This window comes from Fundulus heteroclitus, chromosome 10 (genome assembly GCF_011125445.2).
Source record: "Fundulus heteroclitus isolate FHET01 chromosome 10, MU-UCD_Fhet_4.1, whole genome shotgun sequence".
Taxonomy (NCBI): Eukaryota; Metazoa; Chordata; class Actinopteri; order Cyprinodontiformes; family Fundulidae; genus Fundulus; species Fundulus heteroclitus.
This window is the reverse complement of record NC_046370.1, coordinates 4776149-4848237: the sequence shown is the minus strand read 5'-3', so window position 1 is coordinate 4848237 and position 72089 is coordinate 4776149.

Sequence of the window (72089 nt, the reverse complement as noted above, 5' to 3'; positions counted from 1 at the left end):
GAGTCAGATGAGCGTTCACGCTGAGCCTGGTTCTGGTTCTGCTGGAGGTTTTTCCTTCCTGTTAAAGGGGAGTTTTCCTCTCCACTGTTGCTTAATGCATGCTCAGTATGAGGGATTGCTGCAAAGCCATCAACAATGCAGACAACTGTCCACTGTGGCTCTACACTCTTTTAATTAAATTTCTACTATTCAATTTTATTCATATAGCACCAATTCATGAAACATGTCATCTCAAGGCACAGGAGGAGTGAATACTGTTTTTCAAGACTTGATGCAACCTGCTGGGTTTCCTTAGATGGGAAACTTTTTGACTTATCTGTCTGGATGATTTGACTGGAATTGACTTTGTAAAGTACCTTCAGATGACGTGTTGTGAATTGGCACTATATACATAAAATTTAATTGAATTGAATTGAAGAAGTCAGATTTCTGTGGATCTGCCACCCTCTGTTTCACCAAATATCAAGAGAGAAGAAATCCCACAGAGTTTTGGAAGATTTTACTTTCAAGATGAACAGAGCATCAAACTAAAACGTCAATTTAAAGGTATTGGCAGTGTGTGAAGGGGATTGTAGTGTTATGATCAGCAGCAGGTGTATCCATATAAGTAATGGGGACAAGCTGAATAACCATATTAACGCACAGGTTTTCTTGTTTAAACCCAAAAATCTGAAAGCAATTCTTATTCTGCATTGATATTGATTTATTTAGCATGGACTATAGAATCAAAAAGGGGACATTTTAATTAAGATTTACAGTTCATATAAAAATATTTGTAACTTATTGCAACATTTTTAATGGGTTTGTGAATATTGAATATAAAAAAATTCAATTTCATGATATCCTTGATCATGTCACATATAATCTTTATCCCTTGATTTGTATTTCATGTGTTTTATAAACTTGATCCACAAAGGAAGAGAACCTGATTAAAATCCAGTAGCTAAAGTTTGACATATGTTGTAATTTGATATGGAAAGGGTGTAAAATGTACTCATCCCAAGTGTTCTGGAAAAGAAGTCCTCACCAGGTCTGTGCTCTTTGATAACACCAGCTAAGTCACCCTGAAATTGCTCTGAAATTAGTCATCATTTGGCCTGAAGTGACAAGAAGTGACTCCAGAGATTGTATTTTAACACATGAAGTCAACCAGGTACACACACTGCAGTCATAACCGCTGTGTGATTAGTGTAGGAGCATGTTGGTGAAGATTCTTGATGACCCAGGAAAGGGTGCTCAGTTCTTTTGTATGAATATGACAGATCACTTGAGAGATGAGTGAAGAAGCCTTTTAAACTACACTGCCAAAGCGGAGTCTAAATACAGGAGGCAACTTTGAGTATCACTTGTGTACCACTTAAAATGCAGTGTTCATTTTTCTCTGCAACCCATTTCACAAACACTCAAACCTTGAAACATGACAACAAAATAGGTCACAAATTGGTCAGGTAGGCAGGTGAACAACAACCCAAATGACCCACAGAATGGGCTAATAAATAAATGAAACACATACACCTACTAGCCACTTTCAGTGCCTTACAAAAGTACTCAGCCCTCTGGCTTTTTGCCCATTTTGTTACATTCCAACCTGTAATTTAAATGTTTTTGAATCTTATTTTATGCGGTATGTGTATATGTATCCACCCCCTTTTCTATGAAGCCCCTAAAAAGTGCAACCTATTACCTTCAAAAGTCACACAATTTGTGAATTTTTTTATCAAAATAAAAAGTAATAGATTTTCAAAGAAGTACGCATATCCTGTAATTGATATGGTGCAAACTCTCAAACAACCCATTTCAATTCCAGGTTGTGTGGTAACAACACACGAAAAATACCAAGGGAGGTGAATACATTTGCAAAGGCACTGTACTTGCTCGCACAAGAGATTTTCCTGTCAAAACTATATACATTCTACATTTCGCAGATTCAAAAAGCTGTCAGACACAGGCCTCTAATATTTTTGTCTATATTGACATCGAAGGACACAATAACTGCAGTTTGTTGACTGAACATTCATAAAGCAAATTATTGTGGAGGCCAGTGGAGCACAGTGAACTCATTGCCATGTTTAAGTAACCAATTTGGAATGGTTTTAACATTGTGTCATGTTTGTTTACCGGTGAACTCAGGACGCGCACACGGGACTGAAGGTCTTTAAAGAGTTTATTAACAAGAGGTGCTGGATGGTGGATGGTGGATGATGAAGTCCGGAGGGTCAGGGTTGCAGAGGATCAGAGGTGTAGGTGACGATAGGAGCTGACGGCCCGGAGCTAGAGTCCATAACGACCAAAGTGGCCAGGAAGCACAGTAGGGAAAGCACAGTAGCAGTTCTCAGGAGACACTGTGGTTCAGAGCAGCGCATCTCCTGGGCGGCTAGTCAGGTTAGCAGTTCTGAAGAGACACCAAGACACAGAGCAGAAACTTCTCCAGGGAAACACAGAGGGTAACAGTCCTTAGAGTGACTGGCTGGACTAACCTTAACGAGAGGAACAAATCTTCAAAGGCAAAACGAAGACTGGCATGGAGAGGTGGTGACTGAAGTCGGACCGGCACAAGAGTGAGACAGAGGGAGGCTTAAATAGGGAGACTAGGAGGTGAAATGCATCTGACTGATTACCAACAGGTGTGACTAATGGCTGTGGGAGGGAGAGCTGGGTGAACTACAAAACAAGAAAGAGGCCAGACAACTTAAACCATGACACATTGTGACATGTTGCATTATCAAGCACCAAGTAGCTTTCAGTAGATGGGCACACCGTGGCCTCTGACATCAATTTATAGGTGGTGAATACTCACATTACAAATATTTTTCCTTTTTTGTACATTTCTTTGTATACCCAAAAAATGGGTATACAGGTTGTTCGACACTCAAACCAGCCTGGCTGGCATTAACAACTGTGCCATATTCAAAGCCACTTAAATCCCATCTCTTGCCCATTCTGGTGCTCGGTATGAACTTTAGCATGTTTTCTTCACCATGTTTAGATTGAGTAATGCATAGAATTTCTTTCATGTAATTAGCTAATATGCTTGAACTGTGAGTTGGGAGAACAGTTTAGTTTGAACTGTAAGCCCCACCCCTAACTTTCTTCCCCCAATGGGAAACCCTCGTCATGCACGAGACAAAACATGTGCCTTAAGCTTGCCTACAATCCTCCGGAGGAAATACAGTTTCATCAAGGGACTTTTCCTCGTTTTCTTTGACATAAATGGCTATGTCTCAGGGCAAATTATATTTTCTTATGTGAATGGTCAACATTTACATGGATGCCGTGCTGTTCTGTTCAGACACGCTGTCCTGCACATGCTGGAGGATCTGCTGCTTGGCAACAGCTCCGCACCTTGTTGTGCCATTAGCAGAGAAAATCGTCCTGAGTTTTCCCCACTTCACTGCTTATTTCTTCTAAAATAAGCCTGGACCCGCTTGATTGCTGAATTAATTAGTCAATTGTTATGATCAAATTACGTCTTTTAGCTCATAATATATTGTATAAAAAGCATTTTTCTTAACCAGACAAAATAAATTAATATATAGTTCCTATTACAATGCTCTGCAGGTACAAATTGATTAGTAATGAACACCCTTATGATTAATTATGCAAGAACAAAAATGAGAAATAAAAGGACCTCTCCCCCAAATAAATGCATTCTAATTTATTGTAAGAGAAATACAAAAAAAAAAAAATAGATCACATAAAGCCTAGTTGAAAGGATGTCAAGTTTTTAACCACCTCTTATTACTTAGAAAACTTTTAAGATTTGAGGATTTTTTCAAACTAGGAACTTGAAAATTCTGACTTCTAAGAACGAATTGAACATAATTAGTTGCCATCACTGCTATATAGGAATGAAGTAATTGGCAGTTTCAATTATTATTCTGCTAAGGTCATTATATTGTTTTATAATTAAATAAACAATGAAACTGTACATGGTAATAAAGTATAGAATCAAAAATAGAATATGGATAGAGGAGTGAATTCATGTTCTGGTGTTCTCACACAGAAAGCCCTGCTGACATATACAGAATAAATACAAACAACTTATTTCCAAAATACAATAATTTACAAACAAATTACTTTACTTTAGTCATCAACTCTTTAATTAAGCCAGTAACATTCAACTAAACTGCAAAGTGAAAAGGAAAAGAATAAGAAAAACAAATAAACGGCATAAATTAATGCAGGAATTTCACACTTCAGTGTCATTACCTATGTTTAAGAACCATGGGTTGTTTTAAGGAATTTAGCATGAGGTCAAATTAGCTTTACATTAATTCAGGATAACAGTTGGTATGTATTCAAACAACCAGTCCACAGTGCCAAGCAGAAGGGAAAATAAGATATCATAAATACATTAGGTTGCTGAATTTGAAATCAATAATCTTTTGGGGGCTTGACTCTTAATGTTGTTTCAATACTCATCACTGGAACTGAAGAACTACCTAAATGGTGGCTTAAACTAGACAAAACTCACAATTTGGCTGACGGTGCTAGGCTTGTAGATGTCACGTTCAGGTTAGTGTTGCAGGTTAAAACAAATAAAATATTAGCAGTCTGGTTCTGGCAACCTCTTTGAGTCCCAATTTTACCTTTAAAGGTACACACATAGATTAATACCTGTATTTTGATTTACATTACCCATCGGAACACAAACTCTCTGTCATCAGAACTATGAGTTATTACGTGGACAACATTCCCCTTGCTACAGAGGTGCAACAAAAAGAACCCAAGCACGTCAGGAAATCACTGCAGGCTTGTGGTTATCTGAACTGGGCATTTGTCAACAACACTGCATCTAACACAGCGGAGAGAATAGAAAGAGACGCACAAACATTGACATTCCATGTGTTGGGAGTTTCTGAGAAACTCAGGAGAATTTTGTCAAAAATATAGCATAAAGGTTAAATTTAAATGTAATAACACTTTCAAAAAATTAGACAGAGCACCCAAAGCACAGGTGAGTGGCGTTGTGTATGCAGTCTGATGTGAAAAATAGCAGCTCAGATTCTTGTATTGGAGAAACAATCCACTTTTTTATCACTTTTTTGCTTTGTTTTTGAAAAAAGGATAATGCTAATTACTTTATAAGTGTTTCTGAATGCAGTTACAGATCATATTTGTTTCTGGCGCTAACATGTTTTGGCTTCCCCACCTTCTCCTGGATAGGTATCGAAAACGTTTTCAGAAAGAACTGAACGAATGTCCGCTCGCCTCTGATTTAAGCCTGTTTGCTGTTGCAATGACCTGGATAATTGAGAATTTGCACAGGCATGCTGCATTACAGTTTGTGTAAGATAGCCTCATGTTGGTGCGAAAGTATTCCCCACTTTCAAAAGTAGAGAGCATGGTTGTCTTGTTCTATTGTTCAGGTTGCTATCACTACTACAACTGATTATAATAATGATTTTGATCATGACAGTTATTCTGTCATGAACATAAGCTACATATAACCTACATAAGTAGCTGCCAAGTGTTATGGTCTCCACGTTGACAGTTTTAGTGGAATTAGGAATAAGCTGAATGCTAGACACTAGAAACAAAACGTTTCATGGTCGGCTCTTCTTTTTCATTCTCTATGTAAGATACACATGCTTTTCCTCAGCAGAAGAGGAAACCTTGAATAAAAGAACATACACTGCTGCTGAAATTTTGAAAGGTAAAGCGGATGATTCAAGGTCTTGTGGAAAAATAATAGACCGTGATAACTTGGCACGGAGCAATACAAGGAATACAAATGAGTGACCTCAAAGATATTTGTCATTGGTGAGAGCAAGCCCATCTGTTAGCTAAGCAGGTGTAAAGACTCCAGTGGCAGATTCGCTTGTGTTCATTGTTCCAGACATCCGCCTTGTCATACAGACTCATTTCCTTACAGAATTTCTTGAGGCCTCTTTGTCTGCGCTTTTGTTGTAATACGATTTGAATGATTTCACAAGGACCATGCTAGCAGTGATGTGTGCAAGAGAATGTGCGATGTGGCAGCAGAATAATCATTTAGATATCATTACCTTTTTGCAGAGAAATAAGGGCTTTAACGCCTCATGATACTCTTCCAATGCTGCTTTAATGGCATAACAACAGATCTTTTTTTCTCTCCCTCTATTCCCCTCTGTACACGATAGTTCTTCTGCCTCTTGAGCATTTTTGACTCATAAAAATGCTCACAATTCTAGGACAGAAGGAGAGAGAGTTGACTTTTTGCCTCTGAAAGGTCTTTGGGGATTTTGGACCTGGCTGTTGACTGCAGAAGTTAGAAAACTCAGGTCATACAAGCACATGTGAGATGTCTTCATTATACCTGCAGAGAAAGGTTTCTCTTTGATGTTTCTTCCACTGGGCTGTCACTCAACACAAAGCTAACATGCCTTCAATGTGCATTCTGCTCCCTTCAGTTTTGTATGTGTCCACCCACACAATCTCTCATCTCTACAAAGGAAGTATAGCTCAAATGAAGAGCAAGTGGGACATATAGAGAAATATGCAAAGCATGGGATTCAACTACTGATGAAAAAAAGCATTTTGAATAGTCAGTTATAAAACAAGTGGCACTAGTGGCAGTCCAGAGAAGGCTCAATCATGTTTAATCATAGCCATCCAATTTGAATTACAGAGGATGTCAGAATTTTAAGAGTACATCATTAAATCTAATCTGAACTGGCATATTATATGAGGTCTACATTTCAAAAGTTGTATAGAGATTTGCATATCCCCTTTTGTCTGCTAGCCACATTATGCATAGTGATCAATACAGTGAACAGTGAATCAAAAACAGAGTTTTTATATAATGCTATGGATAAATCCTGACAGATTTGTTTAGTTTTTTTTATATTGTTTTATTTCACCTAAAGTTTCATTTTAAATAAATTCAGCCATGAATAATATTAAGATTAATATTTATGGGAAAAAACAACAACTATCCAAACCAACCTGGGTCCATGTGCAAAAAGAAATTGCTGCCCTTTAATAAATCATGAATTAACTGGAATTTACCATATTCATAGGGTTGAATTTCACAAGCCACCCCAATGGTTGATTACCATTTGTGTGTGGGAGGGCTTCAAAGCCATTTCCAAAGTTCTGGGTCTCCAACAAACCACAGGGAGAGCCATTATCCAGAATTGGAAAGCCTGGAAATGTGTTGAACCTTCTAAGGTGGGATCAGTCCAGTAGAAGAAATTAAGGTAAAAAGAGGAAGATTTTTGGAAGCTGTGTGGTGTTTTTGAGTGACCTGAAAAGTGCTTTTAAATAAAATATATTATTATTGTTATTATCATTATAGGGAAACGCACATCTGCCCCGCTAATCCTTAACACCGGCACGCTGCAGGGTTGTGTTCTCAGCCCTGCTCTCTTGACCCTTTTCACCCAGGACTGTTCTGCTGTCCACCCCACAAACACAGTGGTTAAGTTTGCGGTCGACACCACTGTGATAGGTCTCATCTCCAACAATGATGAGACCCACTACAGAGATGAGGTCCGTAATATGACACAGTGGTGCACCAGGAACAATTTGATCCTGAACACAAGCAAGACCAAGGTGGTAATAATAGATTACAGGAGGTCCAGGAAGACTGAACACGCTCTACTCTACATACAGGGGAGGAGGTGGAGCATGACTCCTCTGACCTCTCCTGGACTGTGAGCACACCCCACCTGGTGAAGAAGGACCAACATTGTCCTTCCTCAGGAAATTGAAATTGTCTGAACTTTCCACTAAACTGTTAAAAACCTGGCATAGCAAGAGCATTCCTTACATCATCCCATGTCAACAAAAAGTTTTCTATCTTCTGTTTTGATTGAATAAAAGCTTTGTCTCCACTGAGCTCCTTCACCGTATGTCACAAGTCCCAGTCCCTGATTGGTTGACGTGACGTGAACTGACAGAAAAGTTCAGATTTTTTAACTCAGGCGAAAACCATTGTGGGTTCAGCTTTGCACTCGCTCCACCCGTTCTGTATGGATTGTATCGTGGGCCACTTCATCGCTCCTGACCGCACCCTTTGCATAGGGACAATATGCAAATCACCTGCTCAGGTTGCCTCATTCACGTTCGGTGTGAACGCACCATGCGAGTTGAGCAACCAGTTACTGAATTTTGGGGTTTTGGAGGTGGATTTGGAAAACATTCAATGTGAAGTTGAGAAAAGATAAAGAAAAAAAAGAGAGTCATTTTTGAATTTCTGTTATGCTGCAGGAGGTTACAGATTCCAAAGAGGTCCAGCGTCTCTGGGAATCGAAATATCTGAGAAACAGCATTTCTTGGATATCTATAAAAACAAACTGTTTCTGCTCATACTGTCACAGTCAAACAATCACAGTATCCCATGTTTCTTATCTGTATACAGGGGTTAAACACAGCTGCAACCAGAGGGTGACTTGGTAGATGTCAGGTAAAAGTCAGAAAAAGTCTGATATTATGTTCAGATGATGTCATATATATATATATATATATATATATATATATATATATATATATATATATATATATATATATATATATATATATATATATATATATATATATATATAATGTCAGATATTACCATCCCAAAAAGGTACAGACATTGAAGAGGCCTAATTCAATAAATACAGTACATGTCACCTTTTCTCTGCAGGGCCTATGAGGTATTTAAATTGTCTCATCTTGTATAAATATGTTACATTAATAAATGAAATCCTAATTTGAAAGCTGATTTTGTATTTATTGGGGTTATAAGTTATTAGTTATAGAGATTAAAATGTGTTTGATGTTTGATTTAAGTGTGGACAAAACACAGAAATAGAAGAAATCTCTAAGAGAATAAATATAAGTATTTCAAAGTCTTAAATGCACCTTGTCCACCTTGAGTGAAGATGTAAAAAGCTCTTTGAAACCTAGACGTACATATTTTTCTATGCCTGAAGATGAATAAGAAAAAAATCCAGTGATGCTATCATAATGCAAGGATGAAATAATTTACATTTTTTCCATAGCAATGTTTTGCCTTCAGATTCTCAAACAGACCTTTCCTCACAAAGTTTCCTGCAGTTTTGTCTCTTTCTAACACAGTGTCCTTGATTTAAGTTGTGTTGTGTGTGTTGAGGGGCATCACATCAGAAGATGTGTTTTGAAGAGGTCCTTTCAAGTTTCTTCTGACATGACTGCCATGACGGATGTCAAAATATTAGGACAGCGAATAAGATGGTGGGGCCTCTGAGTCACAGGGAAAAGTCAGAGGAAGTGATGATCCAAGGACAAAAAGGACGGAGGGACATTGTAAAAACAGCAGCTAGGACAATGCTGCTTTTGATGTACACTATCACAGTAAGTGTACTCTTGTGCATCTGTGGCTTTGGATTTATGACTGCAGAGCATTCAATAATAATCGGGTAACTGAAGAATAAAAATTTAACTGCTATGGTAGGATATGTCCTTTCAACAACTGCTTCACTAAAATAATACCCCTGCTGGTGATGATGAGATTTAGATTTGATCAAGTCAAATAAAAATGAAAAAAATATATATTTATGTATCCTGTTTGAATCGTTATGGTCTTCTCCAATCAAAGAAGAATAAGCTGCATTCATAACTAGCTTAATGTAACAGACATACTGGCTTGCGTAAAAGTGCACACTAATGATTATTTTGGATGTAATAACACAAGATACTGCTGCCACAGCAAATATATTTCCTTCCTCCACTGGTTTGATTTGTTTAATATAGTATAATGCACATATAGTAAGCCAGAAAAATGTGTTTCAACAGCCCGTTTTCACAGGCAGGATGTCACAAAGTGCTTCAGAACAGAGTTACAAAACAGAATTCACATCAGAATACAATACAAAATAGAACCACAGTATAATCATGGATGCATTTCATAAATCTAAAAGCTTCTTGGAATAAAACTGTCTTTGGCTGCTTTTTAAGAGACACCCACAGAGTCCAAACTTTGTAAGAAAGGAGACAATGCATTCCACAGTTTGGGTGCAACAGCTTGGATAGATCGGTCACCTTGAGTTCTGAAGTGGGTGTGGGGAACCACTAAAAAAGGTCGTGATTCGATAACCTTAAACGTCGAGGAGAGTTATATCTTTAGATCAAATTAGAGATAAATGAAGGAGCCTGAGCATGTAAAGCTCTGAAAGTTTAAGATTTTGAAATGAAACCTCAATATAATAGCCAGCCAGTGCAGTAACTTTAAAACCGGGGTCATATGGGTTCTTCAGTTTAAGCGAGTCTGTAATCTCGCAGCAGAAGTTTGGACCACCCGACGACGAGCCTTACAATAATCCAATTGTGTAGAGACAAAAGCATTTACTATCTGTCAGGATGCAGCTTATTGGCTGCATGCTGAGCCTCTCTCCCTCTCTCTTGTTCCTGCGCAGCCTGATCAGTTTCACCTGGCAGGCTGCAATTAACCCACAACTGCTTCCACCTGTTCCCACCGCTTTATCAGACTCACCTCTTTCTGTTTCCCGTCGCCGGTCCATAGCGTTCACTCCCGCTCAGTCCCTGCCAGTTTTTCTTGTCAGCTCCGTTCGTACCCGTCAGCCTGAAGACTCCGTTCACCTGGTCATGTTACAGTCAGCCCATAGACTTTCCGACAGTTTTGTTTCCTCCAGTATTCAGTTCAGACGTTCAGACCTCCACCGCTAGGCTCAGACGTTCAGATGCTCCACTACTCGGCTCTGAGGTTCTGCTCGCCTCTACTCAGCTCTGATGCTCTGCTCGCCACTGCTCGGCTCTGACGTTCTGCTCGCCTCTACTCGGCTCTGATGATCTGCTCGCCTCTACTCGGCTCTGATGATCTGCTCGGCTCTGATGCTCTGCTCGGCTCCGATGCTCTGCTCGCCTCTGCTCTGCTCTGATGATCTGCTCGCCACTGCTCGACTCTGACGTTCTGCTCGCCTCTGCTCGGCTCTGATGCTCGGCTCCGATGCTCTGCTCGGCTCTGATGCTCTGCGCTCCACGGCTCTGCTCTAATGTCCTGCTCTCCAGTGCTCGGCTCCAGAGTTCCTCCCGGTCAGTCTCTCCACACTCCTCCTGCCAGCCAGCTTCTACACCCTTCATCTCCGTCCGTTGAAAGACTCTGGTCTCATCCTCCATCTTCCAAACTATTCAATAAAACTCACTCATAAGAACTGACTCTGTGTGTGCGTGCTGTGTCCGGGTTCATCCCAGAAAAATATATCATAACATTATGGACCGGCCAAGGGATGAACCCGAGCACGTACAGAGCCTGGTGTAGAAGCTGGTAGGATCTGCCTCGCCTCCGGTTCGTCTCGCCTGGGTCGCCGTGCGGCGACGCCTTGCCTCTGTTTCGCCATGGTCGCTGGATTGCGACGTTACGCTTCTGGTTCGTCTGCCGAGGTCGCATCCGCGACGCCCCGCTTCTGACTCTGTTTCCTGGTTCGTTTTTTGCAAGTTCCGCCTCCTACGCTGCGCAGCCGTTAAAGACGGCGCTCCTCGCCGTCGCTGCCCAGCGTTAACTTTTGCTGCTGCCCAGCAGATTCAGACTTTGCTGCCCAGCGCCTTCTGGTTTTTGTTTGGAGTTATTTTTTGGTGTTGTGTTCTAGATCTGCTTTAGTTTCTAGTCTTTTTGTATATTTTTTTTATTGTTTTAGAAGATTTATTTCCGCCTTCTGTTCTTTGTTTTGGCTCAACCTTAGTTTTTGCTTTACTTAGGATTTTTTGAGATTTATGTTGCTTTTGAGTATTGTGTTTTATTTTGTTGGTTTTGTCCGGGTTTTTGTGTCCCAGGTTTACTCTAGTCGTTCGGTTTTTTTTTAGTAGTCTAGTTTTTGGTTTTCTTAGTCAGCTAGTTCGGGTTTTGTTCTCCGTCTTCTTGTTTTAGCCATAGCCCTGATTTAGTGTTCTAGGTTCGCCTTAGTCTTCTGAGTTTTGTTTTTGAGTTCCAGTTTTTTATTTTAGACTTCTTGCTTGCTTCTGTACAGATTTCTAGCTTTAGTTATCTAGTTTTTCATTAATTTAGTCGTACTTGCCCTCATCTCCCTGTTCTGTTTCGTTTCATAGTTTTGCTTTAGCTTTTGGTTCCTTTCCTAGTTTACCAGTCTTGTTTTGATTTTTCAGTTTGAGACCCTGTAGTTTCGTCAGCCCTGTAGTTTCGTTAGCTCTGTAGTCCCTGTCTTGACCCTGTAGTCTCTGTCCTAGCCCTGTAGTTCTAGTCTTGTTCTGTATTTGTTTTTTTTTTTTTGTTTTTTTTCTTATTTTTAGTTTTGTTTTGTCCTTATTTTTCCCCCCTTTAGTATTTAGGTGTCAGGGTTCCTGCGCCATCTGGGTTCCTGCGCTGTATGGGTTCCTGCGTTGGATGGAGTCCAGCGCTCTTAAAGGTCCCTGCGTTCTCTAGGTCCCTGCGCTTTCTAGGTCCCTACACCCTTCTCCTGTTTTCGTTGTATGTTTTGCCCTGTTTAGTTCCCTTCCGTAGTTGTTTTGTTCTGTCTTGCCCTAGTGTATCTGTGTTCCCCTGTTTAGGCGCGTGCAGGTCGCTGCCAGAGCCCTCCGGCGCACCCATGTCGCCGGCTGAGCCCTCTGGTAGGCCAGACTGTCGCTGCCCTGCGCATGCAGGTTGCCGCCAGAGCCCTCCGGCGCTCCGATGTCGCCGGCTGAGCCCTCTGGTGCGCCAGCCTGTCGCTACCCAGTGCACGCAGGTCGCCGCCAGAGCCCTCCGGTGCTTAAGTCGCTGTCTGTGCCCTCTGGCGCGCCTGGCCTGTTACTGCCTAGCTCACCCTCTTGTTGTTGTTCCCTTGTTTAGGCGCTGCCAGAGCCCTCCGGCGCCCCTGTCGCCGGCTGAGCCCTCTGGTGCGCCAACCTGTCGCTGCCCAGCGCACGCAGGTCGCTGCCAGAGCCCTCCGGTGCTTAAGTCGCTGTCTGTGCCCTCTGGCGCGCTTGGCCTGTTGCGGCCTAGCTCACCCTCTAGTTCCCTGGTGTTTAGGTCCTGTTTTCCTGGCGTTTAGATTTAGTGTTCCCCGGCGTGCTAGGACGTCCTCTGATTCTCGGTTTCCCGGCGTGTTAGGACGCCCTCTAATTCGTGGTTCCCCGGCGTGTTAGGACGCCCTCTTTTCTCGGTTCCTCGGCGTGTTAGTACGCCCTCCGTTCTTGTTCCCTGGTGTTTTAGATATTCCTGTTTCCCTTGTGCCCCGGCGTTCCCTTTGCGCCCCGGCATTCTTCTTCCTCGCGCCCCGGCGTTCTCCCCACGCCCCGGCGTTCTCTTCCCCAAGCCCCGGTGTTTCCCTCACGCCCCGGCGGGTTTTCCCCTGGCGTTTCTGTACACCAGTCGTGTTCCAGCAGGAGTTGTTGAGCCTTGGTGTTTTCGTACGCCTGTTCTTCCCTCTGGTGTTGTCGTACGCTTGTTCTTCCCTCTGGCGTTGTCGTACGCTTGCTCTTCCCTCTGGCGTTGTCGTACGCCTGTTCTTCCCTCTGGCGTTGTCGTACGCCTGTTCTTCCCTCTGGCGTTAAGTACGCCCGTTCTTCCCTCTGGCGTTGTCGTACGCTTGCTCTTCCCTCTGGCGTTGTCGTACGCTTGCTCTTCCCTCTGGCGTTGTCGTACGCTTGCTCTTCCCTCTGGCGTTGTCGTACGCTTGTTCTTCCCTCTGGCGTTGTCGTACGCTTGCTCTTCCCTCTGGCGTTGTCGTACGCCTGTTCTTCCCTCTGGTGATGTCGTACGCTTGTTCTTCCCTCTGGCGATGTCGTACGCTTGTTCTTCCCTCTGGCGTTGTCGTACGCTTGTTCTTCCCTCTGGCGTTGTCGTACGCCTATCCTTCCCTTTGGCGTTAAGTACGCCTATCCTTCCCTTTGGCGTTAAGTACGCCTGTTCCTTCCCTTTGGCGTTAAGTACGCCCGTTCCTTCCCTTTGGCGTTAAGTACGCCCGTTCCTTCCCCTTGGCGTTAAGTGCGCCCGTTCCTTCCCTTTGGCGTTAAGTACGCCCGTTCCTTCCCTTTGGCGTTAAGTACGCCCGTTCCTTCCCTTTGGCGTTAAGTACGCCCGTTCCTTCCCTTTGGCGTTTAGTACGCCCGTTCTTTCCCTTTGGCGTTAAGTACGCCCGTTCCTTCCCTTAGGCGTTAAGTACGCCCGTTCCTTCCCTTAGGCGTTAAGTACGCCCGTTCCTTCCCTTAGGCGTTAAGTACGCCCGTTCCTTCCCTTTGGCGTTAAGTACGCCCGTTCCTTCCCTTTGGCGTTAAGTACGCCCGTTCCTTCCCTTTGGCGTTAAGTACGCCCGTTCCTTCCCTTTGGCGTTAAGTACGCCCGTTCCTTCCCTTTGGCGTTAAGTACGCCCGTTCCTTCCCTTTGGCGTTAAGTACGCCCGTTCCTTCCCTTTGGCGTTAAGTACGCCCGTTCTTTCCCCTTGGCGTTTTGTACGCCCGTTCCTTCCCTTTGGCGTTAAGTACGCCCGTTCTTTCCCTTTGGCGTTAAGTACGCCCGTTCCTTCCCTTAGGCGTTAAGTACGCCCGTTCCTTCCCTTAGGCGTTAAGTACGCCCGTTCCTTCCCTTAGGCGTTAAGTACGCCCGTTCCTTCCCTTTGGCGTTAAGTACGCCCGTTCCTTCCCTTTGGCGTTAAGTACGCCCGTTCCTTCCCTTTGGCGTTAAGTACGCCCGTTCCTTCCCTTTGGCGTTAAGTACGCCCGTTCTTTCCCCTTGGCGTTTTGTACGCCCGTTCTTTTCCTTTGGCGTTAAGTACGTCCGTTCTTCCCTCTTGGCGTTTTCGTACGCCTATATTTTCCCCTTGACGCTGTCATGCGTCCGTTTCGCCTCGGCGTTTCCCTCACGCCCCGGCGATCTCGCTCCTTGGGCCCCAGCGCTCCTCTCACGCTTCGGCGTTGTTTCTCCTTGGCGTTTCCACACGCCCGTTCCTTGCCCTTGGCGTTTCCATACGCCCGTTCCTTCCCTTTTGGCGTTTCCATACGCCCGATCCTTCCCTTTTTGGCGTTTCCATACGCCCGATCCTTCCCTTTTTGGCGTTTCCATACGCCCGATCCTTTCCTTTTGGCGTTGTGTACGCCCGATCCTTTCCTTTTGGCGTTGTGTACGCCCGTTCTTTCCCTTTTGGCGCTGTGTTGCGCCCGTTCCTTCCCTTTGGCGCTGTGTTGCGCTCGCTCTTTCCCCAGCGCTGCCAAGCACTCGCTTTTCCCCCGGCGCAGTCAAGCGTTCGTGCCTTTCCCTGATGTGCCGCCCCCTGATTGTGCTTTGGCACATCAGTGTTCTCTTGCTCCTTGGTTCCCCGTGTTCTCTGGCCCCTTTGGTTCCCCGTATTCTCTGGCCCCTTTTGTGTTTGCAGGCTCTTTGGTCCCTCAGAGTTCGGTTTCGACTCTTGCCCGCCTTCCTGGGCCCCCTCCACCCGCCCGGCGTGGGGATTCTGGGCCGTCCGGTGTCCGGCCTTGGGGGGGGGGGTACTGTCAGGATGCAGCTTATTGGCTGCATGCTGAGCCTCTCTCCCTCTCTCTTGTTCCTGCGCAGCCTGATCAGTTTCACCTGGCAGGCTGCAATTAACCCACAACTGCTTCCACCTGTTCCCACCGCTTTATCAGACTCACCTCTTTCTGTTTCCCGTCGCCGGTCCATAGCGTTCACTCCCGCTCAGTCCCTGCCAGTTTTTCTTGTCAGCTCCGTTCGTACCCGTCAGCCTGAAGACTCCGTTCACCTGGTCATGTTACAGTCAGCCCATAGACTTTCCGACAGTTTTGTTTCCTCCAGTATTCAGTTCAGACGTTCAGACCTCCACCGCTAGGCTCAGACGTTCAGATGCTCCACTACTCGGCTCTGAGGTTCTGCTCGCCTCTACTCAGCTCTGATGCTCTGCTCGCCACTGCTCGGCTCTGACGTTCTGCTCGCCTCTACTCGGCTCTGATGATCTGCTCGCCTCTACTCGGCTCTGATGATCTGCTCGGCTCTGATGCTCTGCTCGGCTCCGATGCTCTGCTCGCCTCTGCTCTGCTCTGATGATCTGCTCGCCACTGCTCGACTCTGACGTTCTGCTCGCCTCTGCTCGGCTCTGATGCTCGGCTCCGATGCTCTGCTCGGCTCTGATGCTCTGCGCTCCACGGCTCTGCTCTAATGTCCTGCTCTCCAGTGCTCGGCTCCAGAGTTCCTCCCGGTCAGTCTCTCCACACTCCTCCTGCCAGCCAGCTTCTACACCCTTCATCTCCGTCCGTTGAAAGACTCTGGTCTCATCCTCCATCTTCCAAACTATTCAATAAAACTCACTCATAAGAACTGACTCTGTGTGTGCGTGCTGTGTCCGGGTTCATCCCAGAAAAATATATCATAACACTATCAATGTAAGTTCACTCAGGGATAACATGGATCTAAGGATGGGGATGTTCCTCAAATAAAAAAGGAGGACTTTACAATTTGTTTTAAATTATGTTCCAAGGAGAAAACTTGATCTAAAATGACGGCTAAATTTACCTTGCATCTGAGCCAACGTAGCTACAGTAGACTGTCAGGGATTTTCTTTCATGGTGATCTTACCTGAAACACTAAATAGTTTTAGATGAAAACATCAGAATCAGGACAACTGAAATTATTTTTCAGCATCAGGATTGCATAACACTCTTGAATAAAGCAGGCAATTATGTTTTGTTGGCTCTCAGACCTCTTGCAAAAATGTCAACATGACCCACTAAATACAACATTTTTGCAATGACTTACAAAAAAACCTAAAGGCAACAAGCATAATTTAAAATAGAATGGAAGTATCTGCCTGTTTATAAAAGATTTTATGATCTTTATGCTTTTTTAAACAAAGTTTCCAGGAATGCATTTGTGATGTTGGACAGATGTCTGACAAAAAGGTGGGACTGGCTTCCAAAATGAGCTCCATGAGGTTAAGCCCACTGACAGCGGACATATGCAGAGGAGGTCGGACCTTAAAACTTCAAGAACAAACATCCAGGCATGGCAAGGGGAACATTTATTATATAAGCAGCCAGGAGCCAATTGCAGAACTGGAGCTTCAATATTTTTCCTTGGCATGTTCCACCCCAGTTGAGCAACCTCCACGCGCCTCATCCCACAATGCCAAGGTGGCAAAGCCCATACTTCCTAAGCCACTAAGTAATATTTAATTTTGGTGAGTCCAAACCGATTTGTATTTATTCTCTTGGTTTTTCTTACAAGCAGATAGTCTCTCAATAGAAACAAAATCCTGCCCGGCATCCATCCTAGTGGATATTCCTAGTGCCTAAGACTAGTAATATCTGTTCATTAACACACATCACACAGTACACTCCAGACCAATCATTCCATCCATCTCCCTGCATTTAGGTCAGAAGCTTGCCTCAAAACATGACCAACGCTCCATCTTGCATTTCACACCATAGCTGCAAAAACCACACCAAAGGGGATTTCTGGATTAAACCTAAATGTGGTCCATGAATATGGTCTGCTGCATATAGAACACTCCAGTGGTTTTGCAAAAAAAAAAAAAAAAAAAAAAAAATCTCAACACGAATGAAAATGACAAAAACACATCAAAGTCACATCATTGCTAGACATGCTCAGAGAGAAATATTGAGGCCTTGCCACTGGGGCCATTTTATGATTCATCCAAAGAACTCATTGATTGGTTTTAGAAGACATCATTGAACATCAAGTAATCAAATTCGAGCGTATCTTGAATTATGAATGAATCCCATTAGCAATGTTCAGAAGCATTTTTCTGCTCTCTTACGCCTTTTCCGAATTTGCTTAAGCCTGGATTTTGTATAATTTATCGACTAAATCAAGTGGGATCCCTCCTTTGCTTTTCAATGTCAACGCTTTTCTTTAACGAAAAGCTGCTAAGAAGCAACTAAATAGAATTGTTAAAGCATCTTTATTGCTCAGTGTTATTTTTTCCAAGTCCAAGTTAGGTCATGCACTCCCAGAGCCACCCATCTGCCTACATTAACAACCTTCACATGCATTGCTCCACCTAATGTTCAGCAAATGCTTTAAAACAGGCTTGAATCATTTACACACAGATGCAAATTTCTAGATGAGTTCTTCTTCATGCTGAGACCACAGGGTGCAATCATGTTATTCACACTGGCTCTAATAAATACCAAGCTCATTTCACAGCACGTTTCACTTTGATGATATTTGGAAGCACTATCCCTTCATGACCAGGAAGATGAGGGTCGATACATCAGGAAAATCATTCACCATGTTCTTTTTTTATTTTTTATTCCTTTGGTTGCTGGTTGACTGTAGAAAATCATACAATAAAAAGAGACGAGGAAAAGTATGGTGGGAAACACTATTATGGGATAGAGAGAGGGGGAAATCTCTAGGAGTGGTTCATGATTAAGTAGTTGGTGCGTTGTTTTTTTTTTCTTTGACAATTTTCAACTATAAGACCATAATTACCATTTCTCTTACTGAATTACCTTTTCCTGCTACAGAAACTTTTTACTATTTATGCCTCATTACAGAAAATTAAAGCCAGTTGGAATAATTACTCAACCACCATGATGGCTTATTGTAGCTAAGAAAAGAGAAAACTGTGCACATTGGATAAGTAATTAAGCTGTAATAGTAGATTGGTTCAATTTTTTTTCAAAGGCATGGGAGCGAGGCTGGAGGAGGAGGAAATTGTCTCCCGCTATGGTAATTGCAGACTAGTGACTTTATCTAGAAACCCAGATCACAACAGAAAAGGTGTCTTCATTGAGTGGGTATGGCTCAAACAGTGTGAAATGTTTGAAAACATCTAAGAAAACAGTTTGTGACTTTTAAATCCTTAACCTAAAGATACTGTCCAGATTTTGCTTTAAAAAAAATCAATAAACTTCACATTAAATATAGTTTGCTTTCTGTAAAAAAGGTGTAATATTCATCTTTACATGTAAAGGAGGACCAGAATGGAGTATTGCTTAGTACAGCTAAATCATGCAAACTCTGACTACATTCATCTTCTTGCGATTTTAGTCTAATTTTTGTTTTTCAGTGGTGTTTAATTGTATTCTTTACTGATGCAACAAATTATAGAAAATAGAGGGTTATGGGCACCAATTACAAAGAAAGGGAGGCTAATGAGGCTTACAATTCATTTTTTGCATATGCAGTCAGCGAGGAGTCAGCTTCCTGTTGTGCTCAATGGGTGCAACATTAGAGGAGGCGGGGTTACCTGACTGGGCAGGACATCATTTCTTCCTGCCCAAACGTGAGAGGAAGTCCTGGGGTTGGAATTTTGGAGAGAGCACAGAAGGAGGTGTTCGCCCATGGAAGCATTCATGCAAGAACTGCCAATTGTCCTATTTATACACTTTGTAGGTTGCCTAACAAATACAGCATTGAATTTGCAATGCATTACTACTATAATTGCTTGGTGTGGGCATGCCATCAGATTAAACATGCAGATATCAGATGGGAAACTTTAAAAAGTACAAAAGGATTTTCACATTATTCTCATCACCATTTTCGCCATCCTTGTTAGCATTGCTTATGGCTTGTGATTTGTCAGACTCATATTCTCATATTTCAACTAAGCAACTAGTATGTGTCTGTCTGATCTCCTGACTCTTTATCCCCATTAGAGTTGGATTCCTGAAGGAAAAGGCTAATCAGACTGGACGAATAAGCTCCAGAATACACATCAGAGTTTTTTTTAGGTTTTAAGTTTTACTGTTTTTTTTTTTAGATTTTTAAACAGTTTCTAAGAATTTTAGTAAATATCTGCGTAAAAAAGACACGGTTGAAATGTAACGAGGACCCGGTTCGTTACCGGATAAGTAGACACATGCACCTTACCTGAAACGCTGGAACATGCACATAGCACTTTTGACAGCACACTTTGAGGTTATTTACTAATTTGCACATCACCAGGGCTCTGGCCTGTAGAAATAAGAATTATAAATGTGATTTTAGTAAAGTATCTTTTAAGTGTGAGTGTGTAGTGCATGTGGTATGTTTTAGAGGATTTTAGCGTGGTGTCATGGGTTGATTGTTTTACTAACCTTCTTCTTGTGTCCAGGTGTCTGGCAAAAGGATTCCCCAGAGACCAGACACCTACTTGAAACTTCTGGTCCAGACCAAGAGTGAAGAAGGCGGGTGGGTGGGTTGGGGGTCCTTTAATGGTTTAAGAATTGTTGTAAAATTATTTATTGCAATTGTGTTTGACCTATTTTATTTCTACATAGGAATTTTACATTGGTTTTAAAAGAACTGATGTTTGTACACCCCTAGTGATTTTACCTAGTTGGGTGTGACCCCTTTAAAAAGCCAACTAGTTCATTCATGGGGAGAGTTGAGTTTGGAGCGTCACCTGCTGTTCTGCTTCTCTCTACTACAAGGTAACCATGACTGCTATACCTCCAAGCACATTATTGTTTTTGGACCTGATCCACACGGATCGTGTCGACATTTGGTGTCAAGAGTGGCTGCATCACAGTTTGGCCCATCTTCTGTTGTAGATGTGTTTTATAAACACATAAATATACATTGACACTGACCTAGGAAATTGTAAAATTTTTATGTGCAAATCCATAAATTACTAGAAAGTAATCCATTAGTATATTTTCAGGATGTTGTTTTGTAAGGCAGTAAATCACAAGTATGAAGGGAAAGGGAAACAGAGAAACAGAACCGGGAGATAAGATCAGGACAGGCAAAGAAGAGATACATAAGAGACACACAGTTATCAGTTTGTCACAGTTGAAAAGCAACACTAGTCACACAAGAGCAGCAGAAACTCTGAGACATGATTTATGGAGCGTTCCATTTGTACTCGGAAATTGAACTTAGATCTCAGGGTAGCTTTGCACCTAACATAATCATATTCCAGTAGCAAGAAAGGCAACCAAAAGGATTTTATATTCGTTGTACTCATTGTCCTGGCTAGCTAACAACGAGCAATACAAGTTGGTAACATTTTATTTCTCTGCATTTCACACCGGAGATCCTTAATCCATTTGAATATCTTTCCAAATTGTATACATTGAAAAAGTAAACTCATATATTATATATGTGTTACATAGGGTGAATATATTTTCAACAAATATATTTCTTGTTTTTATTTCTACTACCTTCAATGATTATGGCTTAAAGCTAATGAAAGCCCAAAATCCAGACTCCCAGAAAATGTTACTTTATAGGATGTTTTAAAAGCCAGGAAAATAGGCTGTGTGTATGCGCTTGGATATAAACAAGATGTCAAAAAATATGAAGAGATTACCCTATAAAGAGAATTGATTTGTACAGCTTCTTGCATGTGCTGACATTCTGTAACTCCACGATACTTCTTTGGCAATTGGATTCAGCCTTAGTTTGTCAAATACAGGGACAACAAATTAATAAGCATTAAAGTATGGTTTATGGGTTGAGTTTCTGTAATGTTATCAGCCTAGAGTAGAAAAGACCCAGCCAATATGGCGGTGGCACTCAATGAACTTTAGAACGTAATGACGTCTCTAGTATATTTTGTCTGTGGGTAGGAAGGAGTGTAAAAAAATATTTTTTACACATTTGTCAAAACTGTCAACATTTCCTGACAGTAAAATATGAAAGATAATCTGTGCAATAAAATAATAAAATCAGGCTGCTCTTGCTTCTCCCAGTGGTCTGCTGGCATTTGCAGATAAACTCTGCTCCCAGTCAAAAACACCCAATCAGAACCAGGAGGAGGGGCTTAGCAATGCCAAACATGCTTGTGTACGCACTGGTCACACCCCTATCTATCGCCTTCCCTTGTTCAACCTTGGTGGTGGGCTCCTGTTGTGTGGAAAAATGGCAGAGAAATAACCTGACGTTACAGGAAAACTGCAGCTTTCTTAAGTGGCACCTCCTCAGAAAACAACGACAGGTGAACGGAAAAAGACTGATAACGAAAATCAACATGAAAATGAAGAACTAGGCTGAACACAAAATAAAACCAGGGTAAAAAATGGGACAGCATGGCAGGATCCGCTGTGGGGGAGGAGCTGTGGATGGAGGGCAGTAGAGCAGCAGAGGGCAAGGGCGTGGGACCTGTAATGTGTGCTTGTTCAAATGTTCAGGCTAAGTCCACTGTTTTCTCAGAACTCCCTTCTGCAGCTTTAACGGTTCCACAAACACATTTTATGACCAGAGGGGATAAGTCCTTCAGAGCGGTGGGCCCCAGATTGTGGAACACATCGCCTTCATCTTTGTGCTTTCTTGATGCTGTTGATTATTTTAAGAATAATAACTATTTTATGCTGTATTTTTCTGTATGTATGCCGTTTTTATCTTGTCTTTTATATTTTTATCTTTTGTGTTATTTGTGCTTCCTTTCATTGTAATTCACTTTGTGTTTTTTGACCGGCAAAAAGTGCTGCATAGATAAAATTTACTCATTTGCACAGAATCCAAGCTACTTAAGATCCAGCATGAAATTTCCACAGACAGTGAGGATTTGGGGTGTCATGTCATCTTTTGTTATTGTTCCATCAAATCCAAAGTCAGTGCAGCTTTATTTTAGAAAATTTTAGAATGCTTTATGCTTCCTTCTTGTGACAAGGCTTGTCGAGATACTGATTTAATTTTCCATTAGGATTTGGCACTCGCCCATATTACTAAAAGTACAAATACCTGCTTTAATAACCGTCCAATCACTGTTCGTACAATGGACCAACACAGTGCTGATAAAAGAAGAAACCCCTTCTTTAAAGTGGATACCAACAATGCAAACAGGGTAAAGGCCAATATTAACACCTCAGAAGAACCACTGCATTGTTGCAGAAATTCATGCTACAGTATTGGGTCTTGTGTAATTATTATCATTCTAAGATATTCTGAGAGCCACCTGGAAATTATACCAGTGAACTATTAAGCTTTTGTGTGGAAAACACCACGCCATCACACAATATCATACAATTAACCACTACCAATATACCTAACATGCATGGTTTCGGACAAAGAGGGGAAGCTGGAGTGTCCAGAGACATTGATGCATGCACAGGAAAGAGAATGAAGCGTCATAAAGTTAGGCATTAAAAACATGTAGATTTAAAACTGACTTAATATTAATGTGCTCCCTTGAAGGAAAAAAAATCAGAAGGTACCCATTTTAATTCATGTTGTGAAAAACCAGCATATTCAAATGACTTGTACAACACAGCCCATTAATTTCACCCAAACACTTCTTATATGGGCTAAGCCCCCAGTGTTGAGAGATCCTAATGAAGCCTCATGTGGAAAAAAAAGAAGTGTGACCAGTCAGTTGAAATCTGCAGCGGTCAATGGATGGTGATGAGTGCCTGCCATTGTTCTGACTTCATTAATCCCACTTTGCTGCGAGTTATAATGCTTCTCACAGCAGAGTTATTGGCTGGTGGGCAGAGCCAACGGCCACATCCATTGATCAGACTCATGGGCCCACGTGCCACAGTTATTGCATGGATGCTCTACTCCTCTTCCCCATTTGTGTTTTTGTTTTGATCTCCTGCAGCTAATCTAAACAAAAAAAAAATAATAATAATAATAATAATATTTTAATGCTACACCGCCTGTCTGGCAGTGTAGCATTAAGACTTGATAAAGCGCTATCAAAGTACAGGCTGTTTATATTTTACCATGGCTCAGTGAGTACTAAGAAGCACAAAGAGTAACCAGAAAATATTCCCTCACCATTAATCTACCACCAGCAGCCAGAAACATTGAAACAAGACTGGGTGGATCCATACGTTCATGTTGTTTATGCCTAATTTGACAATACCATTTGAAAGTCACAACTGAAATCAAGAATAAATGCAAACATCTGTTTGTTCTATCTGTTGTCCAATTTGGTGAGGCTGTGGGAATTTTAGCCTTCTTGTTGTTAGCATACATGAGTAGCACCTGGATGTGCACTCCTCCAGCTGTATTCCATCTGTTTAAAGTTTAACCTGTTAGGTGTTCAGAGATGATATTCAGGACTCCTTGGTTGCCATGAGTGTTTCTTGGACAAACAATTGCCCATCTATCATCTTAAAACTCTCTCCCCATTCTCCTCTGTCATCAACAAAGCATTTCTATTCATGCAACTGCCGCTTTGTGGATATTATCTCTGTTTTGGACCTTTCTCTGTAAACCTGATAGACTGTTGTGTGTGAAAATCTCAGCAGAAGAGTAGTTTCTGAATATGGCCCCTGAATATGGATGATTTAATAATCATGTCAGTAAGCAAACATGAACAGGTGTACATAAAAAGTGCATATATATATATATAATTTTGATTATTCTGGGTTCATATTGTATATCATGTTGTCTCCTTTTGACTAATTAAATGGCAAAATACTTTTACTTATCTCTGACATGAATTAAATTATAAAATAAATACTTGACACAACGGTGCTACTAATGAATGCTGGCATTTCTGTTCGATATTCAGCATCCACTGAGCACTATTGCACACAGCATGATGAGAAGTGCATGGAGCCATGAGATGACAGGTGGCTAATGGGACACCGCAAACCAACCGTGGACTGATGCTTCAACATAAACCGCTGCTTGCCTCAACAAATAATAACACTCTGCTCTAAAAGTCTGATCACAGAAACAAGGGCAACTCAACAATGTAATGGGATCTCAAAAGTGTCTGGATTAGATTGCTGTAGTAATTTTTTTGACAAGCTGCTCAATGACATTGCATGGAATTGCCTCTTTTAAAACAATGTTCTTATTCAGGGTAAAGCGCCACTGTCGGGGAAAAAACAAACATCTGATGAAAAGATCTTGAGTGTGGTGGCGCCTTTTAGATTTAAGCACTTGCAGTAGGTTTATATTATAACCTTGAATTATTCTCTTTAAAAACCTATGACTGTTAATTTAAATATTGGGAGGATGTTTCTTCATCATAATGAATTCAGAGCAGTTACACCTTTGCTACCCATTGTATTGCATGTTCCCATTTTCTGATGGCATCATGTGTGTGATTATGGTTTCTGTTTATTCGCTAATCTCCACTGCCTGTAGGCTAAACTTATTAAACTCTTTGATAGCATTTTAACAAGGGAACCTGTGGCTGCATGCCCCCCAGATATTTTGGCAGCTACATGATTATAAAAGGCAATGGTTAGTTTATGCCTCCAGCCTGTTATAATTATAACTGTATTCCACTTTTTAAATACCAGAAATTACATGGGGTTGACATTCAGACTCTTTGAAGGCCAGTGTTACATCCTGGTAATGATAAAGAAGACTCACTGCATACAGGGCCATGCAAAAGTAATCATACTTTGAGTTATTCCATATTTACTCCTGTTACAACCACATACTTCAATGTATTGACATCGGTTGTTTTTTAGAGTGGAATCAGAAGGACTTGTATTAAAAATTTTATGTTTTAGTTACTCTTCTTGGCAAAAACTCAGTTATATTGGACAGAGTATAAATTTTCACATTGATATTTGTACTTGGATGTGGCGTTTTACTAGGTAATTCCAAAACAGGAATTTAACATTATCTAAACTCCAATTTAAGTTATTTATAACGGCTGCTTAGTGTGAAAGGCCATCTGCTGCAAATGACTCGATGTTGGGGAACACAGAACAGACAAAAACAAAACAAAAACAAGAACATACAAACAATAAAAAAGTTGCACTAGTCCAGGAATACTTCTTTTTTAAAGAAAAAACAAAGGGTTTATGTTTAGCTATGTTTCTAGGAGAGAAACATAGCTAAACATAGAAACCTTGAGCCAGTGGTACAATCTGGGGATGATATTTGGGTTCAATATGTGGGAGTGGTGGCCTATTGGTTAATGAGCCTGGTGTTTTGAGTTTCGAACCGGCAACCTTTGCTGCGTCTCCAAGATACAATCTGTCACTCTGAGCCCCTGAGCAAGATCCCTCATCACAGATTGCTCCTCATATTCCACTCAGTGAGGCAGCACACTGCTCCCTAATGGATGGGTTAAATGCAGAGACAAATTTCCCCTCTGTGGCTATATAAAGGGAAATATGTTTTTATTTTAATCTATGGGGTGAAAAACAGCATATATAGGTTAGTGGAAAACAAAAAGACAGAACACATAATACCATATATAGGGAGAGAAAGCTGAGTTATCAGGAACAGTTGCAAGTCTTTGAAGAAAGCTAAAAAATGGAAAAAAAAAATATTATTTAGCCTACAGTTCTCATCAGAATTCTCGTTGCAGCAAGTTGAACTGAAGATCTAAATTTTTTATGGACTTACTACTGAAAAATATTCACATTACCCCAGCCTTATAATAAGCAAGTGCAGTTACTAGTTTTCTCTGCATCACTCTAGGACAAAATATTTCTAATTATCACAATAATAGCACATAGATTCTGTACATCTGTCAAAGTTTGTTTCCTTGTTGGACCCAATTGCAGACAAATCGGAAGGTGGTGATGTAAAAAAAGAAAGGAACAAAGTTGCACAATAATCCAGCAACGAATAAAGAAAACCAAGGAGCTTAAATACTGTGGTGAAGTGGAGAGTGACATAAAAAGTAGGTGTTTCTAATCAGAGAAACGCTAAACAGCTGAAGGAGAGCAGGGAGCTGTTGAGATGTCTAGTTCACGCAGAGAAAACTGAACCAAAAACACAAAAAGACCCACAAACGAAGGCAGGGAAAAAAACAACAACACTAAACTAAGAGTCAGTACTAGCGAGAGAACAGAACACATGAAATTACTGAAAAATGTTACTCAAAAGGAATTAACCTGTATGGAAAGACCCCAATGACAAATACTGAACAACTGAATATGGCAAGATCATACTAACAATAATAAGCAACCTAGAAATGTTACAAAAAGCAAACACAACAGAAAACTAAAGCACAAATACGAATATAGCATAGCAGCATCTTCACTGGAAGCCATGTTAATCCCATCCAGATTCATTGACTGACTAAACAGTTTGGTTTTTACATGCTTGGGGTCAAAGATGACAACCTCTCATTTGTTAGAATGTGAAAGTAGAAATTGAAATTAACCCACGCTACACATACATATATAGTAAAGAGAATTGGTCTAAGTGGCAAACCCTGCAGTATGACATACTAAACTGTAGCTCCAGCTGCTTGTTTAGTGCAGCTTTCCTGCTGTAAAGGGAACCTATGGCATAGTGCAATGGTGCTCAGTTCTGGTCCTCGAGGTCTGGTCTTCTGGAAATTTTAGATGTCTCCCTGATCCTACACATGTGAATCAAATGACTGAACTCCCTCCTCAGTCTGCAGTCAAGTTCTCTATAGTCCTGCTAATGATCTGATTATTTGACTCAGGCATGTTGAAGCAGAGTGACAAATAAAAGTTGCAGGACACTGGCCCTTGAGAACCGCTGGCATAGTGTCAGGTCTTTCGCAGCCTTATTTGCCAATCGTCCGGTCAACTCTGACTTGCTTTCCTGTTCTTATTGTACAAAATCACTTCCAAAGCATTAAGATGGCGCTGTCACAAATTCATGTTTCAGTGCTTTGTGGATGGTGTTCAGGACTAAACACAGGGGAACATTATTTACTAAATAGATGTAGACCTTTCCAGACCACATACAAGCACGAGCACTTCAGTTTAGATACTTGCCGATTCCAAGTATTGAAAATATCATTGACCACTGTAAATGACTGATCATAGGGGAATTGGGTTAGACCTTCAGTTTATCTCCTCTCTTCTTTTTTCTTTTGGGAGGTTAGCAAACAACCTCTTGGTGTATAGCACCACTACCTAGTATAGAGTGGTGTCTAGCATCTCAGTTTCAGCGTAGCCCATCTCAGAAGGAAAATAAAGCACAAAATTGATATCAGTTCAGAGTATCGGGTTGCTTTTACAAGTACGACTATGAGTACTTGATGCTGGTATTGGCACTAATTAGATGACCTCTGAAGGTAGCTGGTTTCATTGGATTTTAAAAAGATGTTTCATAGTAAATAGAGTTGATTAGAAATACACTTAATAAAGTTCGGATTTTGTTTTGTCGTTTTCAAACCGTATGCACTTCCATTTCACAGTTATAAAGACAAATATAAAAAATAAGCTTCACAAAAAGGGATTCTTATAGCAACACTTTAGCAAAATTATTTAGCTTTTAAATTTGTCATCAAAAACGACAGCTTTGGTTGTAAGTTTAAGTTGGGCCTCTTTCAGAAAGCTGCTATAGCCGCCTGAAAAAGCTGTAAGACCCTGTGCTGTCGCAAAGATTAAAGATGAGGAGAAATAATAGGAAACATCGCTGTACAGTCTACAAATAGGAAACAATTAAGTTCTCAGATTGATAGTCTGACTTGCACCAAGTTTATGGGAATGCTAAACTGTGAGTTTAGCAATCTCATAAGAAAACCTCTACAAGAAAAACCTCTAACTCCTGCTCATACAGCCAGTAAATCCACCAGCAAAAATAAATAAATACTTAATTTTTTTTAGACATGATTTAAACAAACAAACAAACAAATATTTTAAAAAACATTTTTGACCAGTTTACATTCATAGATAACATCACAGTTTGTGTCTTGGATCCAAATCAATAAAAAAAATGCTCCTTTTGTATATAATAAACTGTCAAAATCATCTTTTTGTGCACATGTTTGCTTGTGTATGCAGTGAAGCAGATAACAAATAAAAAAATTAACCCTACAGGAAACTAAATAAATATGAATGTTTCTATGTTCCAAATTTAGAGAAGACAGCCTGAAGCTTTGTGTTTGAAATAACAAGTTGTCTGACCGTACCAGGCTATAAATGATGTGGAAAAACTTCATTGCTTTTCATTGTCCTTTAGCATCCACCATGCATTGTTATTTAGCCACATATTCATGGCATCATCAATCACATGTGTGGGAGATGTCAAATACTGCATTGCACATTAAAATCAGCAGCTAATGAAACAATAACCTAATATTACAATACTTTTGAGCATTGCAAATTCTTAGAAAATGTGATAAAGAATATTGTGCTTGTTAATTAAATGAGAGCATGTTCTATTGTAAAAAAACATTTCAGTCTGATAGACAAGCACCAGACATGCAGAATGCTGAACAGGAGCTAAATCCCACTTCAGTCATCTATTTGATTTGCTGAAAAATTGACTGAAAGCAGAAAGCTGCTGGAACAACAGCACCAACAAACAAACAAAAAAAAAACAACTAAATATGGTAGTAGAGGAAACCATACAGTATATATATATATATATATATATATATATATATATATATATATATATATATATATATATATATATATATATATATATTTTATTTTATTTTATTTTTTTTTTTTTCCCTTAAGCTATTACATTGTGTATTTTGAAAAGGGGAAGATAGATTATTAAGTTAAAACCAAAGGAAGGAAAAATCCATCCTTTAATTGGAGTACAAGTATTTGGAATTATTGAAACCACTATAATTACTTTTGAATAAATATACCTGAAGGATACCTGTAATTCCTTCTTTTTTTAAGAAAAAAGTTGATCAGTGTCCTTTCCTTAGTAACCTACGATTTATTCAAATTGCACAGCGCTGCTCATTTTAACTTGCATTTTTTTGTGGAAGTTCCTAATTTTAGCTTTATACTTTCTCTAATTTACATACTTATTTATACTTTATGTTGTTTGATCTGTTTGGACAAATACTGATTCTACTGTGTTAACGTTATGTCCCTTTTGGTATCAAAAAAAGAGCCTGCCTGCATATGGCATAAACATTATGTGACATAGGGGCCCGTTTCTTTCTTCCAAGTGGGAAAGACAAGAGTGCATACCAAGTAATGTAAAGCAGAGTTGTGTTGATCTTCATAAGTTTGAAAGTGAATACAAAAATGGCCTCTTGTCTAAATGAGCCAATGTCTACAATCAGAACAACGGATTAAAAAACGTACAGTGAGAAACAAGGCTTGATAAGTACACAAGTTTATCTTGCCAATTAGCAGGATGGTAAGGCGAGTCAAGTAGATCTCGAAAGCTTACTGTCCGAAAACTGCAACAAAGAGCGGCGTCCCAAGGTCATCAAACCTTAAAGACAATGACTAGACTCTGAAGGAATAAATGGATGTCTGGAAGGAATGCCAGAAAAAAAAGCAATTATATGTCCAACAATGACAAACATAAACAAGCATCTGGTAACTGCTATATGGACCCTAACTGGAATCATGAAATTTGGTCAAATGATACTAAGATTAAACCTAAGATAACAAACAATGATGATTGGCTTAATAAAAAAGTGCTATATATTTACATATCGAGTGTCCTCTGAGGAAAAACCTTTAACAGGCGTTTTTTCAGCAGGCTAAGGATACAAATCATATGGCCAAAACAATCATAGCAATAGGTTAGGAAAGGGCAAAGAGATCCACCTCATTATATACGTTTTATAGAAATTCAAAGAGGTAAGCTGAAGAAACCATAAGAGAGGACCTAGGTCAATCTAGAGAGATTGTACAAAGAGGAAAGTCAAAGATTAATCTCTCTGCATGCTTCAACTTGTGAAGCATTATAAAAAAAAACTGCTTTCCTGTCTGCAAGAGAGGGTTTAACAAGGTATTAATTGCAGAGTATAAATAGTTGTGGTATCAGTGACTTAATTAATAACTTGTTATTTCTCAACATGGGATTTTTCCCATCTGAATCAATGTTCAGAATATAAATAGTCTGATTTTTCTGAAGTTGTCACTGTGAGAATATGCCACAGCCATTAACTGATTCATTGATTTTGAGCCCTTTTACACGTTTATCATGCGCCTCAATAGATCTGTAAGTAAATATTCAGCTTTTATTCTTAAACAGTCCATCAAGGAGATGTTGTCAATCCTCTTTTTAGTAGTTCTTGTTTTTTCAAGGGAGATCTTGTGAAATTTATAAATCTTCATTCTCTAGTCTTAGTCTCTAAGCTGTTTCATTCTTAGATTTTAGGCTTTCAATCTTGATTTGGAATGAAGCTCTTCTGAAGAAGCAAATGTTGTGACAAATCAAGGTTTGGTTTGACTAATAACTATTAGTAAGTGCCAAAGACACTGATTAACAAAGCTACTAAGTTTAATCAGAATCAACAAGTCAGGGCACCACCCGATTATCAGGAGTTAATAGCCAAACAGCCAGTCTCTGTCCGGTAAGGTGTGGTATTATAGAGCAAAAGATGAAGAAGTGAATTTGTGCAAAGGCGTTCTCAAACAGCAATCCCTGCACACATAAACAAGTAACGTCTCTCTGAAATAAAAGAATTAACAAATTACTTCCAGTTAAATTACTTTAATCACGAAACACTTTAGAAACATATACGCTCTGGTCTCATTTCTTTCACGCGATCCCCCTGAGGGGCAGAATGGCAAGTAAGATGGTCTTGTGCATGCGCAGTTATTCAGAAAATGACATGGCCATTTCTTACCCACAAAAAATCATCTACTCTACTTTCAAGTCGTTGGGCCCAGGACTCCATTGTGTTTTTGAGATCCTCTTTAAACATCAAATTATAGATATAGAGATATAACAGATAAAAAGCAGCACATAGAAACAGATTAACTTAACTGTCTGTTTATACGGTTTGTGTTGCTTTTACATTCCTTTGTCATTGTCTTGCTAAAAAGTTTGAAAAGCACAGTTTAAAGCAGTGCCAGCTGCTCAATGTCCCACCAGTATCAATGAGCGACCGTTTTAGGGAAACGATTTATATCAGTTCTTAATTTGGATCAGATGTTGATGCCTCAAAACAGCTGTGTTGGATTCAATAGTCAATGTCGAGCGAGTTTTAGATGTGTCCCTGCTTTTCACCACAGTGGAGATGGGAGATATGTTTCATTTTTTTAGGATTAGGTTGTCTTGGCCCAGCCTGCTCCTACAGCTCTCTGATAACTCCTCATTTATTATCACTCTAGTGACGTGCGGTGAGGTACATGACTGATGAGGCACTGATGACTCGGATGTACAAATGCATAAACTCAACATAGACTTTTATATTTCAGTTTTGACCTCAATTCAATTCAATTCAATTCAATTCAATTTATTTATATAGCGCCAAATCATGAAACATGTCATCTCAAGGCACTTTACAAAATCAAGTTCAATCAGATTATACAGATTGGTCAAAAATGTCCTATATAAGGAAACCAGTTGATTGCATCAAAGTCCCGACAAGCAGCATTCACTCCTGGGGAACCGTAGAGCCACAGGGAGAGTGGTCTGCATTGTACATGGCTTTGCTGCAATCCCTCATACTGAGCAAGCATGAAGCGACAGTGGGAAGAAAAACTCCCCATTAACGGGAAGGAAAACCTCCGCCAGAACCGGGCTCAGTATGAACGGTCATCTGCCTCGACCGACTGGGGTTACAGAAGACAGAGCAGAGACACAACAAGACAGACAAAAAGGCACAGAAGCACACATTGATCTAGTAATCTGTTCTACATTAGATGGTAGTAGCGGGTGAGCCGTCTTCTCTGGATGATGTCACAGTTAACAGAACGCCAGCCTAGGTGTACCTACTATGAAGAAAAAGAGAGAGAGCAAAAAGTTAAAAGCTGAAATGACGACAGTCATTTCAATGTAATACAATGCAAAACTGGAGAACAGTAGAAATCAGTAGAGTGAGAAAATTAGACCCTGATGTCCTCCAGCAGCCTAGGCCTATCACAGCACAACTATAGAGATAGCTCAGGGTAACATGAGCCACTCTAACTATAAGCTTTGTCAAAAAGGAAAGTTTTAACATTAGTCTTAAAAGTAGACGGGGTGTCTGCCTCACGGACCAAAACTGGGAGTTGGTTCCACAGGAGAGGAGCCTGATAGCTAAAGGATCTGCCTCCCATTCTACTTTTAGAGACTCTAGGAACCACCAGCAGACCTGCAGTCTGAGAGCGAAGTGCTCTGTTAGGAACATACGGGGTAATCAGAGCTCTGATATATGATGGAACTTGATTATTAAGGGCTTTATACGTTAGAAGAAGAATTTTAAATACTATTCTTGATTTAACAGGGAGCCAATAAAGGGAAGCTAAAATTGGAGAAATATGATCCCTCTTGTTGATTTTCATCAGAACTCTTGCCGCAGCATTTTGAATCAGCTGAAGACTTCGAACTGCATTTTGTGGACTTCCTGATAGTAAAGAATTACAATAGTCCAGCCTTGAAGTAACAAATGCATGGACTAGTTTTTCAGCATCACTCCTGTTTATGTTCAGTTTAAACATTTAGTTGTTTAAACAACTTTTAATTATATTTTAATTCATTCAATACTTCAATACAGTACAACAGCGAGAAAAAAATAAGAATATTAATCATAGGGAAAAAATTTATATTTTAAAACATAATTTTTTTACCTTAAGAGTGTAATAAATTCAAACTACAAATTGTAATAAATCACTAAAACTGTGTTTTGTAATAATTGTTCCAAAATGTAATAAAATCACTGAACAGGTTATGCAATCGTTTCTGCCATATTAAATTATAATGTTATTACATGTTGTGGTGGTAATTACAAAATGTAATGGTTCCTCTTTTTTTAAAAAAAACATATATAATATAATAATGTGGCACCTTTTGCAATAAACAATCACAAACCAGTAGTGATCCTAATCAATACACGTTTCATAATTGTCACGCTATGGATCCTACAAATCAGGTGCAAACAGGATTGCTTCAGCAATATGAGCAGAATACTCGGCGCAATCCAGTTAGCGTGTTTCCTTCATGAATATGCAGAACATATGCTGATCATAAGAACGTGCAAAATACTGTATGTTATTACAAAATGCAGTTTTAATGACCTTTGTTACATTTTGAAGTGGCATTACATGACCTCTCTTTTTTTATTAAAATTTGTATGTAAATAAAGTCTATGCGCCTCTCCATGAATATCTACAGTAACAATGCCCTTTGACTACATTTTTAAATGCTTCAGTGGGGATAATCACCAAGAAGTAGAGTGGTCCTGGACCAGTACTATCCCGACTGGATCTTAGAAATGAAATACAAAATTAGAAGGCATGGAAAGCGAACAAGGTGTCATCTTGAAGCACAGCCAGCCTTTTCAGATGTAGCACTCTGGTTGAACAGTGGGTTACCCTTCTTTCACCCGTTTGAAGCAGGTTTTTGAGCCTCTCTCTCTAATACCTTTTGTTCAATCAAATCCAGTTTAGAAAAGCTCATTTAGAAATGTAATCTTTCATTTTGTCAGACCAAATTTAAGTGAGTTCACAGTTAGACTTGTCACCGTGTAGACGCAGCGACGTGGAACTCTTAGCCATTGTTCCTCTGGGGCTCAGCGCGTCCCCCTATCAGTGCAACACGGTACTTTCTGCCTTACTCAGCAAATGTTAATTGCGCATTTATAGGCAATTACAAAGACTACATATATCACACACATACATTATATATTTCAGACAAACTGTGACATGTCAGCATGTGTATTACATAATAATCATAATAGTAATCTAACCTGTATATTGACAATATAAATAAAGACAGCAACGAGCATGCGCCAGCTGGCAGTTACAGTCAGTGTATGCGGCACGACAGCTTCTCACTGCCGTTCTTCCATGTATTTGAATGGGCAATGCATAAATGCAATGATTTTTGAACATACAAATTTTGAAATCATACTGAAAGTTGATCAGCATTAGTATTTTACTTATCTTGATGCCTCCTCTGACCGCACGTCACTCAAAGTCTTCCATTTTAGCCCAATTTAGTAATTGTGATTGCTGTAAGCAGCATTTTTATTCAGTGTTTTCAAAAAGCCTTATCTCATTTTTTTTGTTACAGATTGGTTTAGTCAAACAGTAATTAGCATGATCAACAAAGTTGTCATATGGTTGCAAAATCATGTGAACATGTTCACCTTAATGCCTACAATTGATATGTTTATGTTATTCTTCTAAAGGTTAATATTGTAGGGCTTTGGTATTAAACTTAAACGCAATGCCTCATTATTAGAATATAAAGTTTCCTCTGCCCACTTTGGCTGATCCCTCTTGTTCTGATGCTATCATTAGTCGTTTTGCTGCAGTCTTAGCTCTCGTTCCATCCCAGGAGCTTTAGATTGTCCCCTACAGGCGCCTGTGGCCATCTTCAACCTGCCCTCTTTTATGCTTGGGGTTTGAATCATTACTGAGCCACTCTGTTACCCTCCTTCAAAAAACACTTGCACCACAGAGCCTGAGGATGAGTCAGGAGGTCAGGAAAAGACAGCTTTCAGTTGCTGCACTAACTCAAAATTCAGGTTGATTTTTTATTTCAGACCATAGAGTTCATAAGCTGGTATCTCAGAAATTCTTTTCTAGGTTCTTTCCAATTGTTATGCATTGCCACCAAGCAGATCTTTCTCCATGAAGTGTTTGTTGGTGACGCTTCATGCAATTAAAATGTATTCTCTACTTATGTTTGTCCGTTTTGAAGAAGCGTATGTAATGAAAAATCAGAGTTCTAAGCTCATCCTTGCAATTTGATGCTTTATTCACACAATTTTATGTGAAGCAACGCATATTTAAAACTCATCAAACACTGATGTAACTGCTCTAGCTCTGCTGAAATCCCCTGAGAGGATTTGAAAATATTTTTTGGCGAGTGAATGATCTGCGATTCTTTTTGGCTCGTGGACACATCTCACTTCACTCTGTGTGAAAGTATGGTTGACTTGTTGGAGAGGGCTAAAACACTAGAATAAATTGCCATTAGTGATTAAGAAGCTCTGAGTCAGTGTGCTATTTCTGCATTCCAGTTTCTGAACAGAACAGTCATTAGCGTGTACACTTGCTGTGTGAAATTAACAACACAAACCTCGACATGGCTACTGTATGCAGCAAGGTCGACGCACAGCACACTGCTTTACAAACATACAGACAGATCACTTCCTCTTTCTTCATTGTAATAATTAAAATATTGCTCAAATGCATGCATGAATGCAAGTGTGTTTGTTCAGCAAACGCTGGCATGGTTTCCTTGCAACTCTGATTTCCCCCATAAAGTGCCTGCTGAGATTGCTTTTAATGGTGAAATTAGCAGAGCAATTCTCAAAAAAAAGAAAAAAAAAGAAAAATGCTGCTCAGAGAGGGACAACTTCTGTTATGATTCAATTAGTATTGCTTCATTTGTAATTTTCAAATCCAATGATTGTGAATTTAGCATTTGCTTTACGTAACATGTCATAATATATACAGGTGCAGCAAATTAAATTTAATGTCATTGAAAAGTTTATTTCCCTTTAGGGTTACACTTTATTTGAAGGGGTGTACATAAGGCTGATATTACACTGTCGTAAACATGACATAACACCTGTTATGAACATAAATTACTCTTTATGAATGTTTCGGACTGTTGTCATTAATTGTCATTCGATAAATTATGACACTTTTAAAGCAAAGTTGACATTGTTTAAAATGTCTTTGTTATGACAACTTGACATTAACAGAGACAAGGTTAAATTTAGGGCTTGATTTGGGATTAGGTTAAATTAATGAAATGGTTTGGGATTAGGTTAAATTAAGGGCTTGATTTGGGATTAGGTTACATTAAGGGCTTGACTTGGGGTTTTGTTAAGTTAAGGGCTTGTCATAACAAAGACATGTTAAAAAATGTCAACATTGCTTTAATAGTGTCATTATTTACCGAATGACAAATAATGACAACAGTCCTAAACATTCATAATGAGTCATTTCTGTTCATAACAGGTGTTATGTCATGTTTATGTCAGTCTTATGTACAACCCTTAAAATAAAGTGTTACCCAATTTAGTTCAAGGGTTAAAATAATTTCTTTCAATCCTATATTTTAGTTAATATATGGCTAACTGCTAATGAAATGCCAGCATTCAGTTTCTCAGATAATTTTGAAATTACAAAAGAAAAGGAGAATGTTTAATACAGAAATGTTAGGGTATGGTTATTTTAAGGCTTACACAGTCATGGTGAAGACTGCTGACACAACAGATGCCAGCAGACAGTCGTCTATACGCTCCCCAAGGAGGGTAAGCCATAAAATGTGTTAAGAAAAGTTGGCTAATCGCAAAGCAGTGACAGCAGTTTTGACTCCTTTCGAGACAGCCCGATCCTATTGCTCCATTCTCTGAAAAGATCATACTCTTTCAATTCCTGAATGGCTCACCTGCTTTATCTATTTTTTTGTTGAAATCCATTTTTTTTACAAAAATCAAAGATTAATGTACAAAGCATACAAGCATGTGTTTTGTACATTAATGTATGTAGAACATACTTAAACAAAATAGTTACAATTTTTATAGCTTATTTTACTCAAAAATCTATTTTTGTAGCATTATTTGCTGTCTTAACTATAAAAACCTTTAATGTACTTGTGTGGGTTATTTGTAGAGCCTGCTTGATAAGTAATGTTAACCTTGGATACTTACTCTGCTATTGAAATATTTAAGATTTTACTGCTGCCCCTGTAATTACCAATTTTCTCACCTTTTCAGTGTCTTAAAGTGGATCTTATTGCCTTCCCTTATTAGCACCTGAGCCCATCCCACTTAGTGCTCTCTCTTTTCTGCTCTTCATCGTCCTGCTCCATGCAGACACACAGACACAGTTCAAGACAGACAGAAGCTCCTATTGTTACCTTCAACCAATGTTTGTGACCAACATATCAATATCATAGAGTGGGGTGTACAATGATGATAATGGAAAGTTAAGTGGAAGGAAAATAATGGTAGAGAAAAGTAAAAGGGAGAAGGAAGAAGGATAAGAGCGGTCTTATTAAGAAAACTGAGCTGGTTTTGTTTGTCAGTACAATGTTTCTCTGGCAAGAGGCAATATTTTAATGTGCTTTTTAAAATATTTTACTATGAGAAGTTATAAAAGAAAAGTTGAAATACCTATCAAGTTGTACAACTCATCAAACCTTTTATAGAACACTTTAGAACCGCTGATCCATTTTTAATGGAAAACCTTAGTGAATAACTATTATGATTTTTTTCCCCCCAAAGAAAATAGTTATAGCAAAAATCTTTACACATTTCGGAAATAAATTGTGACCTATATAGTGTCATGGTTGAGTTTTGGTTTGGCTTTGTTTTTCTGTTATTTTCATTTTTTCATCTCTTTTGGGTTAGGTTTGAGTTTATTTATTGTTAGTTTTCAGTCATCAGTTATTTTCTGTCATTTTTCACTTCACCTCCTCAGCAGTCAGTCACACCTGATATAATTTACCAGTCAATTAGCCAGACCCTTGTTCCACCTGTGAAGTGCTCTATTTAAACCTCCCTCTGCCTTCAGTTCAGCACTGGGCCGTCATCATTCCACACCTCTCCATGCCAGTCCCCGTTTTGCCTTGGAAGCTTTGTTTTGCTCCTGTTGTTAAGGTTAGTCCTGCCAGTCACTCTAAAGACTGTTCGTTCACTGTTTGTTCCTGGAGAGGCTCTGCTCTGTGTCCTGGTGTCTCCAGAGAACTGCTAACTGGACTAGCCATCCTGGAAAGGCTCTGTTCTGTGCCCTGGTCTCTCTCAAGTTCTGCTAACCTGACTAGCCGCCCTGGTGAAGCTCAGCTCTGTGCCCTGGTGTCTCCAATGAACTGCTAACCTGAGTGCTATGAGGCCTGCTAGCCGAGCAGCACCTAGCAAGTGTGGACTCTCTGTCTCCGGGCCGTCAGCTCCTGCCATCATCTACATCCCTGACTTTCTGCAGTCCTGAACCTCCGGTCTTCATCACTCATCACCCAGCACACTTCTTTCAATAAAAACTCAAACTTTTAGTCCCGTGTGTGCGTCCTGAGTTCATCGGTAAACAAAACCCTGACATATAGTTTGCATCTATTCCGGTTTATTCTTCAAAGGGTCTTTGTAGACTCCCAAAACTGAGAAATGTGTCCATCAGAGAATAAAAGATCTTATGATTTACATCATTATAAAATGTTATTGAGTGAAACTTTAATAACTGCTCATTATTTATTTTTTTTAAAACCTTTCTGACAGTGGCTTGATCGTCTCAGTTAAGGTGTAGGGTTTATAAAGATTGAATAAGTAATTATAATGATCTTTATTTGTCATTGCAACACACATTCCAATGAAATTTGTCATCCACATTTAACTCTCTTAAATCCCTTAAACAGTGGGCCGCCACTGTGTGGCACTTTAGGAGCGTTCTTAGGCTTTAGGTCTTGCCCAGGGAGCCAGAGTGGGAGTCTGTGGGAGTTGAACCAGAAACCTTACAGCCTCTCCAGAACGCAAGCACTCTGCACTCTAACCACTAGGCCACCACTCCCCCATTGTCAAATGTCAAGTGAATTACTGTAAACTAAAAGCCTACACATTGTCATTTAACCTAAGGAATTCGTGATCATCCAGTCCTATTGTTATTGCATAAACATTTTATTAAGGATGCCTAACATCCACTTCAGGCAGCAAATCTTAATGAAGGGAAATGTTCAGCATTATATAACATGAAAATGTTAGGACAATTATGTAAACACATCAGAGAAAATGTGCACCTTTGCCTCAGGGCAAAAACATCAGTAAAATAGATAAAAAAGGACACATGAACTAATGAAAAACAGTGAGCCCTCAAAATTTTATAAGTTTATATTATATTTATAATTTCATTACAATAAGTAGCATGTCTTAAACAAGATAATTACTAACCAAGGTAATGCGTAAAGGAGATTTTTGAACAAATGTGCAAATGAGGAATGCAACAAGAACACAAAATGGAATTAATTCAGAAATATTAAATCTTATAAGTGCCCCATGCCGAAGGCATTGAAGGAAGACAGTAGCTGATTGGCCTTTTTACTCAGATGAGAGTGTTTTGCATGATAGACAGAGACGTGTCTAGAGAAAGGTTCAAAGGCAATTTACCAAAAAAACAGAATTTTGTAAAAACTGTGTACAAGCAAACTTCTTATTACTTCCCACTACTACTTCTAACTTGCGCTCGACTCTTCTACTACTACTGTGTCTGTAACCCTAACAGCAGCGTGACCAGGTCACATAATAGCTCTTGTTGCACAATCCTCCGAAATCGGGGATTCCTGATCACCCTTAGCTAACATGTCTACCCCTTTGGAAAATCCCTTTGACTTATGCTAATACGTGTTAGCATCTGCTCGGTGTGAAAAACATGATATCTAAAATCTTTAACGGGTGTTAAGTGTATTGGTAAAATTGTATGCATTACTGCAAATACAAATAAACGCATTTGTATTTATTCTTTTATGAACCTGATGCTTATTGCTTGGTTGTTTGTTAGCCTTGTGCTTTCACTGTGGATGTTGGTGATGTCTATGCCATATGTTGATAAGCCACTTAGGTGACTTCTTCAATGTCAGCCTCTTAATGTGGCAACAATGTGTAGGCAGACTGGCTCTCAGACTGTAATATTATGTGTTAAAGTTGTTACTAACAGGTGTTCGTTGTTTGGCTCTAAACTGCAGCTCATCAGAGAGATGGAATGACAGAGGTGTGATTAAGTCATTAGTGCAGCAGTGCGCTATAAAGTTTCTTACTTAAATATAACTCAGGCTACTTATTCTTTAGTTACGGTCAGTTCTCAAACTTCTAGAATCTAGATCAACTTGTTACCACTTTAAGAACAAGCAGCACGATGGTGTAAAAATCCTAATTTAATTTGTTTGTATTTATAATTACTTTACTTTAGGTCTTTCTCTCAGGCTTGAACTGTTTGTAAGCTCATAAACTCATAGCCAAATATATTACAAAAGGCTGACCGTGTGAAGTAAAGGAGCTTATGTTAATCAGGGTGAATCGGATGGAAGCATCTTTGCACTTTGATTGGACTATACAAATTTAAAATAAATGAGTTAATTTGCAAACTAGGTTGTATGGGACAATTGTTCTAACATTCATTTAAAATGATACAATGATCAATTTCTATATGTATTTAGTCCCATTTAGAACTAGGAATAAAATAAAATGCAAACTAGAAAAATACAGATGCAGCACGTCACTATTTTCAAATGTGTATTTGAACCATCCAGATTAACCCAGAAGCTTTTAATCTGAATGCCTCACCATGTCATGCTGTTTCCATTTTAATGTTTGCAAAATATGATCTATCAGCTATTCAAAAGTGTAACTTAGTGCCAACATTTTTAAAGAACAAAATAAACCCAGTAAAGGTAGAGAGCTTTTGTAATCTAATTCCATTCGGTCTATTGAAACATTTCAACAGAAAAAAAAGACAATGTGGGAATGATGTGATACACTTCATTTCATCCATCTGTGCCATCTTTGTGATTTCATCCCACGTTTTTATGTTGCAAATTTACCTTTACCGCGCAGTCATGCTTCCACTCGCCTTTAACTTTGGTGCTGGTACACTTGAATTTACCCACTGAGGGACAATAAAGGACATTCTAATTAAAGCTTGTTCTAAAAGCACAAGGTTATAGCTCAGAACATAACCACAAAGCTACAGACAAGCCTTTGTCCTGAAGAGCACTTGGAAAGTGGATCATATCACACCAGTCATTAAATCACTGCACTGGCTCGCTGATTGCAAAAGAACAGAGTTTGAAATCTTGTTTATGGTTCATAAGGTACTGAATGGTCTTGAACTTAAATGGATTTCAGATATTTTTCAGCTGCAAACCAGGTAGACCCATCAGGGCATCAGAGTCGAGCTCCAACGCTCCTGAACTCTGGAACAAACTCCCCGAAAACCTGAACTGTGCACAAATAATTGTTTGCTTTAAATTGGCAATGTCACATTTTGCTGTTTATTACAGCTTCCCCATAATAGTCAAATGACATTTCATGATTTACCTTATTTTTCTGGTACACACATTGATTTAGCTCATGATTGGTGCTATACGAGAATAACCACTTTGCCTAAATGATTGTGCAAAGGTGCTGTCACCTGATTTGCTCCTCATTAAAGTCTATTAAAAGTCTGATTAGTCTTCCCCTCAGACTATCAGCCTTTCCTGACACATGTGGGTGTATGTTTGTATTTACTCACAGTTCCAAATTTTAAGAAACCACAATGTGAGTGTGTAACTGAGTCCCTGTAATCATAGTAGTGACAAATATATCTAGCTGCTTGAGTTGCGATCAAAACCAGTTGAGACAGAGCACCCTGCATACAACAGGTGAGCAGAGCCACTTTTTACAGCGTGTAGCTGTCCTCATGGTTCAATCAGCTCCATCGTTCTATTTTTTGGAGGCGGCGCGGTTTTGTTTTTCGTTGTTATTTTATATTTGATGCGTTTTGTTTTTAGTTTGTCTTTATACTGGTGTTAACTGTCAATACACAAACTAGTATCAGATAAATAACTTAATTTAAGAATTTATAAGAGGCATGGGGGATGTCGGTACTCCTCCCGTCCAGCTTTTAATCGCTCCCACTGGCATGAAACAACACAACTCTGGCTGACTAAATCCTGTAAGTAATAACTTTTATACACAATATCACTACAGACCTATAAACAGTATGTGTACACCCCCCTCCCCGAAAGAAAAAAAAAATAAAAATCACCCGCCATCATGTGCCTAAAGCTTTGAGCTTTCACCCTAGAGAGCAAAACCTGACAAGTACAACTATTTCATGGATTCTCCATATACTTTTGATGTTAGTTCGGCCAAACGCAGGTATGTGAGTAGTCAGAAGCCATGGGACACCCATCAAATGTTCTTCACAAATTTCCTACTTCATTTTTATTATCTGTTTCTTTAGGGATTGATATTAATCATCTAAAATGTTAAAGATGAAGGCTCAGTAAAACTCTACGCTACACAAATAAAAGATTAAAGCCCACTCACTGGTTACATAACATGAGTTCAGCTGTTATTATTGCAGTTGGGTCCCATGTGAAACCGTCTTGAAGTTTCTTTCTGTAAAATATTAAAGAGATATATTAGGATTTGCTATGTTCTGCTAAAAGATTATAGGCAGTTGTCTTCTTACCTAGTAGATGATGCTCTCCGTGTTTTCATTTTTCAGAATTAACAATCCAGATGAGTTGGACCTTGTAGGCTGATGCTAAAGGCTCGTCAGCGTGGGCTCAAGACCGAAGCAGACCTCTGCTGTCTTAAAAAAAAACAATATTAAATTCACCACAGTGGTTTATTCACATGGTATTTTATGAACTCTTAAACTGTTGCTATTTTTGCTCTTATTTATGGAGGAGCAGATGATAATTTACTTGTGAAATTGAGGTAGGACGGTACTGAGAGTTAGATGTACTGATAATAGAACATGCGAAGTGTCAGAGTCGGAGTAACCCCCTGACAGTAAGGTAAAGTAGTGTAAAATTCTAAAATAGCAGGGCTTAAGAGAACACCATTTTATAGATTTTTTCACATTTGTACTAAATCAGACAGGTATTCTGACTCAACAGTTTACGTGTTCTGTTCTCAGTAGGTTTTTTTCATAATGGAAAATCATTAGTAGGACACTGCCTTTTTTTATACTCCAGTGATGCCAATTGAGTTGCTTTGTCAATATATCTGGTAGTATCGAGAGCCCTCAATCTGCTCCTTTTGAAACAAAAATGGCATTTGTAGTTAAAAATATTACTTTTTTTGTGTGACTGATACTTTGGGGGACTCTGGCTTTTACTATTATTAAAGCTATAGCTTATAATCATGTTCAGAAATACATTTTGTAATACTGAGTAAAATGGTCCTTCCATCCTGAAAGTAGTAAATACATTATGTATTCACAAAAAGGAGGTTTAAAAAATCGTTTTCTGTGGGAGCCGCCTGTAAAAACTCACCAATCCATACCCCTCGGTCTGAAGGGCATGGATTTGTCAGAGGTTTGTTCCTGCTTTCATTCGCCTCTGTCCCTCAAGTTCCGAGGGTATCGGCATATCTATTGGTTATCCCACATGGCAATCATTCTGGCGCGCTTTTGTAACGCCAATGTGCGTTCCTTCATAGTTTCCGTTTCGTTTGCTGGCTGCGCATGCACATTTCTAATGTTTATGTATCCGGTTAGGTTAGCTGCTAAGTTAGCTGTTGGCTGTTCATTGTAGCTCCACTGCTCTCACCGTAGACTTTGAACATGGCTGGGAGTTGCATGAAGCGAACCGCGTTCCTGTTTATGAGAAGAAGACGAAGGCCTCCGTAGAAATAAATACGGAGTGGATTTGGAAGATTTTTAACACGTGGTCTTACGCAAGCGCAGTTATTCAAAAAGGGACTTGGGGAAACTTCCGGAAAAGTTGCCGGCCCTGCTTTTAACAAGCAGCAGGTGCTACTGTGGGCCCCTACCGTGTCTCACAGCAATCACATGCAACCCAGTCCTTGTGCTGCAGCCCCTTCACGGATGCAGTCGGAGCACATGTTCAACTCTCACGGGCTGAAAATTATTCACACCAAACATCTCAGACATAATGACATAAAACTGAAAACATTATTGTTTTGGTGGAATTCCATAATATGTTAATGATGTTTATGAATAACTTCTTTACAAAATAGCATTGTTTGCTTGGGGGCCGTTAACAGTAACTCGAGTTGTGTCAGAATTGAAGAACAACCAAACAAAGCTGTGCTAAAAATTCTGTTGCTATTTTCAGTAACATTATACAGAGGTAAGCTAGAATTTGCCTATTAAATCCATTTCTTGCAGTCAATTGAAATAACTCTGAATCCCTTTACAGTCACCATTTTTCCCCCAGCACTTTAACATCTCTATGGTTACTGACAGAGTTCATAGTCATACAGCACTGCCTGAGGAAAAATATTCTATTTACTTTTTCATATACAAAGTTCTCATTTCTCTCAGCCTGGCTGTAACATGTGCACAAAAACATCAGATTCATTTCCTGCGTAATTACTGTTTTCGATCCCAAACAGAGTAAAATTACAGTGATACTCAACTGAGCGTGTTCTGTCTAATACTACAATGACTGCATTGTAGCCGTTCAGAGGATGTTTGGAAATGCAGCACAAAAGATTGAACAAATGGAGAACATTAATATGAGGAAGAAAATGCTCATTTTGCCTTTGGCAAGAATACAGAGCCAAAAACTTACAAGATTATTCATTACTCTCATGTGAACGAGGTACTTTGTGGCCGATTTGTTAAGAAATGTGGTGCTACGGGTCTGTTTACAGCCTATTATGGGAAGCATTTACCATTAGTAGACACAAAATACACAGTTGTTTGGGCTCATAGACTATTTCACAAACCAGATTTCATATGCTGCAAAAGTGTTGTTGGCAACCAAATTATCACCTGTAGTCACCTGTTTTTGGATTCTCACATTTAGGTGGCAGTCACTAACAATCTAAACTGTTATGGTATTACACACTGTTTTAAGTTATTTAATGCTTAATAAATAACTCTTTGTCTGTTAGGTATTGTCCAGTGAATATCAGCTCAAGAGCTAATAGTTGAAAGGAATGATTGAAGCACTGGCGTTCTTTTAACAGCAAACTCTGCACACAAATGGAATAAGTGAAACTACTAAGCAAAATGAAGATAAAAAGAAGCTAAGAAGCTATGCACACACAAAAGAAACAAAAATGACTAAATGAATGGTTGATCACCATGATCAGAATGATTCAGTGAATCCTGGTTCACTGCAGATCTGACTTAAAGAACCAAAGTTCAAATTGGCTTAACTAATTTAGAACAACATTTGGTATGTGTTTCAACCCATTCAAAATGCAAATCCTGAGTTAAACCAAACATTATTTGCTAAAATAAAATTTTAAAGAATGATTTGCTCAGTGAAATACGTAACTTTAGAACGCTTGATTTTCATGCACTGTATCAGGTTTTGAGTTGTGTCCTGGTTTGATTTTAAAGATGGGACACTATGGCGGTTTGTTTTGTCATATGTACAATTCTTGGATTTTATGACCTAAAATAAACCACTGCTATACAACATTGCTTTGCATTTGTAGGAGCCAAAGCAACTCCCAGCCCACACGTCCTTGTGTCCTTACCAGAGAAGTTCACAAAACATTCTTCACGAGTCCTTAGACCTTTGAATCTAAGTCTGGTCTCCAGTCCATGAAGGACAAAGTCAAGGTAAGTCTTGAGACTTGTGTCTCAAGTTAAGGTGTGTTGTCAGACTGGACAAACCCAAGTCAAATATTTTGTTCCAAATAAGATCTCAAGTCTAAGAAGGGCAAATCCAAGTTAATCCCAAGCAAGTGATGACTGAAATTATTATACTTATATATATTCGATGCATGGCATCTAAATTTGAACTTAGAATTTCTAAGGACATCAAAGTGTTGTTAAAGAGATTCTACGTATCTCCAGAGTTTTTACTGTTTTGTAGCACTTACATGTGAGGTCATAAACTAATAATATGATTCTCCTCCAGGATTTTCTTGTTGAGAGGAGCCCCATTAATTATGACAAGCTGTCAATGTCCTGAAGTAGCAAAGCATTCCCAGACCATCGCAGTCCACAATTAAATGCTATGTTTGTTATAAAAAACATATGTAAATGGTTGCAAATGTTGCCAAAAATGAACATTTGTCTTTTCAGACAAATGTTCATTTTTTTCAGCATGTTTTTACAAAAGTATTTTTGATCATCATTCGTCAAATGTGAGACGGCCATTGTGTCTTTTTCTGGGTCAGCAGTGATTTCGGCCTTTGTACTCTTAAATGGAAACCATTTCTCTCCAGTTTCTGTTTTTATTGTTTATTGTAGAAAATAAGTACAAAATGATAGAAGTGAATGAATTTGTTATTTATCTGTTTATCTTTTATTATTTTTTAGATCTGGACAATATGTATTGCTTTTTAATATATTTTAGCCTTATTCACTCTGTGAGAAAGGTTCTATTTCAGTAATTTCTGGTTCTGCAGTTCCTAACTTAAGGCTACAGTTGGCAATCCTGTTCAGAAACTGGGTAAAATTGTGCTTCCATCCTGAAAGTAGTCAATACATTATCTATTCAGAAAAAATAGGTTAAAAAATAGATTTCTGTGGGAATCTGTAAAACCAGATGAAGAGCAGGGCTTGGTCAGAGTTTTGTTCCTGCTGTCACCCCCCTCTGTCCCTCAAGTTCCAGGGGTATCACCTTATTTATTGGTTATCCCACATGCCAATCATTCACGCACACCTAACGGCAGTTTGTGTGCTCTTTCCCTGTTAGTTTCCACTTGCTGGCTGCGCATGCTCACTTCTAGTGTTTATGTGTCTGGTTAGCTTTGGTGTTAGCCGTTCATAATAAAAGAAGAAATTGTACATTCCAATTAAATTTCTCTTCTGCATTTAACCCATCCCTTATGGAGCAGTGGGCTGCTATCACAGCACCCAGGAAGCAATCTGGGGCTCAGGGTCTTGCTCAGGGACCCACAGTGGCAGTCTGTGGAGATTGAACCGGGGACTTGCAACCATCTCTGAGTGCAAGCACACTGCTTTAACCACTAGGCCACCAGTATACTTTAAAAATGGCTGACAGCTGCAAGATAAAAAACCTTAAATAAAACATGTTTGTTCTTACAGTGTGTGGCGTTCAGTCAGCCCACAACACAGGAATAGATTTAGTTTAAGATCATTCAGATATCGGGATATTTTTCAAAACTTCTCAAGATCAAACGTAAGTTCAGAGTAAATAAACGTGGTCGGGGCCTGTCGGAAGGGGAGGATCGGGGCAGAATTGGGGCACATGCGCAACACAGTATTGCGCATGTGCAGTTATTCAAAAAGGGACTGGGGAAAATTGCTGACTATAGCTTTAATATATGAAATAAAAAATCATTAGAATACAGCCTTTTATATTCCCACAGGCTATCTTAAATCAAAATTTACTTGATCAAAAACAATTCAGTGTAACAAATAAGCAAAAACAGAGGATATCTGTAAGGCAGAAAATACTTTTTTCGTAGGACTGTAAGTACATGAGCTGCCTTTAAAACAAAACAGGTATACTCCCAATGCCCTAAAAAGCCATACAACCAACTCAGTCATTCCTTATGATAAATTAAATTCATGAATGGGCAATGCAGCATATGAAACTAATAATAATAAAAAAAGAAAAAGAAACAGAAGTAAACCCTTTCTTTTCTTCAGAGATTATGAACCTGAAGGCAGAAACAGCCTTACAATCACCTGACATTCATGAGGAAGTAATAAAGTGGACATTCCCATTTTTATTAGACCATCAAAGTTTAAGGATTTGGATAGATGCAACAAGCTCAATAAGCTAATTTGGGGAGGGCAAGCAGAACAACACACTGAAAGATGCTCATGAAAGATATATATTGAATTTAAATTAAAAAAAAATGGAGATAACTATATGAGAGGTTGTTAAATTCCCTACTTTGTATGGCCAGACCTTTCCTAGGTTTGAGAAAATAAGTCTGCCAACCTTTTGAAAAAATATATTAAATGTTCTTTTTTAGTTTTGAAAAATATCAAGTATGGACTTAGAAGGTATTTCATATCATGTTATCATTACTGGCTTCAAATCAGAGATATTGGAGTTATGATGTTTGCCCAATGTCATTGCCATAGCTTCTTTGCACACAGGATTGATTGAAAGATGCTGGACCGCAGTCGGTGCGCCTCCTCATGCAGGGAACTGAACAGACGCCCCAGCGCAGGACAAACAAAGAGCTTGTTTATGTCATTCTGAAAGACAACATTCAGAATCTCAATGTCAGTTCTCTCACAGCACATCTCATCAGACACTGTCAATAACCCAGGCTAAAGCATTGATTTTAATGTCTTTAAAACACTGATAGGGCAGAATTACAAATGCTGTTTTCAGATTGAGACTATATACTGTTCAATTACTGGTCATGACTGAGTATGCACAGGCACTGCATATATATATATATATATATATATATATATATATATATATATATATATATATATATATATATATATATATATTTTTTTTTTTTTTTTTTTTTTTTTTTTGGGGGGGGCTTGATTGGACACATTATGTTGCTGCGTGGCTCCAAATATGCAAATAAGTTTGAAGCACTTTGAGTGATCTCCATTTTTTTGCAGAATGATATAGTGGGCTACGTTTTTATGCAGTCAGCACCAAGAAGTAACATCTAAAGGACTATAAATGTCTTTCAGATGGGCGTCCACAACACTGTAGATGGAAATGGTAAATGGACTGAATTTATACAGTGCTTCTCTAGTCATAGTGACCACTCAAACCGCTTTACACTATAGCCACATTTACTCAGTTGCACTCACTAACACATTCATACACCAAAACACAGATCGCTGGTCCACTTGAGGTTAGGTGTCTTGCCCAGGGGCACATTGACACGTGACACAGGGAAGCTGGAATAGAACCCACAACCTCCTGATTGCAAGACAACTACTCTACTCATTGAGACTGTGAAGTAAAATTTAATGAATTTAGAAACCTTTTTGCTTTACCTTAACCTATCTGTGTTGGTAAAAAAGAAAAAAATATCCACATAATATAGAATAACTGTTAACAAATGCTCATATTGCTACAAACTGTCTCCTCTGTTCCTTCTTCGACTCAACTTTCTGTTGACAAACACGGTTACATCCCAGTATGATAACAAAACTGTTAACCAGCGTCTTTTATGAGACCTATTGTAGCTCACCCTCCTTGTTGAAGGCATCAATAACTCTCTACTGGAAAACTGCCAATTGCCCCTGTGATTTTTCTAAGCAGCAACATGTTAGCAACACGACATTTCCTGTTATTTGTTTTTTTTCTTTTCATAGGTCCCATGTAATCAAATCTGAGAAATTGGAGTTTGGGTTCTTATTTGCTCTAAGTCAAAATCATCAAAACAAAGTCTAAATATATCATATGTAATTATTCTATTTGACTGTTTTTAAAAAATTGAATTAAAGACATTAGTTTTGTGGAATGCTATTAACAATTAATTGATATGCACCTTTAAATTAGTTTTTAGTAGTATTTGACAGTGCCACGTAAAATCGGTCAGTTCAGGTACCTGGACAAGTCAGTCACACGTATTGTTTAAATGGCAGATGGATGCTATTGACAGTTTTTTTTAATGCCTGCAATAAAGCTTTCCCTAACAGGTGAAAGTGTAATCCCCTGCAAGAATAATAAAATGGGTGTGTGAAATAAACAAATTGAAAGTTAGTATTTGAATATTACAATCAGAAAATTGTCTACCATAGTAGGACTCTAACAATTCAAATTTTATTTACCTTATCTCTACCATTGCAAATATTGCAATCATTCATTTAAAAGATAAAACTGACTTAAATAGTAAAGACAAAAAAAAACAAAAAAAAAAAAACTGTACACACAACAAAGAAGGCACTTAACACCATGTAAATTTTCAGTCTGAAATTAGAGTTGACTCTCGTTGACTCTCGTTGTGGATACAGCTTCTCTACCCAACATAATCAGATCTTGGCTGCCACAATATGTGTGGAGACCAGAAAATTAAACAACTCCTTCTGTGTGTGTTTGACATGTTAATTTCAGATATTCTGCCAGACGTTTTGACCCGCTCCCAGAGAACAAAGTGCACGTTTGAATTAAAGAACTTCATATGAATGAATTCATTTGTACAAGCTTTAATGTTTACAATTGCATCCATAGTTCAATTTTGTTTTCTGCAGGGCTAACTAGAGAATAAGCTCTTCACTAGCAATGAGTCAGAGTCGACAGTTTTTAGATTCACACTTCAGAGCAGAAAAATACAGCACAGCTTGCAACCTACAGCTTGCGCTTCACTTCCTTCAGACTCTTCTGGTATTGTTGGCTGACAGGATGTGATTTGTGAATATGCTTTTGTGTGTGTGGGTACACACAGGGACTACTTGGCAGTAGCGTCTTCCTATATTAAATGCTGTTGTGAATGCCCAAAATGTTCCTTGTGTCTCACGATTTCTAAGCAACCGAAATTTGTAAAACTGTGTAATGTTCATATCTTGTAACTTTCACAGCAAAATTAGTGGTTGTGTCTGTTATACAAGCGTATGTGAAGCATTCTGTGACAAAGAGATGTACATAAGTTCAAGTCATGTCTGGAGTTTCCAACTAGTTAATTCTCGCAACAGATGTATTGCATCTAGTCAACCTAAAGCACAAATTTGTTTAATAAATCCCAATAATTATATTTAAGCTTAACATAGAATATGTAGCTTTTTCAGAGCATTCAGTTCAGCCTGTGAAAAACACATCTACAGTATTATCACTTTACATTAGCTACATTAACATGGACAAAAGTAATCGGAATAAATGGCCGAACCAAATAAGAAAGTGTCATGTAAACAAGCAAATCGCGATATGATGATCGGATCAAGCTCAATCGGAATGAAATTGTAATCCGAATGAGAGGGGTGGTTTATGCCTATAGGTAATCATCGGGAAGCAAAACTGTCAGGGGAAAAAAAAAAAAAAAAAACTGTCGGGGCTCTGTTCAATAAAATAAAAGTGCTCAAAGTTGTTGCTTACTCAGTCAGTTTCAACAGTAATTAGAATCTGGTGCAAGTCCTGCTTGGGTGCTCAGAACACAGATTAACATGTATAATACTGCTTTTTTTACAATTTTTTTAGTTTAGCAAAGATGGAAGTACCTCTTCTTTGGAGGGTTTTTTAGGGGAATTTGATAAATGTGCACGTCAGAGGGGTTATATTCTCAGTAAAGCCAGGTGCATATACACACATTATGATCAGATTAATTGACTGTGTGCCCATATAAACGATACAATCCAGTTATTTAATCCAAATACATTTTAACCCGATCATAAAATGTTGTGTAGCTATTTTCAGGTAAATACATTTCTACAACAAAACACTACCAAACTGTACTCTTTCATTTGCATTTGGGTCTAGTTTTTATTTCATGTCATAAGAAAACACAACACCAAAAACAACAAATATGACGTTTCCATTATTATGGTCCCTGAAAATTATTGGACAAATTTGAAAATCTCTGAAATGTCTCATTGGAAAAAAATTGGTGGTAGGTTTTTTTTTTTTTTGCTAGCATAAAACCACAAAACCGTGATGTGTTGGAACCAAGATAATCACAATAATATTTAGAATGTAGAGTTAAGGGAAAATCAGATGCCCAGAGTTTATGCTCCCCTAACCCAGCATTGCGTATCCTCCATTGTACTGATGACTTCAAGATGTTTTTCCTTACATCCATCCGTCGTGTTTTGTTTATTGTCTCATCTCATCTGACCAAAGCATATGGTCACAGGTAATATCCCAGTAGTGCTTTAATAAATTGCACAAATTTACATTTGTGATGGTAGGAGAGAGTGGACCTTTGCCTTTGATGACTTGTAAGCAATCAGTTAGCATATGGAAAACCTGACAAAAGAAAGAGGTATTTTTGACACATTTATTTTAAATGAAATTCAACATCAACAACTCTAGTAGCCTTATTGCTGGTAGAATGTAGCTGTTGTATTTTCTAGCTGTTAATGACTGACGTGGATTTCATCTTAAAGAACAAATTGGAAAGAAAGAGAGGATTCAACATGTTGGATACTCTGGTATTTCTGTTTGTATCTCTAATTACTGTGGTTTTAAAAGAAGGGAGAGGGATCCTTTTGTGTTTTTCAGCCACTCACATCACTTTTTTTCCCTCATTGGCCACGCTGTAGATGGGACACATCTATTCTGAGTGCTGCAGAGAGGAATTCAGCCACCCTTTAGTCTCCTGAGGAAGTGTATTCTCTCCTGAGCATCTTGGTCAAGTGTGCAGAGATGAGCGTCCAGGAGAGAGAAAGACAGCATTTTCCTGCTGATGTTTGTGCCATGGTGCCACCAAAGAAGACATTAAGCCACTGCTGTTCTCCTTCCATGATTCATGTGCACCAGACATGCCACACTCAAAAAACTCTGTCAGAGTATGCTTAATAATTGCATGGCAGGCTCACAAAATGGATAAAAACAGTGTTGTTGGTAACAGGGTCTTGGTGCAGTGTGCTACTACTTACTAATAGATGCCAGTATATTCTTTACTGCATGAGCTGTGTGAAAAGAATTACACTTTTTACTGTTCTTTTTTCTTTGTTCTTCTCTCTTTTAGCACATCAAAGCTGAATGGGGTAATTATTAAATCATGAAAGTCTAATGTGATGTAATTGCGAGCATGACAAAAACATTTTAAAATAACCTAATAGCCATCTGTCACTCTGCCATACTCTCCAACTGTCAATTTTTGTATAAAGCTGCTTTCTGGTAAATGGAGGGATCTGAATATAAACCCGCAGGTGTCTAAAAGCTCCGTGTTGCTGTTTGGAGAGGCTCCAGGCCATTTGGTAATGTCATATTTTTTTGCCCTCTGGGACTGTGCAGATAAAAATGTGAATGATGAAACTCTAGTGGGAGCGTATAGCTAACAAAAAGGAAAAATAAATTGTTTCTTGCTTAAATAGGCTTATTTAAAGCTCTAAGATTTTCTTGAGTACGTCAACATATCGTCACAATTAAAATCTGTTTCTGATTGTCTCTTTACAAATGAAAACACCAGCACAGATTCTCTCTTTTCAAGGGTGTTCCGTCATAGCGCCTGCACCTCCTTTTCGTTCAGAAACTATTGCACCGTGTTAAGTGCAAAATTAAGGGATGCCATTTCTCAGTATTACATACAGAAAACTATATTATCACTTTTGCTATCTGAACTTTGACTAGGCCATTCTAACACATGCAAATATGCTTTAAACCGTTCCATTTTAGCGCTGTCTGCGTGTAAAGGGTTGTTCTCTTAGATGAACCTCAAATGTAGGTTAAAGTCTTTTAAAATCTCCAACAAATTTTTATCCAAATTACCCCATCAGCTCTGATCACCTTATGCCGGGTGTACACTGCACGATATTTTCAGTCATGGTACTCATATACAGCTCAATTTGTACGACGAAACCGCAGGGTTTAAAAGTTCACCGATCACCATATATGTTCTTACTGTATGGCCCGACGCTCTGATGCGACCTGACTGCTCACACAGTGCGTTCAAAAACCACACGTCGGACTCAGTCCCGTAGAGAGATGGCGCTACTAGGACTCATCTACCCGGAAGCCAAATGTCAACAGTAGAAGAAGAAAAAGACGGAGGTGTCGATGCTCACTGTTAAATATGAGGCTTACTAGAACAAAACGCACTGCTTTGGAAATTGTAAGAGTTGCTCCTCTATAGTTTGACTCCATGTCACACGTACCGCCGCCATACTTCTCTCTGCTCCTATGTTTTCTTTTGAGAAGACTAAGAAGAATCTACTTGTTTGCGCATGCGCAAGGTCGGGGGAAATCGGCTTGTAGTAACTCCACATCAATTGCTGCAAAGCCATCAACAATGCAGACGACTGTTCACTGTGGCTCTACGCTCTTTCAGGAGGAGTGAATGCGGCTTGTCAAGACTTGATGCAACCTGCTGGGTTTCCTTAGAGAGGAAACTTTTTGACCAATCTGTCTGGATGATATGATTGAATTGACTTTGTAAAGTGCCTTGAGATGGTGTGTTGTGAATTGGCGCTATGTAAATAAAACTGAAATTAATTCAGATCTGTACAGTGCTCAGTGAGATGTTTGAATATTGTTTCTTTACCTACCCTGCTATAAACGTCTCAACCTCCTTGACCTTTATGCTGTGTTCCTTCATTTTCACAATGCTCTTTTTTCAATAATAATGTTTTCTCACAAATCTCTGAAGCCTTTTCTGTACAGTTGTATTTATAGCTGGATCAAATCAGGAATAGTTAGGCTATTTACAAGGGTAAAAGGGACTCAATACATACAATATATACACCACACTGTTAGGATTTTTTTTAATAACCTTTGAGGCCATGTATTTCACTATACAGTAATTCACAAATATGTAATACTCTATTAACACATGAAATGCCTTTAAACAGTTAAGGTTGTAATGTGAGAATTTGTGGACAAAGTGAAGCAATATAAAAATTTTCACAGCACCGTATGACAGTAAAGCATTGCTATGCAGGTGGATTAAAGCCAGTGGATTGTGGTGAGTAAGAAAGAAGAGGAAGTTGATAAAAAGCGAGTGTCACTCCAGAAAATTGATTGTGTGAAATTGAGAGGGGTTTTATGCTGGCAAGACTCACTGAAATTCTTTCAGGAGTTGGTTAATTTTAATTTATATTTGGTTTTGTAGCCAGAGAGTAATTAGAATGGAGCAAATTTGTTTTTTTAAACCAGCATTCAAGCCAAAATCACTTTGGTTAGAATGCCGATTGCCAATCTTTAGCAATTCAGTTTTATCCTGGGTTTTTTGACTGCCGCAACAACAGTGTAACCTGAGTTTATATATAAAGATAATCATTCGGGTGCTTTAAAAGATCCTTTTAAATGAAAAACATCCAAAGTACCACTAGATGAGGGTGACGTGGCTTTCTGCCCATGGAAGCACAACCTTGTGTCATATTCTACAGGTGGTTTTTGTTTTTTCTTAGTGTTTTGATATTTTCCAAAGGTCTTTCCATACTCAGTCATTGTTTTTACCATTGGTGATTTGCCATACTAGTTCATTCCTTCATGTTTAGTTTCTTAGTTCAGAATTGTGCTATGTTTGTGTTTTCCCCTTGGTTAGTAGTTTCCTTTTTCCCCAGCTCAGCTGCAATTATGTTAATTACTCTTCCTCCCTCACCCCAAATTTACACTGCGTCCAGCTGTGCTCCACTCCTCCTCTCCTTTTCCAGCCCCGAGAAGTCTTTTTGTAATTTTACTATTAACAGAGAACATTAAAAAGTGTTTGAGATCCGTCAAACGATTATTCAAATTATGAAAACAGAAAAAGAGGATTTTCGAGGGATTTTTTTTGAATTTCTGAACTTAGCTTGACACAATTATGAAATTTATCTGTTGGCCTGTCTAAAACACTTAATGTGAGATGAACATATTGTTGTTATTTTTTGTTTTAATAAGAAACAAAGTAAAAAAGTAGTTTTACAGAGTGAACATGTTTGTTGGGATGGTGGCTGTGTAAGTTTGTTGTGTGTGTGTGTGTGTTTTGTGAAGAAAAAGAAGGAGGGTCCCGCCCGGGGACACTTATGCAAGAACTACCGCTGTCCCACAAGTTTAAAGTGGGGATGCTGCAATAAAAGGGGCCACCAGCAGTGTATAGTGCTGAAAAATAAATAGCTTTATAAATTTGACAGAGGTGTTCCACTGCTGTGCACACAATCTTGCAGGAGAAAATGTTCAACAAGAAGTAGTTCTCCTTACCCACAAGCCCACTGGATTTTCTCCTTTCCTAAACAGAATCCTTATCACTGTACTCCACCAGGACCCTGTACTATGAAACAGGTTCAACATATTTTGGGTTTTCTTTGACAGCTACAGCTTTACTAGCCCAAACGTTTAAGAAATGGCGTCAAAACGCAGAGCAATTAGTTGCCTGGCGTGGCGGCCCAGTTCTTTTTTACGTATGGCCATGCTGGTTTAGATGGTGTTTTCCCGTTTTGATGCATGATTGATGCATGTTGTATTTACTCAGGTTATCTGTGATAAAATGAGACTGACATTTGTTTGACAATCTGAAATATTAAGTGTGACACAGAAGGATAAACAAGACATATCTAACAGGGCAAATACTCTTTCAGACCGCTGTATCTAGTGCAATGTGGTGTATTTTGAAGAACTTGTGTATAGTGAGGATTATTTTAGTGTGTTCCAGCCAGACATTAAAAACTGATTAGGGTTCCTTGTTATTTCTGTTTATTATCCTTCTCTCCTGTTTTTCCCCCCTGTGGTCAGACAAGGAGTTCAGATATTGTGGGTTTCTCTGCTGATGGGTATGTTTTTCTTACTTTTCTAGATAGAAAACAGTTTTTTTTTCAGAGACCCTGAAGCTCAGTGCTCCCTTGTGTTTGTTTTTGTTTTTTTATTGGCTATTTATTATTTAGTCGTAAATAAAACATTTTTCACACAGAGAAACAGTTCAGCAGTTTTTTTAGCTAGTGTTTTTTTTTTTTTTTTACATATTGAGTTACACTCTGCGCCTCGCTTGACTTTCGTTGTTAAAGATTTAAAATTCATTCAGAGAGATGTAGATAGTTATTTTCAACAAATTAGAATATCATTAAAAAGTTCATTTATTCCAGCAATTCAGTTCACTAAGAGAAACACATTATATAGATTTAGAAAGACTGATGTTGTTTTAAGGCCTTTTTTTCTGTGAATCATGATTTCCCCCACCTCCAGCTAATACAAATTTAAGATTTAGAATATTGCATCAGAACAATTAAAAAGCAACATATTTCATGCAGATATGGGTGCTCTCCATCCCTCTATGTAATTTCTTTGTATGTACCTTGTATGTATAATAACAAATAAAGCACTTTACTTACTTGACTTTAATGAGAAGTATGTTAAATACCAGCTTAAAGGTTGTTGTTTTTTTCCCCAAAGAGTATTCTTAACATGAAAAACAAGCATCTTAATGCAATATTGCATATTCTAATTTATTCAATATTGCTGCATATTGTGGCCTAACTATTCGTTAAATATCTGTTTTAGAAGTGGCAGACTGATGTGGTAGTTAATACTGTCATTAACAGCAAAAATATCTTGAATTATAATCCCATTTATGCAGCCCTGGAGCTTTTATATATGCTCCCCTGTGCAAAGAAGAATTATGCATGTTAAGTTTATAGTTGATTATAAATTAACCTTAAGGAGTCATTTAAAAATCAGTCCCCAAGATCCTGTTCAAACAGCTACAGTATGTATACAAGACTTCACAATAGATGTGTAGGGTTGATGCATTTTATATACCATGTTTACATGCGCTGTTGGCTGTTTTACACCGTATTAATGTTTTCCGTATGTAGTGTTAGTTTTTAGGGCTGTTGGGGTCTTTTGTGGATTCAGTTTGTTCAAAAAAAGTGTTGCAACTATTTTTGTGTGTTATCACTGCACAAATTTCAGCTGTGTTTTGCCAAAAGGCATGAAACATAATTGTATTTCTTCAATATTCTGGACTCCAGTTGGGCCTATTTTCTCCAGCTGAAATCCACTGAACAGGGAATTGACATACATTTATAAGCAATAAGCTTCAGGGTCTGATTCTGATTTTGTGTCTGCTAACAGTGATACGCATCAAGTTTTTTAAAATTCTCTTAAGTCTGAAGTTCAGAATGCTTTTAATTCAGTTTATCTGGCTCCTTCTACTTCACTTTGTGAAACGGTTTTAATATTTTTTATTAATAAACTGTGTGCTGTCAAGTCCTCACTCTCTTGTACCACACCTGATTCTGACAAAACAACAACAACAACTGTTTTAGGTCAGTTTGAACTTGCATATTTTCCCAAGCTTTCCAAAGTTGTCCAACACCTTCAACGTTCTGTCAAAATTAGGAGAAGTTGGTTTACGTCCAACTATAGGAGAATCTACATCTTTGGTAAAAGCACAACAAAAACTCTCAAAGTCTCTGCTATTAGGCTAAATGGTCAGCATTTTCTTGTAAATTAGAAAATGTAGAAACATCTTTTCTTTTTTTTTGACCAAGCTAGTATAGACAATCCACGAGCTACACTCTTAATTAAAATGTAACACATTCAGAGAGATGTAGTAAAGCAACACCGCTACTAGATGCAGTCATATTCAAACAAGTAGAATATTATTGAAAAGTTAATTTATTTCCGCAACTCAGTTCACTTAGAGAAACACATTATATAGATTTACAAAGACTTATCATGTTTGAAAGCCTTCAAGTTTGCGTCATATATATGTTGCTTGGAAACAAACAGATTGAGGTGTCTGCAAAATTGGTGTAAACTAACGCAAGGACCAATTAATTACGCAATCTGTTTTATTGCTATGTAACAAACTTTTTTTTAAATATAAATATATAGATTTTCTAACACACATGCAGTTTTTACAGGCAAAAAAGCTGTCCTCTTTTGGCAAACATCCTGCTTTGCACAAACTGCTAGAACCTTTAGGATGCCTAATAAATAAGCCTCAAACTTACATACATAAGAAAGGCTGCAATAGCTCCAGTTGGATATGAAGGTGCTAATTTAAAGATCTATACCTTTCTAGATGGCAAATCTTAATTACAATCCTGTAGTGCATTTGAACTGATGGTTCCTTGATACAGCCTATGGTAGAAAATTTAGAGTCAGCGCTGTTGTCAAAATCAATTTTGCTGTGTCTGGCAAGTTATTTTGTGATACCATAAACAATTGCAACATAACACGACTATTACATTACAAAAGTCAATATTCTAGCAACTTAGGGGTGCAGAGGTACCCAAAGGTTTGCATGTGGCAGCACCACACTCCTGCTATCATTTATCACATTTCCTGAAACAGTCATGAGATAAATTTTCACATTCTACACTCCAGCTGGTGCATTCTTTTTTCCCTCCTGTCTCTGGCAGCTCATCTTGGCTCCTTCAGAAGAACATCTGTATTCTGCTGTAATCCTAAACCACAAATCCCTCAAGACGCTCGCTGCAGCTATAGGCCCACCATGATGAGGCTGCGGTCCATGAGGTCCATTATTCTTTTTGTTAATTCAGAGCTCTGAATCACATCTTGGAGTATGATTAATGCAGAGCATGCATGGAGACTGCAGCGTGTATGAGACTCATCCTAATCTGTTCAGCTTTGCATATGTGTGTACCTGAGCCAAAGTCCCTCTTAAGAAAATACTGATCTACAATTCATCGCAAAGCATATTTTCCACTTCTCCCTTTGTCACAATTACCAGCTGGGACTGAAAGGATATAAATAATACAAGTTGAATTCATCCGACAGTTAAATAAATTATAGTTCCTTATTGCTGTGACACTGAAGAGGGTAAAGAGGTGCTGCATGCTATTTAAAAAAAATACATAGAAGGATTTCAGTGCTAGGTGATGATCCAGCTGATCATGCAACTCTATAAAAATGCAACTCTTGCTGCATCTGAAAGATTTAATAGAAAATAAAATTTTTGTCATTCTTATTTATAATTACAATTGATGCCAAAAGCAAAGCCAGCTGGGAATTTTACTTCAACTTCTGTTTCACCTACGTTATAAACTCACAAAAGAGTTAATTTTTGTATGGTTGAGGTGTGAGTTAATTCAACAAAACTAATAGTTTTTAAGTCCTTAAAGGTTTTACCTGCCAATTCTTCCTAATGCTTATTAGTTTTTGTCCTGCTCTGTGTGGATTTGGTGGCTTGTTCACCAGCTTGACGACATTGACATGTTATGGCTGTTCATAATTAATAGAACATGAAATGTTTGTAGGTGAAGATAAAGGCTTCCCCGGAGCTCCTGAAGACGAGAAATGTCTCCAAAATTCCCTTTTGGTAAAAGAAACGATGGAGACCATAATGGAGGGAGTACAAAGCAGAGACACAAGCAATAATTTGTTGTTCCTGTCAAATAGTTCAAGTAACTTGCAGTTTGGTGAAACAAAAGAAAAAAATTCAGCGGATTTCCCAGGTAGACGTTATTGACTCTGAAACAAAAAGAAGCAGATCGCTGTGGACTGCAACCTCTAACTTCTGACTTCTTGTTTTCATAAAAATTCTATAAGACTCCAGCCAAAATTTAGGACACCATGGCATCTTTGATAAGAAATGTTTTGTTATGTTTTTGCCAATTGCATCTAAGTCAGAGAGCCGTACATTTGGGCCTGTTATATAAGCCAGTTGCACTTCCTTGTGCCCATCTTCTTAGTTTTTTTTTGTTTTTTGTTTTCGTTTTTTGCATGTGTAGTATGCTTAAAGGTTATGGAGTCATACATGTTTTCATTAGGGTAGGTCCAAAGCTTCTTCAATGGCCAGAAATTGGTCATAGTGGGTAGCCCTTTTCCTTGGTGGCGTTTGGCCTACTTGGCAGATGGGGGTCGTGTCTTCTTTTTACTTTGTCTTCACTTGGGTCTTTGGAGTCAAGAGAATGCACTAGACACCAAGAGGCTGCACTAAACATTTCAAAAGTCTGTAGAGCAACTGAGGTGTCATTCAGTTATATTGCATTCATTTAAAAAAAATTTACACTCTTGTACTTAGAAGTCTGTCCTATTAAATATCTGAGAATACTTGTGTTAATCCTAAATGGCAAAAAAAAAATAAAAAAAAAATCTTGGGCAACTTTGTTTAAAACGTTTTTGACCAAATTACATAAAATAATTTGAAAAAGGTAGGCCATGACTCAACATATACATCAGCTTTTGGTTTCAATTAGATTAGAGCAGCAGCAAGTTTAAATTGTGCTTCAGTGAAAATATTAAGTCTTATTTTTTGAGCTTTTACTAACCACAGGGCAGCTGGTGTTTGCTTTTACCTCCATCTGATTTTCAGAAGGCACATCATCAGTCCGAGGATGGCAATATTTCTGGAATACTGCAAATTCATCTGTTGTAATTGTACTCCGACAGCTGGGATTTACTCTCATCAAAGAAAATTGCAGAGCCTGGTCCTTGTAGCATTTTTCCATCTCTCCCCAAGTTGAAAAAGCAGAGAAGTGACTCCATGAACCCTTTTTCTGTGCCTGGAGTATGTCTCTGTTCCTCCATTCTGAGTGACTCATCTTGAATTTGATTTTGCTCTTTGTTGACTCTAGCTACAATAAAAATTTGCTGACCATTTATTTGCGCTGACCTTTCACCACCTTTACGGAGTTCAGTTGTGTTATCCACAATTTCATTTAGATGCCAAGTTTTCCACAAAAATCACATTTACAAAGTTTTCTCAGGGTTTATACTCTCAGCTAGACTTGAAAACAGAAACATATTAACTGTTTTTTATCCAACAAATTATTTGAATCGAACAGTGTTAGGGTAGAAACAATAGTTTAACAATACTTTGCCATTAAGGCTAACTATTCGTTGAATAAAACCTAACTTAAGAGAAAAAAGGCAAAAATAAATTAACCAATTAACACATAGATCTGAGATCTCTATAAATCTTTTAACACTCAAGACCCAGTGGATCTTTTTTTTTCCTGCCCGGATCAGTCAGAGTTTAACATCATACATTGGAACTTAAAGTCCCAAAACAATAAGAATGGTTGTTTCAGAAAACATCCTGTTCACATATTTTTAAATGCCATAGCAACACTCTGAACACAGATTTGAGCCAGTTGTACATCTCAGTGTTGTGACGAGAAACATAAGCCTTTAATTTACAGCTCTTGGATTCGGTTAAGTTAGCGCAACCTGAGATCCAGCTGTCATTGTCTGCTCCAATGTTAATTATCTCTGTACTATTATTTGTTCAGAAGGATTTTTTAGACTTTTCAAATGTAAAATCTTGACAAAAGATGCTGTGTATATTATATACAACCAAAGAACAGCCTTGAATCCCCAGTGACTGAACTACATAGACCTAGTATTGTCATGGCTGTGGTAAGGAGGACCCAAACCCAGGGCTTAACAATGGAGAATGGATTAAAGGATAAATAGGGACAAGGAGAGCACACCAGAAGTGACTAGAACAGGCAGGAAGAAACAGCGTGGCAGCAGACCTAAATACACAGGGAAATCAGCAAAGGGAAATAACGGCCAGGCAGCTTAAATGCAGGGGAAGGAGCGAGGAAGAAACATGGCAGCACAGGTGGGAGTAATCAGGAAGAAACGAGAAGCAGCTGAGATGAATGGAACGGGTGAGCAGAGGAGAGCAGTGAACTGAGGAGAAACACAGGAAATAGAACAAAAAGTATACAGAATGAACAAAGAACAAAATCCACTATCTAATCCACAAAGAAGGAACTCAAATATAAACAAATGCTGTCGTCTCATTTTTTTCCTGCTTTTGGTAGGTGATGCAAAAATCTGATCTGATCTGGTTTATATTAAAGGAATTCCTACACTATTGCCAGAATAAACATTTCATTCACTGTAGATAGACCTAGATGAAAAGGCACAATCTTCATTTAAGGATTATTTCTCATAATTCAAGCATGTCCATTTTTTCCATTCATTTAAAAAGAGAATTATAATAAATTAAAAAAGATAATTCATTTAAAAAGATAATTATAAATGTCCTGCTACTATTTTTTCACACTCTTTGCTAGATGATGATGACCATAATCATCATCATCCTCGTCATCTTTATTTAAAGAGCACTTTAACACCCAGCCAGAGGTAAAACAAAGTGCTGAACATCAGCAATAAATTAGATAAGAGATAACATCTAATAAAATGACAAGGCTAAACACTCAGCAATGTAAAAAAAAAAAAAAAAGATTTACCAAGAAAAAATTGAGTAAGATAAAATCTCAGTAGGGTTGAAGGCCAACGAGCAAAAACAGGTTTTAAGACAGGTTTTAAAATCGGACACCGAAGGAGCCTGTCCAATGTACAAAGGTAAGTCGTTCCATAACTTAGCGGCGCCAGTAGAGAAGGCCCTGTCCCCAACAGTAGTTGGTCTGCAGATGTGAGTGACTGAGCAGCGGTGTAACAATGAAGGAGTTAAGTATTTGCAGTTAAGTAAGGTGGGCAAAGCTGTTTAAAACCTTAAAAACAAACAGAAGTTCTTTAAACTGAACTCTAAGATAAACAGGGAACCAGTGAAGGGAGGCCAGGATGAAGTAATGTGCTCTCTTTTCTGTTTTTTCCATTAAAAGGTTTACAGCAGCAGCAGCGGCGTGTGGACCAGCTCCAGACGTTAAAGTGAGGACTGACCGATTCAGAGATAAAGTGAACTACAGTAATCCAGCCATGGTGAACTGAAGAGTATTGTTTCTATATTGTTGCCTTGAAAGAATAGGTCTTACCTTTTCTATGTTCCTCAAATGATAAAAATGACTTAACTGAAGTACTTTTTGACTGTCAAGCTTAAAATCACCGTCCATTTTAAAATCAAGGTTCAGAAATGTGGGCTAAACATTAATTGCCAGGGGGTCTAGAACAGCAGGATCAACAGTTCTTTGGATTTTTAACTGGTATTTTTGACAATTCATGATCTGCAATGAGAAAGTCTTTGGGTTTTGAAGGTCTCCTTTATCTCTTTCCATAGATTCTCTATCTCATCCAGTTCAGGACTCTGCATGTGCCTTTTCATCTAGCTCTGTATTGAAAAAACGGAAAGTAAAGTAATGAAATGTTTATTCCGGATGTAGTGTAGAAATTTCTTTGATATAAACCAAAGAAACTTTTGCCTCAACTCCCAGAAGCTGGAAAAAAGGAGAAAACGGCATTTTCCACACCTTATTTAGTAGGTCACGGAAAGTCCAATTCATATTTTAGGCTAAATATTTTTTGACTAAATATTGTTAGGCTAAAATATGAAACTGTATATTTATTTTTTTCTTAAATCCCTTGTGTTTAGTCATCTTTGCCAAAAGCTGCAGCATTTTGATTTAATCCCTCTGAATGCAGTATTTGCAAGCAATACTCTGATTGGATGAGAGAGACCCGTCTGTGATTGGCTGGTGGAGTCGAGCGTTTTTTAAATCATGCTCATAAAGACAGAGCCGAGCGAGCCTTTCATCTATTGTCCTGATATCAAAGCCTAATTGGGCTGATATTGACAGGACAATACCTGACAGACCGAGGGTGATTTTATTAGAAAATATTAAATAACTTTATTAGCATTTAATTACACAACACAATACAACAATTGATTCAGTTTAAAGCATCCTTGAAGCTCTAGAACAGTGGTCTCAAACTTAAATCGTCCAGGGCCAGAGTCCTGCAACTCTTACACGTTTCCCTTTCTCTACACCCCTTAATCAAATTGCTTAACTGCCTTACTAGCATTTAGTCAAACTCTACAGAGCTCTGCTAATGAGCTAATAATTGAGTCAGGTGTGTCGAAGCAGAAACACATCTACTGCCCCTCGAGAGCTTGAGACCACTGCCCTAGAGAGAAGCATAGCTTAACATAATTCCTTCAATATCATTATCTACTGGTCAGACGGTTGTTTGTCTGTGTAAGCAAATCAACTTAGTAGTTTTGCGAGCATCTCATTTTAGGCAGGCGCAGAGGAGTTCTGCTTTTCCACAGTACATTATTAAGCGTGGGTTTAGGCATGCACAAACTGTAGAAGTAGAGTCACAATTTATGAAAAAAGCCGATAATACTGACTTTAACACAGACTCAAACTACTTTGGTCTAAAATCACAAATTTTAGACTGAACTTCACTTTAATATGTTTCATATGTAATAGAGTTAAATGAAAAAGTGAACCTGCTAACAAGAAGACAGCCACAGCGGAGCAAAAATTGTTTCTTTGACTCATCCATGTATGGTCCTCTTCTGTTCTCTATCTACGTACTCTTCTATTTACTGTTTTAGCCACTTGGTAATCGTCCTTCCCTGACCAAATGCCATCAGCCTTTGACAACCTTTGGTAAGTGCACTACTATGAGTTGGTTTCTTTTTCTTTTTTTCTAAAACCGGTGCACTAACTGTTCTGTAAGGGAAATAATCATATATTTAAAAATCACACTGTGAAATACTTAATACATTGTACATGAGTGCAAAATGGTGGGATTTGGGCATTAATTGCTCATAAAGTAATCTGTGACCAGCGCAGCTGTAGAGGATCATAGGATAGATCATATGCATCACAAGGAAACAGTAATAAATGTGATCAATGTCAATGTTTCGTTCTGCTTTAAACAAAATAACTACATAAATTATGAACAATCAAGAGTTTTTTCATGTGAAGCCAGAATTATATGACTGTTACTTTTTATTTTGATTGTGAAAAACAAGGGTAGCAGCATTCTAGCTGTAGTTATGTAGTTGCTTTTAACAAGCCAATATACACAGGCCAGGATCACATTGGTCCAGCTGACTGGTAACTCCAGCATGAAATCAGCAGCTATCTCACCTTTGGTGCGTGGAGAGCAAACGCTGAAGAAAAACAGACTATAAAATCAAGGTCACAATGACATACTAAAGTTTCTTATTTGCAGAGTTTGTGAGGCCAGATGTTCCTGTTAAACAAGAGCTGGACTTTTTCATTTTATTGCCCAACGAGGTGAAATATTGAGTTTGAAAAGTTTATAGTTTAATTTTTTTTTTTTTGCTTCTAGTAGGTGAAGGCTCATCTCCGCAAATTTTTCCCGTAAAATGTAAACCAAACCAACAGCCTTGTTCAGTTTTTGTTTTACTCTAAATCACAGTATTTGTTGTGCTAAATGTAAAACCCTGCCAAACAAGATTGATTGGCAGGGCTTTGTAACAGTTTCACCACAATTTAGAATCTGCTTGTTCATGGTGTATTTTAAAGCCAATGTCAACTGTGGTATGCAAAACTCAGATCTGCCTTACCGTTATACAGTTGTTTGAATAATGCATTCTGCAATTTGATAATTGTATATAATTGTTACTTTGACAATTTATGGCATCATCTATTTTACTAAACAGATGCTACAGTGCTGCAAAAAGTATTAGCTTCTTACAAATTCTCTCGTGACTTTTATGTGCAGTCACATTTGTGTTTCAATTCATCAAACAAATTGTAATATCAGACAAACATAATCTGAGTGACTGTAATTTGTGATTCAATTTATGAATTGAAAAAGGCTATCCAAAGCAATTTTTAGAAAACCGTTATTGCTCCCTTACCTTCATTACTAGTTGTGCCACCCTTAGAGGCATAGACTGCTGCAAAGTTTTTGTGATAATCGGCAATAAGTCCTTTACATCGCTGTTAAAAGTCAGTGCCCTGATTTAGCACTACATTACCCATTATGCACCTGTTCGTTTTGTGGTGCTGGAACTGGAGTTGTTGTCTTTCTGTTTTAGATAACCACACCTACGCATGCACATGCCTAGACAGGCAGCTGCATCAACATCGGTTCCCTTATTATCTCCTGTGTACCTTCTATTATTTCCTCTTCAATAAATCTTTTGAACTGCATCCTTGGAATTGACCTGTTCCTTCTGACCGAGGAAGACTCAGCTGATGAGCAACCTGCAATCAGTGCCTGCTAGACGCACAGAATCTCGTACAAGTGCTGTGGAGGAATGCACATCTGTTGCTGAATTGTTTTGATTTCAGTTGTTTCACTTGAGTCAAAAACATTTCTGCAAAGAAGAATGGACAATTGGTTCAGCTCACAGGGTTCTTTCAGCATGGATGGGCTACATCTCAATGGAATTTAAGTTGGAACTTTGACTAGGCTGTTCTAAAATCTTGATTTGGTTATTCTGAGCCATTTAAAGGTGGACTTGCTGCTGTATTTTATTTAATTCTTTTTAAAAAAGAGTGCTTCAGCTTAAGGTCTCAAAACAATGGCTGGACATTTTCCTTAAAGATCTTTTGGTAGTGAGCAGAATTAGTGTTTTTTATCAATTACTGCAATTTCCCCATTTCCTTAAGAAGCAAAGCAGCTCCAGCCCATCATAATGCCACCACCAAGTTTGAATCATTTTCCCAGTGTAATGGCATGCAGACTTTCCAGAAGTTTTGGCTTGTGTCCTGTCAGTCTGCTATGGAAGCCCATTCCCACTACTTAAAAGCAAAAACAATATGGCAGCATAATATTTTCTGATCAGGCCCAAAGTCATTGACTTTGGGCCTGATCATTGACTTTGTCATTGACATTTGTCATTGACTTTGTGCCTGATCTGCTGTTGAATTATTTAGATCGGAGCATGATGGGTTTCTTTTTGAGATCCTTTCCTCTTCATGTTGTCAGACATATTTTACGTACGGTAAGTGATATATATATTTTTTTATACTACAGGTATGGCAGCAATCGAGCCTGAATGCTGCTGTAAAAATTGAACCAGAAATGTGGGTAATCAGTTATCAGAACTATTCAGAAAGGGGTACATTGGTTTGGATTGCTTTTACCATAAATAAAGAAGTCATCATTCGAAAACAGTTTTTTTATTTACTTAGTTTGTCTGCTATTAAACGGTGGTGACAACTTGAAATTTGTAAGTGTGACAAAAAAGCAAAAACTGAAAGAATCCAAAGGGTGGAAAAAACATATTCATGGCGCTTTATATTGACAATTTTCTGCCTTACAACAGAAAAAGAATAACTTGCCTTTGAAAATGATCAGATCTCTTATTTCCTGAGGTTAAAGCACATATATAATTTAAGGAATAGGCAAATGCCTTTTCTTTGAATCCTATACAACATTTTCTTTGTAGAAAAAAATAGAGAAAATTGTCCCTTTTGCCTCAATCTTACTAATCGGTTTGGCTCTGCATATTATGGCGAAGCAGAGAGGTGTGTATTTGGGACATACTCTGAAAGTGTTATGATCAGGACAATTGTTAGTGACGGGTAATTTCAGAATATGCTCCCTCCATTTATCTTGTAAATGATCTGACGGGTATAAGGTGTGCAAGGCCGCAAAATAAGTACACCTGTGTGCATTTAAGTAAAACAGGAAATTATCTAATTGAAATGTTCGAGGTCAAAGAAGGATCAGACTATTGTTGTAATAGCACTTGAACATTTACAGCATGATAACAGTCAGGCGTAATTGCATGGTGCTGGCAGTGAGACGCGAAAAGATAAGGAAAGGCTTGGCAGCAAACTTCAAGTCAGCCTGTAGTAACTGATAATGTCTGTAGTGAAGCAAGTTTTCTATGGTTTAGACCAAGCTTGGTCAATGCACAATATAAAGCAGACTTTCACGGATTTCTGCATAAATCCCAGGAACATGAAGTTAATTTACAGCAAAGTTGTGAGACAGAATAATTGTATTGCCTACAATGACTCAGAGAAAGAGAAAGGGTCCTCAGGAAGCACTTTGGTACTAAATCAAGTGGTTGCTTAAGGTTTTATGAACCTTTTCAAAATTTCTAACAGCCACAAACTCCAAGATGTTATATTTATGTTGAGTTTCATAGACAAACACAAAGGGCCATATGATTGTGAAGTGAAAGGAAAATAAGACATGCATACTAAAAATGGAGGTGTGCATTTGTATTGTTGCCCCCGTTATGCTAAATGAATACAATGTGACCCGTTGCCTTCAAACATCTAATTAGGAAATAGAGCCTGCTTGTGTCTAGTTTAACTTTTAATTTAACTTCAGCTGTTTGACAAGCCCTCATGGAGTTGTTAGAGAAGATTATTAAAAAAGAAACAGCAGCATGACTTGACTGAGTCATTCCATCTCATGAATATGTCCAGATACCATTCTATTGCAGCTATGGCTGTGTGTTCAGGTTCATTGTCCTATTGGAAGGCAAACCTACACCCAAGTCTCAAGTCTTTTGCGCCCTCCCTCAGTTTTTCTTTCAAATCTGTCCCGCACTTTGCTCCATCCATTTCCTCACAAAGTCTGACCAGCTTCACAGTCGCTGCAGTAGTAAGGTACCCCTGTGAGCGTGTGTTAGGAGTTAGTAGCTTTCAGACTGCAGATAGATATCTTTTTGATTTTCAGCCATTAAATAATCTTGGTACTCTTCCATTAAATCCAGATTTGTAGAGTGTGAAACTAAATGTTGTCCTATAAAGAGATCCTCAACCAACCAAGGTTTGGATCTCTGCAGCTCCTCCAAAGTTACCACGGCCATGTTGGCTGCTTCTCTGATGTATCCTCTCCTTGCATGTTTAGCTGGGTGGCAATGTCCTGGTGGCTTTCAGATGAGGGATTATAGAACGCACGGTAGGATGTCTAAAGCTTGGGCTGTGTTGAATTAACAAATGTTCCTTCCACCTCACAATTGCGCACTACTTTGTGGTGGTCTAGCACACAAAATCTAATTAAAATACACGGACGTTCGTGGTTGAAAAGTGACAAATTGTGAAAACGTTAATAAACACTTCTCAAAGCTACTGCATTGGGATGAGCTTTACCATAAGCCAGACATTTTAACTCAAAATGAGTGCTAATTAACCGTTTTCCTTCACTGGAGATGTATTTAAAGTAGCATTTTGTGTACTTAGTAAAATTTATTTATGTGCCATGAAAACACGCTCCAGTGTGCGAATATTGCTGTGGGTGTTATCTATGTTTATGCCGAGGTGGATATCAATTAGGTGAACCAAGCATGTAATTGATTTCCACCCTGTTACCTTTAGCTCTAGTATTTGTGAGATTCCGACACTGCCACTGTAGCGTGTCTTTTTTCAGCTGCCTTGTGTCAACACTTCCACACATACATGCTCTTTATCGCAATAACGGGGGCTTAAAGGGATCTACGTGATTCATTTAGAGCACATGAGCCCTGCGCTCATTGTGATTTCATTAATCTGAGCCGCGCAGAGTGTAAGATGGACACCAGGTCATTACCAAATCACTATTCCAGCCATTACAGTAAAATCAGATACATGAGAACAAATTACATTTTTGTCCAGTCTAAATGACTGCCTGATCTGCAGTGACTGCCTGTCTGACCAGCCATTCCTCTCACGTAACAGCTAAAGGTTGTGTGCTCCTCTTGCTCTCGGCAATTTGAATAATTCACAGAGATCAGCGCGCGCGATTGGTTCTGTGACCTGTGTCCGTGCGGTCCGCCTCACTGTATGCACTGTGAAGATAAGAGCATGAATCACAGACAAGAGGCACCTCGGGGAGGGCCAGAGTAGTGGAGCAGCGAGGGGCAGGGTCAACTACCTGACCTGAGAATGACAAGTCATGCAAAGAATATATCGCCGACTCACAAGATAAAATCCGGGTGTTTGATGGTATGACTATTGAGAGGGGAAATTTTCGGATTTTCTGCTCCCACCCAACAGTTTAAAAAAGAAAAATGGCTGATTCTTGACTTGAGAGTCACTGCGAAACTACTTCTACCTCCTCTTCACATTTTGTCTTGTAACAACCACAAACATTTTCTTTTTTTCTGATAGACCGACACCAAGCCCGTAGCAAAATAGTAGACATTTGTTTTACAGCTAAATATCTGAAAGTGTTTCCAGCATATTTACTTAACTCCATAATTACTTTAATAGTTTGTCTAACCACACTTAACTGCAATTACACTTGCCACTATGTTGGGATATTTTTATAGGCTTTGCACGTATAGAGGCGGACATGTTTTCCCATTTTTCTTTGCAAAACAGATCAAGTTCAGATTGAATGGAGACCATTTGTAAACATCAAGTTTGTAGCTTTACAAAAACATCTTAGTTACATTTAGGCCTAATCCCCTCTAATTCTGGCTGAGGTTATACTTAGGTTCATCGTCTTGCTGAAAAGTAAACCCCCATCCCAGCTTCAAATCTTTTGCACACTATAACAGGTTTTCTTTCTGGATTTGACTGCATTTAGTTTCACTTATTTTCCCATCAACTCAGCATGATTCTGCCAGTACCAGTTTGCAGGATGTTTTTAGGTAATTGTAGTTTTCACCATACGTATAACTGATTTGCTGGCTTAAATGATTTTTCTGTATTTTGATTGACTCTTGTTCAGTTTGTTTTCTTTGGTGTATGTGTGCAGGAGGGCACACACGAAGCACGTGGCTGATTATTGGTGGGGGAGGGAGGGGGGCAAGGGAATTTGTTTCCGTGGAGCAGCACAGTGTTTTGACCCAAGTATTAGCTGAATACTTTGATATATTACATGATTTTTCAGTTCAATATGCAGCACTTGGTGCATATGGAAGCTCAGTGCAGAAACCTGCCTATGTAACTTGAAAGGGTCGGATCTGGCTCTGAATGTGTTATGTGACCTAGACCGACACTTTACAGGAGTGTGAGCTCAAAAAACGAGAGTTAACCTTGCGTGCTTCTACTTTTGTCATCCTCAAGTCAAGGTTTGATATCCACTGTTGACTAGAGGACAGATTTGTGGAGTGCTTGACTAATATGAGTCCGGTCAACGGATTCTCCCACCTGAGTTCTGGATTTCTGCAGCTCCTCCATCTTCTCCGAAAAATACTATCCTTGCCAAGCTTCTCAAGGTGGGTGAAAACATACTTCTAAGAGTTTTACCACACCACACTTTTTACTTACTTTACCTATCTTTTACTTTTGTTTGAGGTACACTATTTTGAATTAAAGCTACTTTCACTTGAGTAAAATGTTTGGCTTGTCTACCCGCTTCTGGTTACTTCACAGAGTGAAGAAAAAAAACACATTTTAACCAAACATGCACCAGACACATACACACACACCCACACAGTATATAGTAAAATGAGACCGTTTGTATTTAAATAGCTTGCCTTGTTCTGGTGAAGTTTTCTGTCTGGTGAGCCTGCTTTGTCATTTGAGGACTAGTAAATGTTTAACACACAATGTGTCTTTTCACTGGAAGTAGCTTCAATTGCTCAAACTTGCCTAAGCTATACTACTGTTTCTTTTTTATGGGAGTGTTTCAACTGTGCTTTCTCAGAGGTTCCAAGCTTGGGATACTGTGTGTATCAAATCATACAGAAAGACTGGTTAAAACAGGTTGCATCAAGTCATTGACCTGCAGCATTCACTCCTCCTGGATGAGCATGTAGCCACAATGGACAGCTGCTTCCTTTGTGTCGTTGAGTTTGCAGAAATTCATCATACGGAGCATGCATGTAGTG